This window comes from Phascolarctos cinereus, unplaced genomic scaffold (assembly GCF_003287225.1).
Source record: "Phascolarctos cinereus isolate Bilbo 61053 unplaced genomic scaffold, phaCin_HiC Scaffold_1;HRSCAF=81, whole genome shotgun sequence".
Taxonomy (NCBI): domain Eukaryota; kingdom Metazoa; phylum Chordata; class Mammalia; order Diprotodontia; family Phascolarctidae; genus Phascolarctos; species Phascolarctos cinereus.
This window is the reverse complement of record NW_027555514.1, coordinates 230994016-231054963: the sequence shown is the minus strand read 5'-3', so window position 1 is coordinate 231054963 and position 60948 is coordinate 230994016. Positions and strand designations below refer to the sequence as shown.

The window sequence follows — 60948 nt, the reverse complement described above, 5'->3', positions numbered from 1 at the left end:
TGTAGGACATCTGATGGAAAGGTCCGATGGTCCTTAGGATGCATTTTTTAAACAGACAGCAAGGCATCTTTAAAGTAATTTCTAATGATAAAATATCTAGCTTTCATATAATATCATAAAGTTTGCAAAGTGTCTTCAATATGTTATCTCATTCGTACAATGATCCTGTGAGTTCAGTGCTATTATTTCATTTTTCACAGATGAGAAAACTGAGGCTAAAGAAATTGAAGGCAAAAGAGCTCCACCCATGAAAACAGTAATCAAATCAACACTACCATTCCTGAAAAGGATCTGTAATTGGAACCCTATGGCTACAGAAACTATCCCAACGACTTCTCAGTCCAAAAAACCCCTCCCTGGATACCACTCCCTTAAATGTGTGATCTTCTACTAGAATGTAAATTCCTTGAGAGGAGAAACTGTAGTGATTGCTAGTATAGTTATCCCTTTCACTTCGAGGGGATTAGGGGTTGGGTCCCCCTCCTCATCTCCCTTTGTACCAGAGGAGAAGTCTGAATTAATAATTCAGTCTGGATTCAGAAGTCTGAATTAATAATACTACTAAAAGATAAAATATTTTATATACAATACTATACATATATGTTATGCATTTCTGAGCTTCTAAACTCTTTCTGTGTCATCTGTACCTTCTGGAAAAACTCAAAAAAAAAAATTCCCACTTAGTTTCTTGTGCCAACCCAGGATATATCAAAACCCGAGATGGGCAAAGTTGCTATGTGGAAGGGATAACTGTATTTTTATCCTCTATGCTTAGCAGGGTGGCTGGCATTAAGTAAGAGCATTAAGTGCCTTTTCATTCATTCATTTAATAACAATCATTTATTAGTTTACTGTGTGCCAGGTACCATGCTAGGTGCTGGTGTTACAAAGAAAGGCAAAAACAGTCTCTCAAAGAGCTCACAGTCTAGTGTGGGGTGGGAAGGGAGGAGAAAAGGGGAATATTTAAACAACTATGTGCAGACAAAATACATGCCGGATGAACTGGAGAAGATTTCAGAGAAAAGTCTCTAGCATTCAGTATCTCATAGAGTGTACAGTCTAGTGGAGGCGACAGGATGCAAACAACTATATGCAAACAAAATATTTGCAGGATAAATCAGAGATAATCCCAGAGGAAAGCCTTTAGCATCCAGGCTTTCATGGAGTGCGAAATCTAATGGAGAAGAGAGGATGCAAACAAGTTATGCAAATAAGATATATACAAGATAAATTGGATATAATCTCAGAGGAAAGCCTCCAGCAGCCAGGTTCTCAAAGAGCTCACAGTCTAATGGCAGAATTAGTGGAGGGGAACAACATGTAAGCAACTACGTACAAACAAGACATATTCAGGATAATTTGTAGATAATCTCAGAGCATTAGGGGGGATTGGGAAAGGCTTCTCATTGTAGGTGGGGTTTTAGCGGAGCCTTGAACGAAGCTGGGAGGCGGAGACGAGAGACAGAACTATACTGTGTTAAAGGAACGTAAGGATGCAATTCAGAAATTCACAAATAAATCGGATTCTACTTATAAATGCGAGTTACTGTCTATGGCAACATTTGAACTCGGGTCTGACTCCAAACCTAGATCTATCCATTGCACCATCTTGGTGCCTACAAAACTGTTTCTTTTTTTTATTTTGAACCATTAGTTAAGGTTAAGGACGTGGGAAAGCCTGAGAGTCCTGTCTCCTGGGGAGGCTGATAGACTCCAGCAGGAAAAGTTCAGCCTCCCCCCCAGGGAGAAGGAGAAATCGATTACCTTGGGGTTAGATTGGTCAGGGCTCCGAGGCTGTTCGGGGTTCGATTGCTTTTACCCGGAAGTCGGAAGTGGGACGGGAGGCCGTTGGGCCGCCGTAAGCACCACCCCCAGGGTGGGCGGGGCCAGGGAGGTGACGGGCGGGGCTGAGATCTCTCCGGGTCAGTGCCGCCGCTGCCGCCGCCTCCGCCATGGCCGCCCCGGAACCCAGCTACTCTCGCTTGTCTCTCGAGGATGACTTCAACTACGGCACCAGCGTGGCTTCAGCCAGCGTCCACATCCGAATGGGTACGAGCGGTGGCCCCTGGCGAGGGCCCTGACTGAGCCCCGAGGACGGGCCGGCGAGGGGGAGGGAAAGGGGAGGGGCTAAGAGGGGAGGGGCTGGGGGAGGGTCGAGGAGGGAATTCGGGGGGCGTTCCCTCTGCCTCGGTGCTCTGCCTCCCGGCTTCCAGCAAGCCCCAGCGCCGTCCCACCACGTACGGGAGTACTTTCCCACCCAGCTCCCCATGCTACTGCCCGCCCTCTGCTAATTAATTTATCCTGTCTCTTGCCTGTCTGAATGTAGTTTTTTTTTAAAATATAGTTCTTTTAACAAGTTGTCTTCCCCTGTTAGAGTGTAAGCTTCTTGAGGGCAGGGATTGACTTTTCCTTTCTCTGTGTACCCTGCGCCCAGCACTGGGCTGGCATAAAGTAGGCGATTAGTGGATGTTGATTAATTGATTTTCCCCGGCTGTCCCCCAGGCCTGGAATGCCCTTCCAACTCATCTTTGCCTCTTTCAAGGTCCAGCTAACATCCCACCTTCTACTGGGAAGCCTTACCCAACCCTCCCATTCATTCTGGCGCTTTCCCTCTCTTGATTATTTTCTGTTTTGTTTGTAGCTTGTATGTACACAATTGTTTTGGTGTTTGTCTTCTCCAGGGATTGTCTTTTGCCTCTTTGTATCCCCAGCGCTTAGCAATGAGTCTTATCAACAAACGTTTATGAGGCATCTGCTATATGCCAGACACTTGTTTATATATGTATGTATATCTGTATATGTAGATGCATACATACATGTACAGCTACATTACATGCGTGTTTATAATCTATATTTTTATAAGTACGTCTTTAGGTGCATATATATTTGCAAGTATATGTACATACGTGTTCTGTATATACCTATATATGTATATGTGCACACATATATGCATAAATATATGTACATGTATATATGCACAGATCTATACTTTTATACGTGTGTGCATGCATGTTTGTGCATGTGTTTATATACATCTACATTTGATAACTGTATTTTGGAATAATTTGTTTCTTTTGTAATTCCATGTATTTTGTGCATTTAAAAATATTATTCAGAGAAGTGCACCTCTAGGTTTCAGTTCATCAGAGTGAAGAAAGGGTACATGACCAAAAAGAAAAAAAGGGATTAAGAACTTGGGCCTACAAACTAACCGTCTCTTTTGAAAGATGAGGAAACTGAGATGGAGGGAAAGCAACTTGTTGGATTTCCCCCACTGAGTCACTGACATAGATTGGATTTGAATCTTGGTTCCAAGTTTCTAGGTGGCACATTGGATAGAGTGCTGGGCCTGGAACTCAAAGCTGGCTAGGACACTTACTAGTTGTGTGACCGTGAGCAAGTCACTTAACTGTTTGCCTGTTTCCTCATCTGTAAACTGAGCTGGAGAAGGAAATGGCAAACTACTCCAGTATCTTTGCCAAGAAAACTCCTAAAGGGGTCATATGACTGAACAACAATACAATTTTCTAAATCCAGGGTGATTTCTAGTGCTTTCTCACCCCAAGCAGTGTCAGAAGTAGAATTTGAAGCCAGGTCTTCCTAGCTTTGAGGCTCTCTACCATCTCATACTGCCTGACATAGTGAAATTAATCTCTCAGGAAAGAAGTTCTTATGTGACTCCCCCCACCCCTTAACTCCTTTCTAACTAACACAGTTAAATCAGACTTTTGAATTATAGTAGTTAAATGGCCCCTTTCCTCAGATAGGTCACAACAAGTGAGAAGACTGCCTTGGGAACAGAGATTTTCTGTTGTAGCATACAGGGAAATGAAGATGAGATTGTTGAAGACTTTAAGTTAAATTTGTTCCATGGTATATTAGCCAAAGAATCCTAGTGTTTCTCCTTAACCATTCATCTTCTTCACAGTAGGAAAAGTTGTGGTGATGCCTAGGAGGTATATCTGGAACATATTTACAGGTGGAATCTTTCACAGACTCATTTGAATTTTAAAGGTGGGAAGGTTTTGGAAGGGAATGAAAAAATTGCTGATATGTCTGCACATTGAATGATTTGAAGACTGAAGGCAAGATTGGGAGGAGAGAGGATTGTGAAATTTTCTTTGAGAGGGGGTATGAGGTTTTAGTGATAGAAGGAACCTTAAGTCCTTAAAGAATTTGCCCAAGGTCACAGAGTTAAGACCTGGGGCAGAATCAGGATTCCAGCACAGGTCTTTTGGTTCTAGATCAGGTTCCCACTGAACCACCTGCCTCCCTTGTGAGGTGGGTTTGGGATTTGGAAGCTGGAATGGAGAACCGTTTTTCTTTTGAAGGCTACTGAGCTCACTGGAGGCAACTTCGGTTAGTGGAAATAGCAGAGGTTCTGGAGTCAGAGGAGAGTTTACATCCTGTCTCTGATGTTTCCTACCTCTGTGACCCTGGGAAGTTATTTAAAATCCCTGGGCTTCAGTTTGCTTATGTGTAAAATGAGGAGTTAAATTAAATGGCTTCTTCAGTCTTTTCTGTGTCTATATCTGTGATCTCAATTTAAACTTTCCTCGAAACATTATTAGGGTCATCATTACAAACGTTAATTTTCATTCCTATAACAGAATTATCAGATACTCCAGGGCTACAAAGGAGAGGCTGTCTGAAGGTCCCCCTCCATTTCCCTGTGTTTGGTGTTTGTTTATGGCACAAAAATGCCCTGGAGGGCTCCTGGGGAAGGAAAGCAGAGAAGAAATATCAAGTCATGGAATTTTAGAACTGGAAGGGATCTTAGCGATCATGTCATTTTACAGAGGTGTAGAGAGCTTTGATAAGGTGGCTAAAATTAGCAGGAGACCTGAGTCTGGATCCCAGGATTTCTAGTCCAAGCCAGTGCTAGCTGCTTTCTCAGGTGTGGTAGGTTACTTTACATCTCTGCTTTGTCAGTGAACTCCCACCTTTGTAGGAGTAGAGGACCCATCACCGTTGTTCTGAGTACCCTAAGAGATTTCTGTTTGCCCGCATGTCACCTTTATTTCATTTGCCAGTAACTCTCTCCTCTTCTGATTAGTCAAGATAGTATTTGTAAAGTGCTGTGCAAACTTAGTATTTGGTCAGGTTGTCTAGTACTTGCCAACCACTTTGAATTCCTCCTCTGCTACTGCCATCGTTCATAACTCTGGACACCGATTCATTCTGCTCTCTACTATTCTCTTCCTAATTTATTTTCTTCTTCCCTTGTCTCTTCTCTCCTTCCCCTGCTTTTGTTTTTCACAGCTTTCAAAAGTTTCCTTCTATAATTATCACCTGTCAATAAGGGCACTCCCTTCTGTCTAGTACACAGACTGACAATGTATCACGTATACTCTTTAAGCTTTTGTTCAAAGCTTTTCCTGGTTTTTTTTTTTTTGGTCTTCTTCAGGGATGGTCTTTTGACTCTTTTTGTATCCCCAGTGATTAGCAATCAGTTTATCAACATTTATGAAGCACCTCTTATGTGCAAGACACTGTGCTACACATGTTTATAATCTGTATATGTATGTATATCTGCATATGTAGGTGCATACATATATGCATGCATTTTTTTTCCTGTTCCCTGTTTTCTTTTCCCTGTTCAAAGCTCCTTTCTGTGCCATCAAGAGACCTAAAAACCTTTTGACTTTACCTTTTAGCTCTGTCCCAGATGCCCGTGTAATTATTGTCCTTGTTTTTTTGTTAATCCTAAATAGAGGATCTGCTGGAGTTGCTGATGGTCTGGCTCATCCGTACTCTTTCTGTCTGTGTTTTCCAACTAATAAAATAATCGTTGTCCTCCCTCCCCCTTCCCCCACCCTTTCTGTGTGTGGTGTTAAGTTGACCTTTTTTTCCTAGAGAACACAAGATATAGACAAGAAATGTTCCAAATGGAGTTGGAACTCGAATCCTCTATCTTCAGAGTCAGTTAACATTCAAGAGAAACATCCAATTTATTTTAGAAAGCTTTCTGGCTTTTTGAAAGTTATAATAAAATTCAAGCACTTAGAAATTTTTTTCACATGTATTGTCTCTGGAAAATCAATTTTTCACATACTGGAAAATTCAGTTTTTTATTTCAATTCATCAAATAGAACAAAAGAACAAAAGATTAATAGAAAGGAATACACAGAAACCTGGGAAAATTAAAATTAATTTAAAATTAATTAATTAAAATTTAAATTTAAAAAATGAAAAAAAAATAAGAAAAGAGGCAAGAAACACATAAAAAGGACAGTGCAGAAGAAGACTACCTCAATTCCTGAGGATACCAGATAGTGGGTGTTAGTTGTATTATGAGACCGTAGGACAGACATAAGAGGCCTTCCTACAAAGTAGAGATGTTATCATATAAAAATTACTTGTCTCATAAATCTCATCTAAAATAAGTAGACTAGCAATAATATCAATTAAACATCATTTACTTGTCATGTTAGAATATAGAATGGCCTTTCTGAGTATGCTTGGGCTGGTAGAGGTTTCTTAAAGTTTTCTAAAAGACTTAGAAATGATGTTTTTTCCTCGCTGGAATAAGGAGAGACATTCAGAATTGTTCCATTAACTTTAGGGTTCAGGCTCAGGACTCAGTAGGTCCTCAAACATTTGTTGATGATGGTGTTTTTCCCACAGAAAATTGCTTTTAAAATTAGGGACTAGCTTAATTTGTCTCCCAGTCCCTTGTCTGCCTGTGTAATTTGCTGTAAACTGTAAGTAATGCTGTTTGCCGTTGGGATTGTAGCATTGCCGTCAGAAAGCAGTAAGCAGTGGTTTGGTTGTTTTTGTTTTGTTCTTAATGTAAAAACAAAAATTTTTATTGCTACTATATATTTCAACATATAACTTTCTAGGGGCGGCTAGGTGGTGCAGTGGATAGAGTACCAGCCCTGAAGTCAGGAGGACCTGAGTTCAAATTTGGCCTCAGACCAAACACTTGGCACTTACTAGCTGTGTGACCCTGGGCAAGTCACTTAACCCCAATTGCCTTTAAAAAAAGTTCTCAACATGTAACTTTCTAGGCTGCCCTGCTTATTTATGCCTTCTTCTGAACTTCCTTCTGTCCTCATCTGTGCATTTTTTAAAAGGCTTCAAAGGCTCTTTTTTTCTCTCTCTCTCTTTTTTTTTTTTTGCCGGAGGGAGGCAGTCCTATTAGCTAGCTTGCTTCCCTCTCTCCCTAAAATCTTCCACTTGCTCAGAGGCAAATAAATGAAGGCAAACACAGTCCCTGTAACAGATAACATAGCCTAACCCAGAAAAACCAAACTATACATTTGTCATGTCCATTTTTGCACCATGAATCTACCACCCCTCTGACAGGAAGTGGGGAGCATGCTTTATCTTCAGGCCTCTGGAGATCATTGCAGTGATCAGTTAAGTCTTTCAGAATTGTTTTTCTTTACCATGTTGTTGCTGTATAAATTGTTTTAGTTCTGCTCATTTTATGTCAGTTCATAAAGGCCTTTCAGGTTTCTCTGAAACCTTCCCTTTTGTCTTTTCTTACAAGGTCATAATATTCTGCTATTTTGTGTACCATAATTTATGAGCAGTAAGGAAGGTTGTCAGTTTTTCCTCATCTTCACTGTCAGCTGATTTTGCCAGCATGATTCTTTGTACTGCTGTAAGATAAGGGCAAAACAGAAAAGCTCTGCAGAAGATGCTTTGCTAAATAAGCTAAGTCCAGAAAGCCCTAATCCATTCCTACCTGTTAGGTACTCTTTCCTGAAGATAAAACGAAGGAGAGTAGTTGAAAGCTTTTGAAAGCCAAAAGCTACAAAGCAACATTACAAAGCTGCTTGTGTAGCACTTGAAAGTTTACAGACTTTTCACACACATTTTCTCATTTGTGTGTGGTATCCTGAGGGATACAAAGCAGCTACTATTGGTCTGTTTTATAGAGGAAGAAACTGAGGCATAGCTTAATGGTGAGCTGAGACTAGAATCCAGGTCCTTTGAATTTGATGGTAGGACAGTGAGCTAGTTTCAGGGGAACAAAAAAGCTAGAAAAGCTGAGTGGTGAAGAGCTAAACAGGTATCTGTCAACTGTTGAACAGAGGTTGAAGTCATACGTCACAGTTACAATACAGTCAAAGCTTTGTTATACACAGCCCAGCCTTTGGCTCTTTCTGTCATCACTGTTTTGGATCTAGTAGGCAAAAAGAAATTCATTGGGGGCTATGAAGCAGGAAACAATAATGTACCCAGCAGTCAGGAGGTAAAGACATGAAAATTATACCCACGGTGACTGGTTGTTTCCCTGAACAGAAGGAAAGGAGCCCCTATAAGCTGACAAAATCTTCAAAGACTAAACTCTTTGTTTAAAAAAAAGAAGTGCCAAAAAGCATGAGAGAAACATCAGGACGTGGAAAATACAAGAAAAAAGAAAGGAAGGCAAATAGGAGAGGAGAAAGTGGAAGCTTGGAAGAGTTGGTGGGGATAGCAGCCAGAAGCCTCAGTACAACAGAGCAGAGCCTGTGACCAGCGGAGAACCCCAGGCCAGCTGACAGCCAGCCACACCCACCTGCCTGCTCTGGATACCTTTGTAAATGGGAAATAATTTTTATGGGTGAAAATAATGACATTCTTGACCCTCAAAGATTTGGGGTTTGGTTTGGTTTTTTAAAGCTGAAGCTTCTTGGAGATTTATATATCAATTAGAGTTTTCTGATCCATTTTGAAATTTAACATTCAAGAATTTGGTCAGTTATAAACTACCAAAGTAATTGGATCAGAACTAATGAAAATACATTTGATGAGATTCATTTTTCTAAAAGGAAACAAGATTTGTTCTTACTGTTCTATTATGTATGCTTAGGGAAGTAAAAATGTATGTTTTTTTCCACAGGTTTTCTGCGGAAAGTCTATAGCATTGTTTTTCTTCAAGTTCTCTTAACTACTGTGACATCAGCAACTTTTATGCATTTTAATAACATACAGATCTTTATATCTAAAAGGTAAGGTACTAATGCCCTTGAACTATTTTCAGGCTGTTAAACCATCATCAATAGGGAGTGAAACTTGCTCTATTCCAATCTAAATCCATTTGGAGAGGTTAGCTTGATCCCCTAATACATTAGAGTTGGGTTTGGTTTTTTGTTGTTGTTATTATTGTTGTTTTTGGCCTAATAGTGTTTGCTGCTACGCTAGTGAGAAAAGATCACCACAAGTTTTTTAAATTGAAATTATTTTTAGTTAGCAGCTGAGGAAGATATTATTTTATAGCTCATAGATTGACTATTAATACTAAGTAAAATGTGAAAGCAACCTAAACTTCCTCTTAATGTCTAACCTATCATCACAGAACCAAGCTAGAACTTACTGCTACTTTGTACGAATTCTCTTCTAAAGGGAGGATTCCTGAGATAGAAGTCAGTTACTCCAGCAGTTGCTTTAATGTATTTGTTTTTATCTGTCTGTAATATTATGATTAAAGAACCAAATAATTTATACTTTTAACCAATCATCAAACATCTATGAAGAGTCTACTGTATGCTAGGCACTATGCTAAGCAATGTAGATACAAAAAGAGGCCAAAGACAGTCTTTACCCTCAAGGAGTTGACAGCCTCATTGGGGAGATAACAAGCAAACAAATTTGTACAAACTATATACAGAATTAATAGGAAGTAATGACAAGAGAGACAGCACTAGAATTAAGAGGGGTCGGGAAAGACTTCCTATGGAAGATGGAATTTTAGTTGGGACTTAAAGGAAGCCGTGAGACTGAGATGAGAGAGAACATTGCAGCCATGAGAGACAGCCAGAGAAAACAAGTGTCTTGTTCATGGACCATCCAGAAGGAGAGTATCAGTGCATCAAAGAGTGTATGGCCCTGAGTAAGTTGTAAGAAGACCAGAAAGGTAGGAGGGGGCTGGTTATGAAGGGCTTTGAGTAACAAGCAGAGCATTTTGTACTTGTTTCTGGAGGCATAGGGAGCCACTGGAGCAGGCCTGCACTCGAGTTTATTGAGTAGAAGGAAGTGATGTGATCGGACTTGTATTTTAGGAAAAGTGACTAAATGGAGGCTGGATTGGAGTGGGGAGAGGCTTGAGGTGGGCAGACTCACCGCCAGGCTATTGCATTAATCCACATATGAGGTGATGAGGGTCTGTGCCAAGGAGGTGGTATTGTATTTGAGAGATACTGCCAAAGTGAAGTCAACAGGCCTCGGCAACAGCTTGGATATGAGGGGGTAGAAAGAGTGAGGAATCCAGCCAGGATGACTCCTAAGGTGCAAGCCTGAGGGACTCAGGATGGTGTTGCCCTCTAGAGCAGGGCTACTTAAACTTCTTTCACTCAAGACCCCTCAAACTGTGGGTCGTGACCCCATATAAGGTTGTGACCACAGTTTAAAAAATGCTGCATAGAGTAGTGGTGATGTTAGAAGGTGAGGAGGGTTTTGGGGAAAACATAATGAGTTCAGTTTTGGAAATGTTAAGGTTAAGATGTCTGCTGGACAGCCAGTTTGAAATATCTGAAGGGCAGTTGGAGATGTAAGATTAGAGGTCAGCAGAGTCTGAGGCAGGTTAGGAGATCTGAGAATCATCAGTATAGATATGGTATTTAAATCCATGGGAGCTGATAATGTCACTAAATGAAATAGTATCAGGAGAAGAGAAGAGGGCATGGGACAGAACCTGAGGGACACCTGTAGTTAGAGAATGTGGTCTAGAGGATCCAGCAAAGGAAACAGAAGGAAATAGGAGGAGGTCCAGGAGAGGGAGCTGCCCCAAACACCTAGAGAGAAGAAAGAGTCAAGGAGGGGACAGTGCTCCACAGTGTCAAAGGCTGCAGGAGTTGGCAATTAGGAGATCTTTGGTAACTTTGGAGAGAGCTGTTTTGGTGGAATGATGAGGTCAGAAGCCAGATTGTAAGGGTTTAAGAGAGTGAGAGGAGAGAAAGTGGAGGTACCTGTTGTAGTTGGGTAGATTAGGATGTGTTTATAGGCAAAAGGGAAGAGGCTAGTAGAAAGGGAGAGGTTGAAAATAAATGAAAAAGTAGGGATGACTGAAGGGGCAGTCTGTCAAAGGAGCAAGGATACAACACCAAGATTTTTCCCAGGATGTCTTCATTTTCCTCTCCCAGAGATCCACCTCATTTTAGAAGGCTTTATTTTTGAGACAAAATAAAAAAGAGGAAAAAAATCAGCAAAACTAACCAATACATTGTGAAAACATGAAAATATGTACAATGCACTGTATCATGCTAGTGGACTTCCCACCTTTACAAAGGTGGAATGTGGATGAGAGTACCTTCTCATATTTCTTCTTTCAAGTCATCCTCGTTCTTTATAATTCACTTTTCACTTTTTTAGTGATTCTTTCTGTTTACATAGTAGTAATTATATATACTGGGGTTTTTTTTGTTTCCTTCATTCTGTCAGTTCACATAGATTTTCCCATGCTTCTCTGTATCCATCACATTGTTGTTTCCTTTAGCCATTCTCCAGTATATGGGCCAAGTGGGTCTGTTCTTAGGAATTACTTTTGGATAACCATGAATCTCATAGAAGAGGCCCTATACGTTTTGGGAGTCAAATGTTAACAAGCATAGTGATATCTGTGTGGCACCTCATCACTGATAAAGAGTCCCTCTTCTATACCCAGGCCATCACCCATAAAAATGGCGCAAGTAAAATTAGAAGGGAAACAGTTGCCTGGGGAAAAAATCTTTGTGGTAGCTGTCTCTGATGAAGGTCTCATTTCCAAGATATGTGAGAAATTGATTCACATTTATGAGAATAAGAGCTACTCACTAGTTAATAAATTGTCAAGGGATATGCGCAGGTAGTCCTCAGAAGAATATCCAGTTATCAATAGCCACATGAAAAAATGCTCCAAATCATTAGTAATTAGAGAAAGCAAATTAAAGCAACTCTTCTGTTCTACTGCATACCTATCCGATTGGCAAAAATGACAAAAAGGGAAAATCACAGATGTTGGAAGGGCTTTGGGAAGATGGGCGCATAAATGTACTGTTAGGAGATTGTGAATTGCTCTAGCTAAAATGAAACATTCAATACAATGACAGTTGGGTGGCATGTCACAGGTTTATCTCCGTGCCTCATCTTTCACGGCAGCAGAAAGAAGCCTTGACCACAGGCTTTAAGTTCAGACTCTACTCTCCAAGGATGTCTAATTGTTTCACTGAATGCAGTTTTCTCTTGTGATCTAAGGCTGCAAAAGAGTAAAGGGGAGCACATTTGCTCTGTGTTCTTAAACGTTTGCAGGTCTTACAATCACTGCTCCCCTGCCTAAAATAGGGGCAGGTCTTTGGATTTTTTGATTAAGCTATGCAGATAAAAAGATTCTTTTCTAAGAAAACATGTAATTATAGATGTGTTTAATAACATTTCAATTAATTTGATATAAAATTTCAGTGCCTTTAATTTAAAATATTTTCTTTCTTACATATAGCCCTGCATTGATGTTGGTGTCTCTCCTTGGATCTTTGGGTTTGATTCTGGCATTGATGTTATATAGGCATAAACATCCTATTAACTTGTACCTGCTCTTTGGATTTGTGAGTATTTTTGCACCTTTTATTTTTTTGAATAAGTGGTTTAATTTTTTAAAAATTGTCTTCCTGTAGTCTATATTTCAAATATACCTTTAGGAGAAAAGAACGAATTCTTTGGTTTCTTTTCTTGGTTCTAGAATTGTTGATATTTTAGTAGGTCACTTTACTTAGCTTTTTATGCTGTATTGGAAAGAACACTGGCCTGGGCAGTAAGACACTGGGCTCTGCCGCTGACAAGATGCATGACAGAGCAATTGAACTCTTCTAGCCTTCAGTTGAAAATCTTTCAGATTTTCCTTCCAGCTATATAATTATATCAGTTTATGAAGGTGGGAATTTTGATAGTTTTTAATTGCACGTAGATTCAAGCCCAGATTTTTGTGGTTGACTTTTCAGGGTTCTCCATTTCTCAGTAATTTCTCCTTTTCAAAAATCACTTTGCTGAGATGATGTGCCTTTGCAAAAACATGGTTGGAGGGTTGTGTATCTCTTATGTGGAGAAAAAAAATTTCTTAAGGGGGCAGCTAGGTGGTGCAGTGAATAGAGGACCGGCCTTGAAGTCAGGAGGACCTGAGTTCAAATCCAGCCTCAGACCAAACACTTGACACTCACTAGCTATGTGACCCTGGGCAAGTCACTTAACCCCAATTGCCTTAAAAAAAAATTTCATAAAAATTCATTTTGAGGTGATAGCCAGGAAGGAGTACTGTAGTTCAAGATAAAAATTCATCTGAACAATATACATTGAGTCCTGAGCACTGGATTTAGATTTGCTTTATCATTTTTTTCTTTCTCCTTTAGTCTTAGTACAAACCTAAGTTAATTTATCAGTTTTGAACTGAAAAATTGTTTAAGTATCATATCCATGGGAAGTAAGGTGGTATACATTGGAAAAAAGTCTGACTCTGGGATCATGGGGCTTAGGTTCAGATGCTACTTTGGAAATTTACTCCCTGTGTGACCTTGGGCAAGTCTTGTAACCTTCCTGGGCCTTAATTTTCTCATTTATAAAAATAGTAGTAAAGAATGGGAATAAGCAATAAGTACACCTCAAAACTTATAAATTTATATGCATTTTTAAGATACTACTAAAAAGTCACCAGTTTACAAAGAACTTGTGCTCCATAAATAAGCTCAGTCAACTGTTTTGAAACTCCAAATTCATTTTCCACAAAAACCAGTGGTGTAATAATTGTTGTATAAATGGTGTAAAGAATTTTGGACTCAAAAATTAGAAGGCCCCTGTCCAAGTGATCCTGCCACTTACTAGCTGTGTGATCTTGGCTAAGTCACTTCTCTGTACCTCAGTTTTCTCATCTATTTAAAAAAAAAAAGAGCTTGGACTAAGTTATCCCAAAGGGCCCTTCCCCTCCAGGGACAGTGGATAGATAGTCGAGCATTAGGCCTGGAGTCAGTTAGACCCTGTTCAATCCATCCTCAGACACCCAGTAGCTGAGTGACCCTGGGCAAGTCACTTAATCAGTTTGCCTCAATTTCCTTATCTATAAAATCATCTGTTGCCATAAGTAGCATTGGAATCATGGTGTCCAATCACTATTTCAATTTAATTGTTACTCGCAGCCATCTGCATCATAACAGAAAGTGGTAGCATTATCTTTGGCTCTGTGTCTATTAGGTGTACTCAACCACTGACCCTATCCTGGAGTCCAGGAGCATCCCCTTTAGCAACAGGATATTCTAAGACCTGCTATGGCTATAATTTCTGGCTAGAGCTTTTATGAGGAGTATTTTTTCCATGAGTATTTTTCCACGAGGTACAGTGAGATAAAGGAAAAAAGGAAGGTATGAATTAAAGGGAAGGAGAAAGCAGAGGTATACTGTATGAAATTTTTTAGTCATTCCCTATTTTTATGCAAATTACCTAAAGTTAATCAGTGACTTAACTAGAATTAGAATCTAAATCTCTTTTAGTCTGATGATCTTCTGTTTTCAGGATCATGGACATAACAAAACAATACCTTTTCAGGTTCCTTGAAGCCTAGTCTTAGAGTAAATGAGACCAAAAGTTCTTTGAATTCTTTACCAAGCAGTATTTCAGCAAACTAGATAAACTTTGCATGCATTTGTGTAATTCACAACTTTTTATTTTTCATAGACAGTCTTGGAATCTTTGACTGTTGGTGTAGCAGGTAAACCATAATTATTCTATACAATATTGAAGGAATCTTTTCAGTAGTAACAAATTCTCAGGTTAAAAGGAGGGGAACTCTTGGCTAAACTTTAGCATTTTCTATATCAATGTTTAATAAACACTTGGTAAAGCAAAACATACCAGAATATAATGAATCAAAGGTTAATCATACACTTTAAACAGTAAATTCGATTTACCTAGAAGCTGTGAAGAACATAAGGAAATCAAAGGGCTCAGAGTACTGCATTTCCTATGTATTTCCACATCTGTGAAATTAAGGTAATTCCTACCTATCCCTTAAACTGTTAGAAGGCTGTTAGGAAGACAAACAATTGTAATGATTTTAATCTCAGACCTTATGATTTTCACAACATTAAAAAAAAACAACCCATAACATTTCATGCTAGTAGTGGCTTGAGGAATGAGTTTTGTTTTAAGACCATAGAAATTAGATTTGAAATTCTATCCTCCTTATTGCCTATGTGTGAATTTTTGATTTTTGATTGCAGAAAATTAAGGGGTAGGGGGATGGGGATAATGAATGCACTTACAAGAGAGAGCACAGGTTTCCTCTGAATTTTTTTTTCCCCCACTGTTGTTAAGTAACAAGTGACAGGCTTCCATTTTACTTCCTTTATTCCTTGATGACTATACAAATATGTGGAGAAATGACCAAAAGTCATCTAGTTGAAGAAGGCCAGAGTGCAAACATGGATAATTAATCCCTGAATAACTGATAATTAACTTTTTATTTTTTTGATACAAAACATTTCCTTTCATATTAAACTATTGTTCCTCTATTAAAACAGCATTCAGTCCTGATAGTTTCTGTGATTGCACAGTGGTACCTGTGCTAATATATCCCTGTTCAAGGGCAGGGTAGGGAGCCTCTTCCTTATTTTGGCTGTCATTTGACAAGTGCAAAATGGAGCATGGAGGGGTAGGGGGCAGTGGAGCTTTTCTTTCTGTTAAATACCAGGTGGGCCTGTTCGGTAGTTGGTATATTTTATGTACATTGTTCAATGAACAAATCAATGTTTTTATTTTACAGTGACATTCTATGATGTGTATGTTGTTCTGCAAGCTTTTATGTTGACTACTGCAGTATTTTTCGGTTTGACTCTATACACTTTACAGTCCAAGAGAGATTTCAGCAAATTTGGAGCAGGGTAGGTTTTATTCTCAACTATAAAATATATGCTTTTTTCTTTCTTTTTTGTTATTGCACTCTATAAGCAATAGTGGGAAAAATATTTGAATTTTTTATACTGAAAGCTCTGGCTATTCCCTACCAATAGAGGAAAGCATTATCAGGAGGATAATATACTTTTATGTTTGAGGGTCAGCCCCTATTTTTCCAGAGTAGAGTGTGGCAGAAAATGACATTAAAGAATTTGCCCTGACTGCTGCCTGGGTAGAGACTAGAGCTAAAATGGAGAGAAGTACCTTTGATCTTTGAGTTTCTATTTTTCTTTTTAGAGGAAAGAGGAAAGTTGGAGGTCTGGAAAGTTTTGTCTGCTGAGGGTGATCAGCTTTAGTAGAAGGCTGGACAAAACATAAAAGCAATTAGACCAACCACAGGATTTCTGTTATGGTACAGAAAACAAGTTAGTTAACTTAGTTGGTTAGCAAATTGCCCAGCTAATTTTTGAGACATCCCCAGACTTTAATCCAGCTCCATTAACTAGCTTGCTTCTTTATAAGATTAAAACAAAATAGGGGGAAAAAACTTCTCACTGTTCTTTATTATGATTCATCACCATTTAGAACAATGGGCTTAACTCAGTTTTTGGTAAGGTATTTTATTCCACTACAAGATTCAGTACTTCTTGCCAATTGGGTGGGTAGGCATTTCCCTGCTTTGACTTTGCTGGCAAAGCTGCTTATGCAGTTTTCAGTTGAATGGAGTTTGATTTGATTCTTGTCTAAAGTATCCCCTTGTATTTTGCCTGGCCATCACCACCCTATTCTGGCTACTTTCCCTTTTTAAATGATTCTTTGGCACACATCAATTATTTTTAAAATGTGACTGTTGAATCTTGAAGAAAATGGATCCTGTGTATAGAAATCATATTTTGAAAATATAATCTAACCTACTAATGCTTTTATTTTTACAGACTTTTCGCCTTTTTGTTTATCTTGCTCTTGTCAGGATTCTTGAGGGTAAGTTCTTTTGTCACAGCAAGTCTAAAAATAATTCCTAATAGGTCATTAGAAGTTAATCTTAATTATCATGACATATTAATAAAATGATACCTGCTACTTATAATAATCTAGAATACTTTAGTAATTAATAATGCTTTAGTAATCCCTTTAGAAAAATCAAAGCCCCATGTTGACCACTATTATTACCATATAACTGGAATAATTTATTTTAATTACAGGAAAATAATTTGAGTGATAAATTAGTGTGAAATATGCTAGTTATTAAAATATTAGAATGTGTTATGTTCAATTTTATTAAAAGTCTCAATTGATATATTGTGCGAAATGCCATTCTTTATACAAGAAGCCTGGTAGTGCAATAGATAGGGCACTAGGCCTGGAGTCAGGAAGCTCTCTCTTCAGATCTAGCCTCAGACACTTACTGGCTCTGTGAAAGTCACTTAACCTCTGTCTGCCTGCTTCCTCATCTGTAAAATGGGGATAAAAGTAGTACTTAACTTGTAGGGTTATTGTGAAGATTAAATGACATAATAGTCATACAGTGCTTTGCAAGCCTTAGAGGGCTATATATAATGCTGTCATTATTATTATAGATTGATAACAATTCAACTGAGATAATACAATATTGATATAATTGGTTTATTCTTTAGGTTTCTTGCAGGATCTTTAAAATGGCATATACAATTTTTAGTAACTATAATTTCAAGATATACTTTGATATTAGATATCTGATTTTATCAGTGTGGATATGCCCTCCAGAGGTGTAAATCTCAAGTCCTCTGTAGCTTAGGAAATAGTTTTCAAGAGTGGCTGTAGCCAAAGAACTTCATCATTCTGAGATCTGGTTTTGAGCATATCCAGATTTATGAGATTTTATGATAATTTATCCAGATTAATTGCACTTACCTCCCAAGGTTGCTGTGTGGATCAGATAAGATAATAATGTAAAGCTCTTAGCACAGTGCCAGGCACATAGTAAGCACTATTTAAATGTTAGTAGTTGTTGCTATCAAGGCTGATGCTCACGGGACAAACTTGTAATCCATTACCAAGGTACTCAAAACCGTTTTGGCTTGGCCTGCCACATTTGTACTCTGTTGGCATAGCCTGTGTCACACATACACACACACACACACACTCTTTCAAGCATATTTTTTATTTTTATGAGTGTGTGTATGTGTGTATATACACACATACACATTTGTTTATTTATTTTACAGCTGATTGGATGAGAGAAATGTGAGGAGAGGTCTTCTAGAAGTAAGCTAGAGAATTTGTACATGGATGGCAGATTCCATTGACATAAATAGTTAATTCAGAAAAAATCAATCAACATTTATTAATCACATATTATGGACCAGGTAGTAGGCTAAGCATTTGGGATACAAAGTCAAAAGTAAAACCATCCCTCCCTTCAAGGAGCTTACATTTCAGTGGTAAAGACAAAGTACACATAGATAAATATTTGTAGAATACATACAAAATGAGTGCCATGTTTTGGGAGGAAGGACACTAGCAGCTGGAGAGGATCAGGAAATGAATAAAAGAAAAGGCGTTAAGTAAGCACTAACTGCTAAGCACTAAGCTAAATGCTGGAGATACAAATAGGAAAAAAAATGAGTCAGTCCTTGTTCCTCTCAAAGATCTCCTCTAATTGGGGAGAGACAACACATAATAGAAAGTTCAACTGTGGTGCTCATGGAAATTCCCTGAAGTCCCAATGCTATTTCAGAGAAGCAGATGTCAAGGCTAGGAGTCCTTAGGTAAATATTTTAACTACTCGTTGGAGGGGGGATGTATACACAACACACTTTCACATCTAATCTGCATTTTTAAAATTTTCCGCATCACTTTCTTAAGTCTAGACAATCTACAAAACAAATCAAGTCTTGATTTGTAGCATTTGCTGTTTTTCAAGGTATGTTTTCACACTGAAAGTTTGACATTCAACTCTTGCAAATTAGTATGAGCTGGCTCCAAGACACAGCTGTCTTAAGCTTTCATGATATCAGTGCTGAGGGACCAATAGAACATAGAGTTGGGGCCAATGGTTAGGCTTTACCTTAGGAGACGATGGCAGGGCCTGGTGGGTCTCCATCTTACCCAAAGGAAGAATTAGTGAGATGGAGGAGAAGGAGGAGAGGGTTCATTGCAAGCATGGGACACAGAGATAAGAGATTTTGTACGTGATAGAGCAAGTGAGCCATTATGGCTCCATTTGCACGTTCATGAAAGAGAGTATAAGAATACTAGAAAAACAGAAAGGGACCAGGTTATGGAGGGTTTCAAATGCCCAATAGAGGAGTTCATATTTCATTCTAGAGTTAATAGGAAACTACTAGACTTAATTGAGTAGGGAAGTGACATGGTCAGACCTGTGCTTTTGGAAACTCATTTTATACTTGTGTGGAGGATGGATTCGACTGGGGAGAAACTTTTTAAAAACAAGGGACCAAATAGGAGATGATTTCAGCAGTCCAGGAGAGAGGTGATGGGTGCCTGAAATGGACTGGTGGTTTGATAGAATGCAAGAGATGGTGCAGATATAGAAACAGCAGGATTTAGCAACTGATTGTGTGTATGGAATGAGGAGTTAGGAATGACACTGAGCTGCAAAATTGTGTGACTGGAAGGACAGTGATACCTTGAAAGAATAAAGTTCAGAAGAATGGATGATTTGGGGTGGAATATATATTGAGAAGTCAGTTTTTGCTATGTTGAGAACCCATTTGAAATGCCTAGCAGGCAGTTGGTGAGATGGAATTGGAGTTCAGGAGAGACCAGGACTAGAAATCACCTAGATGGAGATAGAAATCAGCTACATGGAGATAATTACTCCCATGGAACCTGATGAAATCACCAAGAGTGAAAGTGTAGAGAGAGAAGGAGACCTAAGAGAAAGCAGATATAGAAAGCAGATGATGTCACAAGTAGGAGATGAGGGAAGGAGAATGAACTTCTGGAGAATGACTTTGCTTTTCTTGGTGAAGTATGAAACAAGGACCTCAGCTGAGAGGGTAGAAGGAGAAGGGGATGGATGATGTGGGAGATTTCAGAACAGCAGACAGGGTTTGATACAACTGTTGTGAAAAGTGAGATATACAATCTAGGGAGAAGTAAAAGGATTGCCTTAATGCAGTGAGGGCTCAACTGAGATTAGATAGTATGAATTTATAGTGGACTCAATCAGAGTTGTATGACTTCTTCCATTGCATTCAGCACCATGTGAATAGGAGCAGAAGAGGCAAATTGTGGGAGTCATGCAGGGTTTGAGATTTCTTTCTTTTTTTAATTTTTTTTAAGTGAGGCAATTGGGATTGTGACTTGCCCAGAGTCACACAGCTAGGATGTATTATGTCCACCTAGCTGCTCCAAGAAGCTTTTTTTTTTCTTAATTTTTAGGCAGTTGGGGTTAAGCGACTTGCCCAGGGTCACACAGCTAGTAAGTGTCAAGTGTTTGGTCTGAGGCTGGATTTGAACTCAGGTCCTCCTGACTTCAGGATTGGTGCTTTATCCCTTGCACCATCTAGCTGCCCCCAGTCATGCAGGGTTTGGCATAATGTGAGTGGTAATAGAACAAGTGAGCAAGAGATTTAAGAATAGAGGATGGTGCAGAGTTGAACTGGTTCACCAAGGGTTTGAGATTTAGGAAGAGAGGAGAGAGTAGCCAGAGCAGTGATCCTGGCCTGACAAAGTGCTGAGAACAGTAGAGGGATCAGAGATCATATAAGGATGAAGAATAATTTTAGGAGGAGGAAGGTTTAGGAAGGGATAGAAATATGGGTGATTTTGACTAGATAAAGTAATTTCAAAGTTCTTGATCCTGGGAGTAAAGCACCTGTAGGTAATGGTAGGCTCAAGGGGGTGACTATCCCTATGTGTAGCTGGTATTTGATCAGTAAGTTATAGGAGTTGAGCAAATTGAGGAGCTGGGAGGTTAAGGCATTAGAGTATTAACATTTATGTTTTCCCCCATTATGTGGGCAGGAGGTGCAGTAGAGAAAGATGGAACCAGAAACTGACTGACTGAGAAAAAAGGGAGAATGACCTGGGAATCAGTAGATAGAGGTCACCGGGATCTAAATTGGATGATAAATTTGGACCGTGTGAACTTCAGATGAGGAGAAAATGTCAGTAGAGAGTAAAAAAGAATGAAAATGTCATTTAAACTAAATTCTTAGTAATAGGAAAAAACCAATGAAGGTCTCAGAGCTAATGAAGCATTCGATTTATGGCAGAGCAGTGGAGTGTAAATGTTGTCACTGTATTTGGTGCTTTGCTTACTTGTTTTTCCACGTAACAAAGGAAATGTTCAGTATAGGTGGAGGAAGGGAGATTTTTTTCCCCTGAGAAAAAATTATGATGTAAAGATAAAATGTATCAATAAAACATTAAGAGAAAAGCATAATCACATTTTTGGACATGTTGAGTTCTGGCCCCAGAATATTCAGATGGAGAGGTCCTTTATGCAGTCTGAAATATGAGTCTACAGCTCAGGGATGTTAGAGTTAGAAGTATAGACTTAGGAGTCATCCATTGAAACCATAGGCGGGGTTGAAATTGCTTGGGAAGAGCTTGTAAAGAGAGGAGGGCCAAGAGCAGTCATCTATCCACCATTGACTGGTTTTGGCAGCTCCTCCTCCTGGTTTCTTGCTGTTGTTCTCGTGCCAGTTTTCCTTCACTGGGTTCCCTGTGGAATGGAATACAGGTTTTCAGTGTTTTCCCTTCTCTGTTGCCCCTGAAATCAGTACATATCTCTTTCTTAGGGTCCTAAAGTGTTTTTATCAGCCTTTATCACTCATCACAGTAGGGAAATATCTGTACTTCATCTGCTTGAGTAGATTTGGGATCTCATTACTATGGATACTTCTTTTATTGGTTAGAGATCCCAGCTCATGCGCTTCTCATTCTTTGTGATTCTTGTCCTTGTTCCTTTCCATACATCCTCTACAAAGTGTTGATATAGCAGGCTGGAGGTTTTAATACAAAGTTCTGAAGTCTTGTGCCAACCCTGGTCACCCTTCCCTTAATTACCAGTCATTCTGCAAGAACTTTGCAGTCGCCTTTTTCCTCTTTGTCTCAGTGGCTATTGAGTTCTACGCTCACCTCTGCCCCCAGCTGAGAAAAGCACTTCCTTATTTAGTCTCCAAGGATTTTTTTTTCCTCTTTGCTTCCTCAGTGTATTGCCCTAGCAGTAATCTCTTTTATCTTCCTGGAGGTCTCAGTGGATCTGGCCTCTAAAAGTCCTAATTGAGCCTTCACTTATTCCTTCTCTACCTTTTTGGTTTGCTTTATTCTTAGCTAATTGTTGACCTTATTCTACCCTTTAGGAAAAGTTTAACATCTGTACCTGCTGCCCTAGACTGATATCAGATACCTTATCTCTGAAAGGCAGTGGACCTGGGCTGCGCTGATTCCTTCTTTTAAACCTGCCTTTTCTCCCTACTTTTAGCAAGTCCCCAGCTGACTGCCTTTCTCCTTCTGTTCAAAGTTAGCACTTTCTGCTAACCTTTGATTCTATCAACAAGTTGCCAGTTTAGTTTTGATGTAATCCTCAACAGATTGAGAAACCCGAGATATTAGGCATTCAAAGAATAAGCATATGCCAAATGATAATAAAAGCTAACACACATATTCATATGTAGAATTTTTAAAGGTTTGTGAAGGCTGTAAAATGAGTACCATATCTCACAGCATAATCATCGCAGATTTGACACCAATTTTTTTGCAAAAAAAGGTGGGTGCGACCGTTATGTGAAGCTTTTAAAATGTGCTGGTATTACTTAAAAATCATTTATTACTAAACTGTCTTTGATGAAAGATTAGGCTGCACAGAGTACTTGTGAAGATATGTTGAAATTGGAAAGATTCAAGTCTTAACCATAGCACGTGACTTGCTCATGGCAGCTTCACCTGCCCTTTGTTACAGCTCTTCATTGGATTGAGTGACAATACAGTTAGTACTACAGTGCCGTAAACAAACCATGCAAGTTGGCTTTTGGAAATATACTGACAATGCACATGCGCTGAGAATTCTAGGCTCATGGCCTACAATGTGCCAGAGATAAGTGTGTATCCATATGCCACTGGTGAATACATTGCTGCTGTGTTTACATTTTAAGCAGCATGATGAACAGAATTATACCATGCAATGATTATGCAAGAAAAGGCTATAAGCCATCTTTTTGGACTACAAACAAACAGGGTACAATGATTATGTGGTGAAATACAGCACTTCTATTATCCTCATTTTAGTGATGAGGATACTGAAGACAAGAAAGGTTAAGTGACTTTGCCAGGGTCTCACAGCCAGTAAGTGTCTGAAGTCGGGTGGGAACTTAGGTCTTCTTGACTCCAAGTCTATTTATTATGCCGAGCTGCCCCTTCCCTGCCAAACTTTTTTGTTACCTATCTATTGGGGAGAAGTTGATTTCCTAGACCTCTAGTACACTAGGAAAATACCTATACAACAACTTTACAACAGAGAAAATCTCCCCCATCTTTCTGACTCTCCTCCCAGCCCTCCAGAGGGTCATGTCACCTCACAGTATTACTCAGTCTCCAAAATATGCCTCCTTTGCCCTTGCCCTCACATCTTGTCCTTTCCTTCTTTATAGCTCTCCAATCTTTCCCTTTTCCTTTCTATTTCTACTGTCCCTACCCTCATTCAGACTTCATTCCACTTTCCCTGCTTCTGTCACTTTATGTTTAGCTAACTGCTTCTGTCTCCATCTCTGCCCTTGACTTCACCTCTGTACTCTAGTTCCATATTTTCAGTTCTCCATATCCTAACAACATCATACATTCAACATATTTCAAACTAAACTCTCTTTTCCCATTCCCATCTTGGCCTCTTTGATTTCTATGCCTTTGGATACACCTTTCCCCCTGCCTGAAATAGATAATCTTCTACCGACCACCCACCATATGACATACCTCCCTGATTAAAATCCCTTTCCCTCCTCAAATTTTTCATTGCACTTTGGACATATATTATCCATTCCATGTCACTGCCACCCTGGTTTGTGCCATGATTACATCTGCCTAGATGACTGCAGTAGTTTCTTAACTGGTCTCCCTATTTCTGGTGTCTTCTTGATGCGATTCATTAATATATGCCATAGCTAGATTAGTGTCTCCATGGTACCATTTTGTTTATGTTACTCTGCTGTTATTCTGAAACCTTCTTTGGGATTGCCTTTTATCTGATTTCAGTTTAGCTTTTTATTTTATATTCTACTTCACTGTGTATACTCCCATTCTCCCCTAACTAGATTACTCGTGGGTCCCTAAGCACAGCTTATTTTCTCACTTCTATGTCTTTATTCTTGCCATTTTCTCTACCTGTGAAAACCTTGCCCTTCATCTATCTTGACCACCCTAAAAGGGCCAGTTCGTATGCTCCCTCTTCCAGGAAGCCTTCTCTGATCAAACCAGCACTAAACCTGTGTGTATACTTGTCTTGAACCTCCCTTAAAAGCACTCGTCACATATGGTCTTACAGTATGATTATTTTTATACCTATTTTCACTACTAGATTTTAAGTGTCTGGAGAATAACAGATTACCTTATTTATCTTTGTATTATCTGTCTCCAAAACACCTAGTGTAGGACTTTTCACATTGTAGGTGCTCAGTGTATGTTTTATGAATAAATGAGTAAATGGGTTAATAGCATCATAGGTAATAAAATCCTTGAACATCTTTTAGGAAATATCAATTGAATTGGATTGTCAGCTTTCAAAGGAAAAAATTTGGGCTGCAAAAGTAAAATGTTTCAATTTTGAAGTTTTCAGATATCTCATTGATTTGGAGGTGACTCTGGGTTTTTGAAGACTATGCTGATAAAGAATGCAATTCTTGACAAACTGGAAAGACTTCAAGTATGGGCTTAATGACGAAATAAGTGCATTGTCACAAGACTAGCTGAGCGAAGTTGGAGAAGTTCATCACCAGGTTGTTTGCAAGGTGGTGAATTTTTCAGCCATAGTACATCTCAGAGACCACTGTGTAGGGGTCGTGACTGGCGTCTATTAAAAGGAGTAACCACAGAGACAAAATGATAGTCTTTTAGAATAAGAAATACATTTGGGGTGCTGCTATAGAATTCTAGGCAGTTATGCCAAATCTCAGACAAAAAAAATAAGTTAATTGTAAATGTTATTTTATACTATTACTCATTATGGTATAGTATAAAGTAATGCATTTAGAATATTTTATTTAGAATTTATGTACTTTTAACATTTTGTTTTTAAAATCATTTGCTACTAGTGATTATTTAAAAATAATTAGCTGTTAATTATAGCAGGTAACTTAAGGTCTTCTGGAAATGCTTTTCTCAAATATTAACCTACATGTATTTATTTTTTAATCTATAGTTCTTCTATGATAATGAATTGGTGGAGGTAATCTTTTCTGCAATGGGAGCTCTTCTGTTCTGTGGATTCATCATTTATGATACTCATCTACTGATTCACAAACTGTCCCCTGAAGAGTATATATTGGCTGCCATCAACCTCTACTTGGATATCATCAATCTGTTCCTGCACCTATTGCGTTTATTAGAAGCATTTAATAAAAAGTGATTGAGAACAGTAAAGTGTTTGATTAAATAATGAGGCTTGGAATATAGATCGTTAAAAATTATTTTGCTCTCTAGTTACTCAGTAGTTGTGAGATTGAAGCTTTACTTTTTTTTTATATCTACCTGCTACCAGATTTTTGATTTAGAACTTATGAATAATGTTTCATATTGCAATAAAGTGTTTGATTAAATAATGAGGCTTGGAATATAGATCGTTAAAAATTATTTTGCTCTCTAGTTACTCAGTAGTTGTGAGATTGAAGCTTTACTTTTTTTTTATATCTACCTGCTACCAGATTTTTGATTTAGAACTTATGAATAATGTTTCATATTGCTGTCCACTTGATTTTGGATTCTTCTTCAAAATGTTTAAACTTAATAGCTCTAACAATATTTATTCTTGTAAAGACTAGAATTAGGTTTTGCCCCCAAGGAAATTCTTAATTAAAATTTTATGTTACCTTTGATTTCAGTAATGAGAAATTAAAAATCTTGTCTTGTTTTTTCCTGCTCTAAATTTGCCATAGGTTGATAGTTTGAAATTCAGAATTGCTTCATGAATACATAATATAAAGTTAAGGCTTTCTTTGTAGGGTGATTTTTTAAAATATATTTTTCCTTAAGTACCATTCTTAAAGTTTTTATTTGATTTGCATTATATTTTGAAGGCCTTAATTCCATTAATCTTAATCAGAAGGAAAATATTTAATTGAACATTTTGGCGCCATGCAACTGATGCTTTCAGAATATTCAGTATTGTAATAAAAGATCTATTTTAAGATAAAATATAAAGTATGAATGACAAATATTTAAATGTTGTATAGGTTTAACTTTAAATTCAGAGTGTGTTCATGTATTTAGGATGTGCATATGCTATTAAACAACCTACATTTCAAAATGTAGGCAGAAAAATGTACTTTGTGGTTTTATTTGGGAATGCTGTGCTAAGTGCACACAGCAGGTTACCACAGTGTCTCTTAGTGTCATGTAGTGGGAAGAACACAGAACTTGGAGTTAGAAGGCATGGTTCTGAGTCCTGATTCTACTATTTATTGTCAGTAGGACCCTAGATAAGTCCTTTCACCTTTCAGGGCCTCAGTTTTATCAGTTCTGAAGTAGGAATATTTAAGCCAATGAGAAAACAGAACTCGTTGGAAAAGACCTGGAGGTTGGGAAAGATTGAAGACAAAAGGAAAAGGGAATGGCAGAGGATGAGATAGTGTCATGGAAACAACGAACATGAGCTTGGACAGAATTCAGGAGATAGTGGAGGATTGAAGGGCCTGCCATGCTATGCCCCATGGGGTCATGAAGAGTTGGACGCTACTGAACAACAGAAATGTATATATATGCCTGGGCTGCATAAAGATTAAAAGACTTCCCTCAACAAACATAGCTAGTAAGGTTAGCACTTTTATTATACTATTCTAATTTTGATAACTATGAAAGCTTTTCTAAAGGGACAGATACGCATTCCCTAATGTTGAGGCTTTGCAGAAGCCTAAATGGGTTTGCTGATGGGAGAAAATGCCACTTGTGGTGATGTGGTATAAAAATGGCTGGAAATAACCTGATGTAATGGTGTCAGGCTAGTAGATTGCTTGAGTTCATGTGTTCTGAACTGCCATAAAACCCATTAGGTGTCCGAACTTAGTTCATGACCAGTATGGTGAGTTTCCAAGAGTAGAAGCCCATCAAGTTACCTAAAGAGGGGCAAATTCCCGGGCTAGAAGAGGGGCAGATCATAAGCCTGGAGTGGCAGCTTGAGTTTTAGGTCAATGGTAGAGGCTAGAAAGCAGAAGTGTGGTGATAAAAGATGGTTAGGAAGACATAAATGTTTACTAATCAGGTTTTTAAGACACCTTTACAGTTTGCCAAGTGCTTTCCCATAAATATCACCAGATCATCTTTCCAGGGAAGTGGGTAGAGCACTTAATTTGAAAATAAGGTTATTAGATACATTTTAATACTACAATTGATAATTTAATAATAGTGACTTGTTTTGCTTTTATTGGTATACAAATGGTCTTGGCATATGATTAATCAGTGCATGCAATTCTGCTTTCTTTTAATTCAAAGGTTTGTGTATACTAAGGAAAGTATTTTAAATTACAAAGTAAAAGACTTGGATTTATGATTAACATAAAATGAAAATTCACTTCCTCTTAAAAATTTAATCTCCTATTTAAATAAGGCAGCCATGACTGCTTTGATATATATGTATATATAACATTAATATTATTTTCATAACCTCTTAAAATACACTGTCAAAAATTTAGTGATTTCATACTATTCATTTAGTCTCTCAGTTTTTAAGACTGTCTTTTATTTTTTATTTCCCATTTCAATAGTATTTTATTTTTTCCCCAATTACATGCAAAGACAGTCTTCAACATTCATTTTTACAAGATTTTGATTTCCAAATTTTTCTCCCTCCCTTTCCACCCTCCTCTCCAAGACAGCAAGCAATCCAATATAAGTTATTTATATATATATATATACACACACACACACACACACACACACACACACACACACACACACACACACACACACACATACACACTATCATATTAAATACATTTCCACATTAATCATGTTGTGAGAGAGGAATCTGAACAAAAAGGAAAGCCATGAGGGAAAAAAAAAGTGAAAATAGTATGCTTGATCTGCATTCAGACTCCATAGTTCTTTCTCTGGATGTGGATAGCATTTTCCACCATGAGTCTTTTGGAGTTGTCTTAGATCCTTGCATTGCTGAGAACAGCTAAGTCCACCAAAGTTAGTCATCACACAATGTGGCTGTTAATGTGTACAACGTTCTCCTGCTTCTGCTCACTTCACTGAGCATCAGTCCATACAAGTCTTTCCAGTTTTTTCTGAAGTCTATCTGCTTATCATTTGTATAGCACAATAGCATTCGATTACATTCATATACCAGAACTTGGTTAGCCATTCTCCAGTTGATGGGCATCCCTTCAATTTCCAATTCTTTGCCACCACACACACAAAAAGAGCTGTTATAAATATTTTTCAGCATATGGGTCCTTTCCCCCTTTTTATGATCTCTTTGGGATACAGATCTATTAGTGGTATTGCTGGATCAAAAGGTATGCACAGTTTTATAGTCCTTTGGGCATAATTCCAAATTGCTTTCCAGAATGGTTGAATCAGTTCACAACTCTTACCAACAATGCAATAGTGTTAATTTTCCCACATCTCCAACATTTAGTAGTTTCCTTTTTATCATATTATCCAATCTGATGGGTATGAGGTGGTACCTCAGAGTTCTTTTAATTTTCATTTCTCTAATCAATAGTGATTTAGAGCATTTTTCATATCACTATAGATAGCTTTAATTTCTTCATCTGAAAAGTGACTGTTCATATCCTTTGACCATTTATCAATTGGGGAGGGAATGTCTTTTAAACATGACATTTGATAAATCAAAAACTTCAACAGCTTCAAACCACCAGGAATTTACCTGTGTCCTTTTAAGACCAGTTCTTTACCTGCTTTATTATGATAAAGTTTAAAACATTTGTCATAAGATCATAGAATCTCAAAATAGGAGAGTCCCCAGATCTAACTTAAACACGAACAAATTATGAATCCTGTCTATAATGTTCCTCCTTCCTCCCAACAAGTGATTATCCAGCTTTGGCTTAACTATCATCTCCAATGACCTTCCCTCTCTCCTAGTCTTCCAATAGATAGCTTTACTTGCTAGTTTTTTCTTATGTGGGCTAAAATCAGCCTTCTTGCAACTAACACCCATTGGTCCTACTAACACCCATTGGTCCTACTTTTGCCGCTTGGAGCCAAACAAATCCGATAGTTGAGAGTAGCTATTCTTACTCCTCAACCTGTTTTTGTATGTGTGAGTATGTATGTGTGTATATATGCACCAAATTAAAAATTTTTATTCTCCAGGACAAGAATTGCATGTTCATATTACAGTACCGATAAGTGCAATGGTCACTTCTGTCCCTCTCCAAACATTCAAATATTCAAAATGTCCAGATTTACAGAAGGAGCTCAGATGTTATTTTTAATCTGCCACTGCACCCAGCCTTAGCTACAAATTTGAGCCCTTTGGGTTTTTGAAAAGCTTCATAGGACGCTTTCTCTTCTAGTACATGAATAATCCACCTCTTCACTGGTGGGTCCAGAAGAGGCATCACTAGAAGAGGCTGCTCCAGCACTTGGGAATTCCCCAACATGTCTACTGGTATAGTCCTTGCATTTTCTTTTTATCCGTTCAGGGCAAAGTAATGGGAACTAATTGCTCAAAGCCACTGTATTGCAGGAAGCTTCCTTCTGCTCACCAAATATGTCACCTAATATACCACAGCTTAGCTTATTCTTTTGGACCAGTATGGGTTCGTGTGTTCCCCCCTGCCCCTTTCTTGGGGGTAGGGAGAGTAATAATACTGAGCAATAAAATCTCTTTGTTTTGGGTGTGACCAAATGATAGATCTCTCTCTCTCTCTCTCTCTCTCTCTCTCTCTCTCTCTCTCTCTCTCTCTCTCTCCCCTCCTCCTCCTCCTCCTCCTCTCCCCCCTCCCATCCCCCCTTCTCTCTTCTTCCCTCCCTCCTTTTCTTCTTCTCCTTCCCTCCCTCCCCCCTCTCCCTCTCTCCTCTTCCCTCCCTCTCCTTCCTTCCATCCCTTTATCCCTCTTTCCTTTGCCTCTCTCTCCCCAACTCCCTCTCTCTCCTTCCCTGCTCTTTCTCTCCCTCCCTTCTCCTCCCTTTTTCCTGTCCTCCCTCCTCACCCCCTTAGGCTTTTACTCTACCCACATTGAATGTTATCTTAGAGAAAATGGTTTCTCTTTTTTTAGAATGCTTGGCTAATACAGAAAGTGAACAGACTATTTATTTAAAAGAAAAAAGGAATGGGAGGCAGCCTCAGTGAGAGCTAGGAGGTGGAGGTAGAGGTTTTACCACTGTGGTTCTCAACAGACATGGAAATGCTATCTTCTCTAGTCTCTTCCTCTTTCCACTCTCTAGCAGGTTTACTGTCCCTGCAGCAGGGAAGGCTGTGATTCAGGGATACAACTGGCTTTCTCATCTTGTCTTTCTCTGCTGGTTACCATGTCATTGTCAAGAAGACCGACCTGTCCTACCCTGAGCATTAGATTGTAAGCTCCTTGAGGGGAGGGACTGTCTTTTACCTCTTTTTGTGTACCTAAAGCTTAACACAGTGCCTGGAACATAATGTTTATTGAACTGAATTGAATGGATTACCTCTTCTTGCAGGATTACAGTTTTTCCTTCCTTTCACACGAGAGAAGAAAGAATGTTTCCCTTCAAAGAGTCACAACTTCACAGTCCCTTGGCTCCCAGAGGCTCTTATACCGAAGATCTGAGTTCAAATCTGGCCTCAGACACTTATTAGCTATGTGACCCTGGGCAAGTCACTTAACCCTGTTTGCCTCAGTTTCCTCATCTGTAAAATGAGCTGGAGAAGGAAATGGCAAACCACTCCCGTATCCTTGCCAAAAAAACCCCAAAAGGGGTCATGGAGAGTTGGACATGACTAAAACAATTGAACAACAAAGAACAGATTTTGTCTCTAGTGATCTCTTGCATTCCTTCCCAGCAACAGAAATTTTGCAGTCTCTGGCAAAATCAGCGGTGCTTCACTTATTTTCTGGAATTATACATCACAGCATCAAAATAAACATAAGTACTTAACAAAATAAGGACGATTAATTCCATCTCCCACATAATCATTTCAGGATGTCATTCAGAACAAAGATACATGAACTATATAGGCAGTAGACATAATACAATGTAAATCAAAATTCTTAACCTGGGGTCCATAAAATGGTTTCCAAAAATTTTTTTTGATAAAAGTATTTTAATGCCATTCAATTTTCACTACAATTAGCATTCTTTCTAATCTTATTTTTTTATTTTATGCATTTAAAATTTTCTGAGAAGGGATACACATATCAGGTTGCCAAAGAGATCTGTAACACAAAAGATTTTAGGAGCCTTTATTAGGACATTCCTTGACAAACTGAGTCAGTGATTACTAACAATAACAACTTGCATTTATAAAGCGCTTTAATGTTTGCAGAACACAAACACATATCTTCTTCTTGGACCCTCACAACAACCTTGGGAAATAGAAGCTATTATCATCATTATACAGTTTCTTCAACTTTAAAAAGACAGGATTGGGTTAGATGGTTCCTAAGGTCTCTTCCAGCTCCAAATCTACAATACTGTGATTTGCTCTGAAAATACCACGAAGGTGGTAAAGTTGAATGTGAAATTTAAAAGAAACTCATTCTTGCTGCATTATGTTGTTATTTCAGTTGTGTCTGACTCTGTGACTCCATTTGGGGTTTTCTTGGCAAAGATACTGGAGTGGTTTGCCATTTCCTTCTCCAGCAGGGTGGGTTAAGTGACTTGCCCAGCTAGTAAGCATCTGAGGTCAGATTTGAACTCAGGAAGATGAGCTTTCCTGACTCCAGGCCTGGCATTCTATGTGCTATGGTGCCACCTAGCTGCCCAATGCTAGATCTCAAATGCCTCTTTTACTAAAAGCGTTGATAAGAAAAGAGATTTTTCCCTTTGGGAGATAAGAGACACTTTTAGCTGAACTGAACTAGATTGATGGAAGAATGAGAAGCAAAGCGGAGGGATCGATGTTAGACTTTCATAAGCCTCAAAGAAACATCCAGGACCAAATATAGACAGATATATCTAGACCTGTCTTCTTTCCCTTTTGGGAAAGAAATCATAAGATCAGGAAGTTCATCTATCCTGTGAGCTAGTCTGAGAGGTTTGTGTTGTTTTTCTAAGCTTCCCTCAGCACTTCAGGAAAACCTAATTCTTGGAGGAAAGGAGGGAGAACATGAATGACCCAAGCAGTATATATATAGTGTAAAGCCTAATAGAAAAGGCTTCCACTGAGCATGCGTGGTTGGCAAAAATCTCTCCCCTAGCAACTCAGCTACCTTACCAGTGCCTGATCTTGTTTGGGATCTCTTTCTCTCCCCCTCCTCTCCTTTTCTCTCTCCCTCCTCTCCTCTCTTACTTTCTCTCTCCCATCTTCTCCTTTCCTCTCTTTCTCTTCCTCCTCTCCATTCTCTCCTCTCTTCTTTCTCCTCCTTCTTTCTCTCTCCTCTCTTACTTTCTCTCCCATCCTCTCTTCTCCTGCTCTCTTTCTCCCCCTCCTCTCCTTTCTTCTCTCCTCTCTCTTCTTTCTCCCTCCTCTCCCCTTATTTTCTCTCTTTCCTGCTCTGTCACGCGCACACACACACACACACACACACACCCCTTAGGCTATACCCTTCAAAGAAAGGACTGTTTTTGCTTCAGAGCCCAGTACAATGTCTCTCACATAATATGCATTCAATAAATGCTTATTGATTGGTAACTATTGAGGCTTGTCTACAATAAGTCAACAAGCATCTATTAAGCCCTTACTGTGTGCCAGGCACTGTGTTGAACACTGGGAATACTGATACCTAAAAGATAGCTGAAAAGTGTGAGGAAGGTGGATTGTGGATGTGAATAAAGGGCAGGGGGGCATTGTAAACAAAGTCCAGAAGAGTCAGGAGAGCAGCTGGCCTTGGCCTTCTCCTTCAAATGGAGATTCAAGGAAGAACCAGCTGATCAGAAAAAGAGAAGCCTCAGGCTGGAGGATACTTCCATTTTATGGAGAACAGGGTGAAGTAAGCTTCCAGGAGGAGAGGTTGGTGGTTATCACTCTAGTATCAGCCTCCACACAGCTTCAATTAACAGATGAGGGAGGATGTGGGTGTCAGCTGAGGCCTAACCTATGGAGTCTGTCTGAGGTTTTGGACGGCAAGGAAATAATAGATTCAGAGCTAGAAGGGAGTCTGAAGGTCATTTCTCCAAGCACGTCGTACAAGTGAAGGCTGTGAAAACTGAGGCCCCAGGGAGGTGGGGGTCACTTATCCAGGGTCATGAGATCATAGGTTTATAGTTGGAAGGAAGCTTAGATAGAAGTCATCAGTTCAAATCCTTCATTTTTCAGATAAGGAAACTGAGGCCCAGAGGGTTAGGCCATTTGCCCAGGGTCCCAAAACTATAAGTATCTGAGGACCACTCAAATCTAGGTTCCCTGATTCCAGATACTACTTAAGTATCTGAGGCAGAATTCAACCTGAGTCTTCTTGACTTCCTGTCTACTGCTTTGCCCAGGTAGAGATGGGATTTGAACCCAGGTCCTCTGACTCAAAATCCAGTGCACTTTGTATTCCACCACACTGTCTCCTGCCTCCCTCTTCAAAACGCCCTTAAGCCTATTCTAGGTATGCCCCAAAGTTATGTCTGAGCAGCCTGGTGGTTCAATGGATAGAGCTCTAGGCGTGTAGTGAGGAAGACCTGAGTTCAAATCCTGCCTCAGACACTTACTAGTTGGGTAATCCTGGGCAAGTCACTTAACCTTAGTTTGCCTCAGTTTTCCCATCTGTAAAATGGGGATAATTATAGCACCTAGGATTGTTGGGAAGATCAAATGAGATAATAATTGTAAAGCTCCTGGCACATGGTCGTTTTTCAGTCGTGTCTGACTGTCTATGGACCCCATTTGGGGTTTTCTTGGCAAGGATACCAAAATGCTTTGCCATTTCCTTCTCCAGCTCATTTTACAGAGGAGGAAACTGAGGCAAACGAGGTTAAGTGACTTACTCAGGGTCACATAGCTAAGCGTCTGAGAGGCACACAGTAAGCGCTATATAAATGTTAGCTATTATGGTTGCTGATGTTGGTGGTGTTGCTCTGGAGGAATTGTAGCACCGAAAGGGTTAACACAGCCTAGGCAATGTCAGGGGAAATCCCCGCCCCTTGATGTAGGAGACGCGACTTCCGCTCCCAGAGTCCACTGCGTCGGCGGACCAGGCGGAAGTGCGGCAGCCGGCGGAAGTAGTTCTCCCCGTGGGCTCCGAGGGCCGCGAGCTCCAGGTGAGTGAGGCCTGCACTTGGGCGCTGGCCGGGGCTTCCCTCTCCCCACGTCGTCGCGGCTGTAGCCCGGCACGGCGAGCGTCCCCGCCCGGAGGGGGGTTCCTGGAGAAGCGCGGCCGGGGCAGCCCCAGGCTCTGCTGGGCAGCGCCCGGTGTGGCCGCGGAGGGAGGGAAGCAGCCCCGGCTCGGCTCGATCCGGCCGGGATCAGCCTTGACCCGTCCAGTCTCCGCGAAGGCTCTGGCCTTGCACTCGCGAGGCCCCTCATTTGACTGAGGGAGAAACTGAGCCCCAGCTAGGACCCCTGCAGGTCATGTGGCGAAAGAACCGGAAGGGCCCTGATTTCCCGGTTGTTGTCGTCTCCCCACGTGGCCTCTGGCCAATGAAACCTTTGGGCGTAGTAGAGAAGGGGAGCCGTTGATTAGTCCGCTGATATTTGCTAATTAACAAATTAAGCCGCAAGCGTTAACCACGATCCTGCTGTGATAGGAGCACACAGGATGAAACAGTCTCTGCTTCTGAAGAGCTTACTTACATTCTAACGGGACAGGCACGTATATGTCTATGCAGCCCAAGTATAAAGGTGGCAGATCCGTACACATAAACCCAAGAGTAGTAAAATGTAAAGAGTGTGTGTGTGTGTGTGTGTATGTATGTGTGTATGTATGTATGTATGTATGTGTATCAGGCTGCATGCAGAAAATGGTGCCTGGGGGTCATCTTGAAAATGAGGGGCTCTGAGGCCCAAGTAAGGGGGTAGTGAACCACAGCCCTGGTGGGAGGGGGATGCCACATAATGGGCACGAACTTTTAAAAAGGATTGACTCGTCACGGATTTAGTACAGGAATTGTATTTAGTTCATCCATTCTAGTCCCTTCATTTTATGAACGAGGGAAAAGTCTTGAGTGAGTAATAGAAGGCTTTAGGTTGCGAGGTCCCAGAGGACCAGGACTGTTTTTGCTTTTCTTTGCATTCCCAGTGCCTGAAGATAGAAAGTGCTTAACCGATGCTTGCAGAGTTGACTGGTGACTGAGGCCAGGAGTGGGAGTAGTACCTTTTGGTGAAGCTGGAGGCAGGTTGTTGAGGGCTTTTAAATGCCCACTGGAGTTGGTTGAGGAAGGTCACCTGGTCAGATATGCCTTCAAGGACAGTTTTGAAAACAATTTTATTTATTTTGTTAAATATCTTCCAGTTACATGTAAAATTTAAAAGAAAAAATTTAAGTTCCAAATTTTTTCACTTTTGCCCCTACCCACCCCTTGAGAAGGCAAGCAGTATGATATATGTGAAGTCATGCCAAACATTTTTTCCTGTTAGCCATGTTACAAAAGAAAACACACAGCCCCAGAAGAAAAATAAATAAAGTTTAAAAAGTATGCTTCATTTTGTGCTGAGTTCTTTAGTTCTCTCTCTGGAGGTAGAGATAGCATTTTTCATCATGGGTCCTTTGGACAAGGACAAATTACTTTGCAGTAGAACAGACTGGGTTGGTGAGAGAATTGAGGAATAGAGACCAATTAGGAGGCTGGATCAGTAATCTAAAAGAAAGGTGATGAGGGCTGAACTAAGGTTGTAGCTGGAGAGAAGAGGTCCTAGAGGAGAGATATGAAGGTTGACATGGCAAGATCTGGCAGCTTATTGAATACAGGAGGTGAGATAGTGAGGAGTTGAGGATAATATCAAAATTGTGACCCTGAGCCACTGGGAGTGCAGTCAGTGGAAAGAATGCTAAATTTGGAGTCAGCAGACCTGGGTTTGAGTTCTAGTTCTGCTGCTTGTGATTCTGGATCAGTCACTTAACTACTCTGATTGTCCTTTTTCTCTTCTGTATAATGAAGGGGCTAGAAGAGACTTCTTTCCAGTTCTAAATCTGTGATCAGGTAATTAGACATTTACTTTCTGTCAGTTATGTGCCAGTTACTGTGCCTTGGCACTGGACATCCTCATGCCTGCAGTCCACTGCCCCCTTACTTATGCCTCAGGGTCCCTGTCTTTAAAGATGCAGCTCAAGTACCATCTTCTGCATGAAGCCTTTCCTAATCCTTCCCCAAGGGAAGTGACCTCTGTCCTATACTGCCTTATATTTAACTACTTTGTATATACACTTTTTAACATTAACTTTATGTCAGTGTTGAAATATATTTTTGTATATCCTTGACCCCCACCATTAGAAAGTAAGCTTAGCTAGTAAGGATTGTTTCATCCTTTATACTTGTATACATACTTTGCAATTAGTAACAGCTTAAATACTTGTTGACTAATTGTATCACCATGCCTTGCTTGTGGGACTTTCTTGTCTTTCCAAAGACTCCCTTGCCTTTTATCTGCAGGTATCAAAATTCTCATTGATAAACTTTATTGAAACCCTTTAAAAATTTGGGGGCAAGGTGTTAAATACAATTCTTGGCTTCTAAATACAAATTAGAATATTGGTCTTCAAAGGTATATATTAAGTAAACATAATGTTCCCAAGTTTCTTCCTTTTAAATCAACATGAGCAGAATGTGGATTGTTACCTTTTCTTGGACTTGAAATTGACTTTAATTTATTGGCCTGGTTTTTAGATATTTGCTGTGTCAATTTGGTAGTAAACTTTCTAATTTTGGAAAAATTAGTTACTTTTAGGTAAAAATGGCGAAAAGCTTACGGAGTAAGTGGAAAAGGAAGATGCGTGCAGAAAAGAGAAAAAAGAATGCACCAAAGGAACTCAGTCGCCTAAAAAGTATACTTAAAGTAGATGGTGATGTTTTAATGGAAGAGGTTAAAGACATAGCAACTGTGGTAGCACCTGGAAAAATCAAAGAGAAAACAGATTCTGTGGGGAAAGATCAAGAGGGTAAGTTCATGTGCATAGTTGTTTTTCCCCTTTCATTTTTCTTTCTTGGTTACACACACACACACACACACACACACACTCTCTCTCTCTCTCTCTCTCTCTCTCTCTCCTCTCTCTCTCTCTCTCTCTCTCCCTCTCTCTCTCCCTCCCTCTCTCCCTCCCTCTCTCTCCCTCCCTCCCTCCCTCCCCTCTCTGACCCCCCCAACACCCCATGAGTTCCTGTGCTTAAGTATTGCAGTGTATCTGTGATCTTATCAGTGTGGCACTCTTTGCTTCAGATTTTTCTGGGCAGTTTTTGTTTCTGTTTTCCCATAGACCCTTCAACAGAAGATCCACTAAACCTGCTACCTCTTTATGTTCAGTGAATACCAGTGGAGCACTGTGGTGGACCATCTTTTATCTCATTCTCTCACTGAATTTGCAATCTGACACCTTTTCTGAGCATATGTATTTTTTGAATATTATCTTATGTGCTGTGTGTGCATAGATCACCATTAGAAGTCTTCTGCTGAATTCTTGTGCCCATCATGTACCTTCTTCTTTGCTCTTTGATTCTTAAGAGATAGTGGTATTTCAATATCTGCAACCAATAGAACAATTCTTGAGGGCTTATGTGCCTTCAGATTCTATGATAAAGTGCTTTGAAATAAGTTTGTGTCAGTAAATATATTTATGGTGAAGCACTACATATCTTGGCAATATGTTGCCAAAATTTGTGGCATTTGTATGAAGTAGCTCCATCACATGTACTACAGAAAGATTCCATCATGATTTTAGCCTGATAGAATTCTGTATATGTAAGGTACCTTTCTTATTTGCATTAATATGTCCCATCCAATTTTAACTCCATAAGCTTATCAGAACTTGCAGAAGAATTTAGAAATCTTGACACACAGTGTAAACATGTTTAACTTTGTATTTATTCTCGATATACATAGGAATGGACATGTTATTTTCATATACATGTAGGCGCGCGCGCGCACACACACACACACACACACATATATAGTGAGCTCTTTTTTTGTTTTGTTTTGTTTTAGGCAATGGGGTTAAGTGACTTACCCAGGGTCACACAGCTAGTAAGTGTTATGTGTCTGAGGCTGCATTTGAACTCAGGTCCTCCTGAATCCAGGGCCGGTGCTCTATCTGCTGTGCTACCTAGCTGCCCCCTAGTGAGCTCTTTGTCAGTAGGACTTGTTTCATTCTTCATATTTCTGGCACCTGGATAGCACAGTGCCTGGCCCATAAGTGGCACTTAATAAATGCTTGTTAATTAATTGGCTAATTACTGGACATCTTCCTCCACCCCACTCTGCTTTTATTTTCTCTGGGTAACCAGTGTTCTGTATTATACTTTCTTTTCAATATTTAACTATTAATTTGGCATGTTTTTATTAAGTTCCTGTTATGTTCAAGGGACTTTTCAAGGGAATATACAAAGGTGAGTGAGAAATAGTCCTTACTGTCAAGAGACCAATAGTCTAGTATAGGAGATCACTCATACACTATAAAAAATAGCATATAAATGTCTCAGAAAAGTAAAAATGTACTATAACAAGTAGGATGAGGAGGTTCCTTTTAGTTGGGGGAACAAAGAAAGCTTCATGTAGGAGGTGGTATTCGAACTTGAAGGATGAGTGAGATTTCAGTAGGCAGAGGGGGAGGGCATTTCAGTCATAGCAGAAAGTTTGAGTGAAGGGATGGAGATACAAAATACTGGATCCTTATTGTTATATGATCATCTTTTCTGATGTCTCTGATGCTCTCTCACGTTCCCCACGGTGGCTTCTTCAATTCTTTTCTCTCCTTCAGTGCTCCTCTGACCCCAGATACTCCAAAGTCCACTTTCTCAGCACTCTGTGGCTGTAGCTCATCGGACGCTCAGGCTAGCAGCTCTGTCCGAGTCAGACTTGGATTGCCAGAGCCTGTTCTCAGTTCTCATCCTCTTTGAACTTCCTGTAGTATTTGATACTGTTGACATCTACCCTTTCTGGATGCTTTTTATTTACTTGGTCTCTGTGATACTGCTGTCTTTTTCCCCCTCCTTTACTGATTGTTTCTGACCTTTCTCCTTTACTTATTTATCATTGTTGTTCTGTCTAAGTGTAGGGGTCCCTTGTGCCTCTGTCTTCAGCTCCTTTTTCTCTCTGCATTCTCTGCCTTGGTGAGCTTATTTACTGCTATGGCTTTAATTATTACCTCTGTGCAGGTGAGTTCCAAATCTGTATAGTCAGTCGTTTTTTTCCCGTCCTCTGAACTTCAGTTCTGTAGGAAGTATCTGCTAAGCATCTTCATCTAGGTGACTTATAGGCAACTTGTATTCAGTATATCAGTTTCCTCCACCCTTACATTTACTCGTCTTGTTGATGTCAACCATCCTCCTACACATTCTGTTTGAAAACATTGGAATCTTCTTTGATTCTTCCCTTTCCGTTATTCCCCACATTTAACCAGTTGCCAAAAGCTAGGAATCCTAGGTCTGTCTTTCCCCTTGTAATGATGCTGCCCTACCCTCAAGTTCAGACCCTCTTCATCTGTCATCTAGATTATTGTTAATAGCTTTCTTATTAGTCTCTTTGATTCTGAGTCTCTATTCTCTCTAATTTACTCTTCGTACAACTGCCAAGTAATTTCCCAAGTCACTAATCTGCCCATGTCCTTCCCCCAAAAGCCTTCAGTGGCTCCCTATTGCTAAGGTAAAATGCAGAGTCCTTTAGCCTGACATTTAAGGCCCTCCACAGTATGGCTTCTACTTGTCTTTATCCCTTTATTACTCACTACTTCTTACTTCATATATTCTAAGCAAACCTGGACTTCTAGTTATTCAGTTGATATTACATTCCTTCTGCTTCCAAGTATCCATGTAGGACAGCCACTGTTCCTGGATGAATTCCCTTCTCATCAGAATCTGGTATCTTCCTCTAAGCTTCCTTTCAGGTGTCATTTATTCTGGAAATTCTTCTTGATACTTCCAGTTGGAAATATTTTCTTTGCTCTTAGATTTTTCTTTATTTTTTTTTCAGTTAATTTTTTTTTACCTTATATTTTAAGTTCCAGACCATCTTCCTCCCTTCTTCCTTCTCCCGATCCCCACCATTCACTAGAGAAGGCCACCATTTGACACAAATTTATAAATATATGTAAAACCATACTATGCATACTTCTTTTTATCAGTTCTTTCTCTGGAGGTAGATAACATCTTCCTTCATAGGTCCTCTATGTTACGCTTTAACGTTTAATTGATACTTATAGAAACTGAAGTCTTATGATGTAGTAGTAAGCCAGTTGCTTCTTTCCTGGATCCTGCAAGATTTTGCTAGTGTTTTGAAGTTTTCATAATAAGATTTTCATTACTTTTTCAGGTGAATCGAAAATGGAAGTGGATGTTAAAAGAAACAAAAAGAGTCTTTTAGATGAACACGGACAGTACCCAGTTTGGATGCACCCAAGGCAAAGGAAAAAACTGAAGGCAAAACGGGGCAAAGGGAAAAACAAAGTGAAGGCAGCAAAAGCAGCAAAGGGTCTGGCCTGGTAGAGTTTAAAGGCCTGGAAAAACAGCACATGGACATGTTTGTTCAGAATATGTACTTTGGTTGAATGAAAATCATTTGTTTCCGTATTCTGCCTTCGCCAGTTACTTCTGCTGAAACATGAAATATTTTTCTCCCATACTTCATCTGGGTCTTCATTATTAAGCATTTTCTTTGTTTAATCAGTGTTAGCTGCACCAAACTTTTGTCTGACTGTGTCAGTGATGTGTCTGATGCAGCAGTTTTCAGCAAATGAACTGTGTAATCATTACATGTTCTTGCACTTTTGGCAAACATATTTGCTAAAGATACAACATAGGCTGTCATCAAATTTTAGATAGCCCTACTCTTTAAAAAAAGGTGTCATATTTTTATAATTTCTTAGGCATAAGTTTTGTTTATCTAAACAGAACTTGTGTTCCTGCAGGGTTATTTTTTTGCTCTATCAGGAAAAATAAAAAAATAAAAAACCACATTCTGTGTTTAGATCCTGAAGTCTGAAACTTTGCTTTTACATGTCATTAAGAAATGAATTCTTTGCCGCTAAGGTCGGTAGCTGATACTTTCATTCTTTTACAAAATACATTTTTATTGCTACCCTTTGTTTTTACATTATTTTTATTCCCCACTGGATCTTTTCCCTCACCCCCTCCTAGGGAGCCATCCTTTATAATAAAGAATAAAACTTAAGGTTTGGCAACACTCTAACATATTGAAAAAGTTCCACATCCATGGTCTCCCACCTCTGCAAAAAATAGGAAGAGAGATATCTCTTTTTTGGGGTCAAGTGTGGTCATAATTTTGAAGCACCCAGTTTTATTTGTTTTGTTCTTTCCACTTATTTTAGTCATTGTATATATTGGTGTTTTTTTTTGTTTTACTTACCTTACAACTATTTCCATGCTTTTTAGTGTTCACTATGTTAATAGTTAAGCACATGCACAGTAATGTTCCATTGCGTTCATTTGCCACAATTTACTTAGCTCTTTTGCAGTCAGTGGACATCCACTTTGTTTCTAGTTCTTTGCTACCACAAAAAGTGCGCAATATTTTGGTGCATATGGAGCTTTTCTTTTTTAATACTGATTTCCTAATAGTGGAATCTCTGGGTCACAGGGTTTGGAAATTTTAGTCACTCTCTTCAAATAATATGGCAGCATAGTTGAACTAATTCACAGCTCCACCAACAATGCATTAGTCTTCTTATCTTTCCATAACTCCTGCAACATTGACTATTCTCAGCTTCTGTCATTTTTGCCAATTTGCTGGGTGTGAGGCAAAATGTCAAGAGTTTTGATTTACATTTCTTTACTACTAGCGATTTGGAGCATTTCTTTCATATGGTTAACAGTTCGTAATTCTTTTGAGCACCACGTATCTGTTAGGTAACAGCCTATCGTATTTTTGTTTTATCTACATATCCTAGATGATACTTTTATTAAGTTTGTATGCAGAAAATTAATTGTGGTAATAAAAGTAAGATTGATTTTCAGATTAGTTAAGTAATCCAAAGGAGAGACAACATGGTGCAAACGGAGGAGCATGAGTTCTGGCTTTGCAGCTAACTTGATGGATGCCCTTGAGCAATGGCATCGTGGCATCTCTGGGCCTTGGTTTTACCCTTTAGAATGAAGACATAGAGCTAGATGTGCTGCAGTGGAAAGAATTCTAGCTCTAGAGTCTTCTCCAGAGGAGGGAGCCAGGCAACTGGGACAGCATTGTTCTGGGCTCTGGGAACCTGGCAAATCTATTGATTGATCATTAAAAAAAGATTGACTCTGGCATCTGTCCAACCCATTTAGAACTTCTTTGCGTTGATCTGAAGTTTGCTTCCTGGTATTTTTGCTTTGTTTATATGTATCCTGGCTTCACCATTCTCAAACCTGCCTTATAGCGGGCAATTCATTTTTCTTGGCCTCAGTTTCCTAGATCTCTCACATTTTACCATTCTGCTTGATTCTCAAAAGTCAGTGGGAATTTTCTCATACGCAGTTGCCTTTAGACCACCAGATGGAGCTCATGCTAAGGGCTAAATCATTCTCTTAGACCACTCTTGATTCATAAACAATACAACATATTTAAAAATAAAACATGGTTGCAATGATGAAGAATTAGCTGCGCTGGAAAGGCACACCCTACCCACTGATGTCTACTCTTAGCTTAAAAAATTCAGGGTCCTTGTTAAAAGTGGGGAAGGGAATGTTTAATAGGAATGTATACGTACAGCATGTATCAGATTGCATGTTGTCTTGGGGAGGCAAGAGAGGAGGGAGAGAAAATTTAAAACTCAAAAGTTTATGGAAGTGAATGTTGAAAACTAAAAGTAAATTAAAAAAATAAAGTGGGGAAGGGAAAAAAATGAGCAAAGGAATTTATCTCTTCATAATTCTTTGTTCTTTTAGCAGTGGTCTCCAAACTTTTTTGATACCATACCCCATCAGTAAAAAAATGTTGAGCATATACACTAATGTATGTTTACAAACCATGTAATTACTATTAATCATGTTCATTATTAAATTGGCATAAAAATAGACATTTTTAAAAAGATGAACTAAAGATGGAATAGTATTCAATCCAAGAGTCAATAAAGAGCCATTGGAATTTACCAAGTAGCACAGTGACATGGTGAGATCTTTCCTTTAGAAATATTAGTTTGACATCATGGAGTCAATCCTCTGCCAATCAAAGCCCTTCATAACCTCTCCCTCTTTCCTCACACCTCATACCCTGCCACATATTCTGTGGTTCAGGGACATTGGCCTTGGTGTTCCTTGTACGTGTATCTCTCTGCTTCAGCCATTTTTGCTGGTGTTCTCTCATGTCTGGAATGCTCTCCCTCTTCCTCCTCTCCACCTTCTACCTTCCTTTCAGTCTCAGTTAAAGGCTTACTTTATATAGGAAGCCTTCCCTGATTCCCCTTAATTCTAATGCCTTCCGTCTGTTGATTATTTTCAATTTATCCCTTTTGTAGTTTTTTTTGTATGTTTGTCATTCAGTTGTTTTTCAGTCCTGTTCGATTCTTTGTGACCCCATTTGAGATTTTCTTGGCAAAGATACTGGAGTGGTTTGCCATTTCCTTCTCATTTTATAGATGAGGAAACTGAGGCAAACAGGGTTAAGTGACTTGCCCTGGGTCACACATCTAGGAAGTGTCTGAGGCTGGATTTGAACTTGGGAAACAACCTTCCTGACTCTAGCCCCAGTGCTCACCTTCTGAAGGGTAGAGGAAAGAAGCAGCCCATCTCACCCTCCAATTAGTTACCCACTGGGGTTATGTACCCTATCTCTGGAGACCACTTTAGGTTTCTAGACTTATAGCAGCTTACCCTTCAAAGTTCCTTAGTCTCAAAATATTCACAGAAACTTCGCTGACCCCATTGTAAAAGTGACTAATAATGCCTTGCATTTAAACCAGTGGGCTATTGTAAATTCATATTCAGAATTAGTTTGCATTTTACAGTTATGAAGTATTTTGCCTATATGATTTCACCTAGTTATCACTGTAGGCCTGTAGGGTAGAGTGCAAATATCAGCCCATTTTACAGATGGTGAAACTCAGACTCAGAGATGTTAATAATTTGTTATGGTCATACAACTAGAAAATGGCAGAAACTGAGCTTGTACCTGGGTCTTTTAATTTTATGACCATTGGGATTTTTCCATTATAATGCACTGCTTCTACTATACCATACTATCTCCAGGTTAGTAGGGTTTTTATTGTTACAAGAGTCCTTTACTGAATAAAGGATATGACTGGCAGCTGAAGCTCTATATTGGATTGTTGGAGTGAAGTTTGATTACATTTGTTTTTGACCTTTGTTTGTCCTTGGTTTTCGAAGAGTACCAATGACATCATGGGGTGATGTCTTGGCTTGCACATGAATTGGATCTAAGTAAGGTGGAGTTGCACAAAGTTATCCATCTCATTCTCTCTTTCGGAGTCATCAAAGTCTAGTGGCAGGACAAAAATCTGGATGACCTTGGTGTCTTTGTTGTCTGGCCAAGTTCTAAGAGCCCCACAGCACCTGCTGCAGCTGCCTTCATGGCTGTGGGAACAAATTGTTCTCATCTACTCATTCCACCAGGGGAAGTCTTTACATGCTTGGGGTAGACACCCCCCACCAACTCACTGACAGATTTGAGGTCCGTTGGGTAGCCTAAACCTGGGTTAGCCCATCTGCTGAGACAGTTTACCTGGATGTGGCTGCTGCACATGCTACAGCTTCTTGGAACTGTAGGTGAGAGTTGAGTGCCAGGTAGACACCAAAGGTAGATGGGAGTCCCTGAAAAGGGCTTGGCAAACCCTCACACTAGAGATGCTAGCCATACTCCCTACCCTAATGTGATGTTGTAGATCAGATTTTCCATTATTGAGAAATAGACTTTCTGTCGACTTTTCTTGTGCATATAGTATTCAGTGAATGTAGAAAGTATCAAAAAACTTCACCCTTTCGGAAACTAGAGGGGTCAGTTTTGTTAACTAGCTTTTGGCTTACTAAAACTGAGACTAAAAGATTTAATGCTTTACCATTTTATCATGAAAATTTCTCAGGTAAACATGTTTATAAATTGTTGAGTAAGCGATGCTGTTAGGTAGCAAATAATACAGTGGATTTGACAAACTTCTAAATAGAATGGACTTAGAGGCCATAGGAATTAGAACTGGAAAGGACCTTAGAAATAATTTTATCTTATCCCTTCATTTTACAGGTGAGGAAAGTGAGACCAAAGAGGTGAATCCCAATGTCATCCCAAGTAATACAAATGAAATTTATTTATTTTATTATTCTTTCTAATTATTTTTAGGCAATTGGGGTTAAGTGACTTGCCCAGGGTCACACAGCTAGTAAGTGTCAAGTGTTTGGTCTGAGGCCAGATTTGAACTCAGGTCCTCCTGAATTCAAGGCTGGTGCTCTATCCACTGTGCCACCTAGCTGCCCCCAACACAAATGAAATTTGGACCCAAGTCCAGGGAATCCAAATGCAATGTGTCTGTCCCCCCCCCCCCCAACTGCTCTACATTTGACAGCTTGGGGTGGGACTGGGGAAAGTGGCATGTTAGTGATTTAACAAATGAAATACTAGTTATCACTGTGGCACCCCAATTTAAATCAAAGTAAAGACCCAACATGTTGCTAAGCCCTCATTTGGTATGTTAAATCTTGTAGTGTTTTGGTAACGGATTAGACTAATTCTTGTAGATTTCTGGACCCTACACAAGTCCAGAATTAAATGTTTTGCTGGCAAAAATAATTAAGCCTGAAATCTTCTTAGGGTTACTGATGTTGTCTGGTATTCATTCCAATGAAGTTCCACTTTAATATATGGAAAAATGTGATTGTCCGCATGAGCCATTTGTAAACATCTGCTTTAAGCAATGAATGGGGTAAAGTCCTTCAAATTTTAATTTAAAGAATGGCGTAGTTTTATATTACATTAAGTTTATAAAATGCATGAGGCAGCCATGGTGTAATGAATACAGAGTTGGCCTCATAGCCAGGAAGTTCAGGTCCTACCTCAGAAACATACTGTCTGTGTGACCCCAGGCAAGATACTTAACCTTTCAGGCTCTAGGCAACTCTAAGACCATAAGTTACAGAGAAGGTGCTGACCTGCATTGATAGGGGGAGTTTCCTCACCTGAGAGTTTTCTGTACCAGATGAAATCACAGATCCAGTCCCTATCCCTACATCCTTCTAATATACCGAATGTATTTAATTTCGCAAGACGATGAATTGTCTTGGCATCATACTATCTTATGAAACACGTTCTCACTTTATGCCTTTATAGTTTTCAATAGCAGCAGAAGTTTTAAGTGGTCTTAGTTGTGTATCATTGTACAGTAACTGTTTGTACAGATGGGTACATATGGTATTTCTGTTCCATGTAATAAAGTACATTTGTCATGTATCTTGTGATCTACATACCTTTCAGCTGTTACTTCATAAATCTGTTCCATCAGAGAACTGCTTTGTACTGCAATGGTTGAAGCTGCTTTTAATAAACTAATATTTTGTGTCCTTTATATGTAATCAACAGGGAATATTATAGACTTGTGCCTCTGTGGAGAAAACATTCCACTAAATTTCTTTGCTCTTGACAATAATGGAAAAAAAAATAGCTTGGGAAAAGCACAGATAGATGTTCATGAACATATGTTGTTTGCTCCTAAAAGTCAGCTGAAGATCTTTCCTATTGCTTTGGAATTTTTTTGTATATTACAGAAGAAGCTGCTCTGTTTTGGTGATCTGGTAAGGGCCAAATGCATAGCCATAGTACTATAGTAATGTGGACAATCAGAAACCTCGGGTTCTGTTGCCATTGTTCTGACATTATTCTGTTTTGCCACCACATGAAGAGAAGATGGCTTTCTTGACCCTCTCCTCCTTTTAATGCTGAAGCCTTCCTCGATTATCTCCAATTTATCCTGAATACATTTTGTTTGTGTATAGGTATTTGCATGTTGTCTTCCGTGTTTGATTGAGAGCAGAGACTGTCTCCCTTTTTTTTTTTGTATCCCCAGCATTTAGCATAGTGCCTGGCACAAAGTGAGCACTTACTAAGTGCATATCAACTGACTAACTGACTACTGGTTAGTTGTGGGTAGTTGTCTGTATAGATCAACTGTCCAGAGGCAGAATGGTATAGTAGAAAGAGCATTGCATCTGGAATCAAGAGAGACCTCGGTTTGAATTCTCTCCTTGCTTTGTTATCAGCAGCAACTCATTTAACCTATCCAGTATCTTCCCATCTGTGCCATAGTTGATTCCTGGGCTGGACTTAGGGTTAGGATGACCTTGCCTCCCATACTTTTATAGGATCATAGATTTAGAAATGGTAGGGACTTTTGAAGTCACTGAGTCGATGGAGTTATTGTCAGTAAAGTTAATGAAGCCAATGAAGTTACATGATTTGGTCAGGTTCACATGGCTGGTTAGTGTCTAAGGTAGGATTTGAATCCAGGTCTTCCTAAATCCAAGTAGTACACTACTCAATACAACACTGTTAGTTATGTTACCCTATGGCAAGTAACTTAATCTCTCAGGTTTAGTTTCTTTATCTGCAAAATGGGAACAATAATCCCTTTAGTATTTTCCTCACTGAATTGTGAGAATCAAATGAGATGATGTATGTAAAGTGCTTTTCAAACAATAAAGCACCCATGAAAATATCAGTTATTATCTGTAAAATAGGGAATCTGATACTTGCACTACCAACCTCACAGGATGGTTGTTAGGAAAATAATTTGCGAATTTAATTTGCATTTAAAATGTGTTATTTTAAATTGTGTCATTTAAAAATTTTTAAATGTGTTAAAAACTAAAAAGGGATATTCTTCAATCTCCATCAAAGACATTCTGCTCCTTCATCATCCATCAGTTGTAATCATTATTCTGATTGAGATTAGTAGGGTTTTCATCAGTTAAAATGAATTAAACTCAACAGGTGATTAATAAATGTTGATTGAATTAAGATGTAGTGGAAAAGTCTTGCAGTCAAATCACTCAGGTTCCAGTCCCTCTCTAAGGCTAGCTTCACAAAGCTGGAGAAGTTGCCTTAAACTTTTTAACCTTGTTATTCAACTGTAAAATGGTGCTCATAAGACTTAGACTACTTACTTCTTGGCATTGTTGTGAGTAAATAAATGTGAGTTATTAATGAACCAGTTATATAGTGATTTAGGTGAAAGTGAATTCTTTTCCCCCTCCCTACCCAATCCTTACTTTTACTGCAGAGAGCCAGCCTTGGTGTATTTTTTGGTTTTGATGGAGATTGAAGAATATCCCTTCTTAGAAGTTTGTAAGAAAGGTAGATACCTTTTTAGGTAAAGTCTGCTTGAAGGTGGATTATGGAGGGCCCTTCTGAGCCAATGACTCTTTAAGAAAAGGTAGTAAGAAAACAATGGGAACCAGCTGTTTCAAATCTCCACCGAGGAAATGGGTCTTAACTGTAACAAGGGGGATTTAGTTTAAATATAAAGAAGAACTTCCTGACTATGTGGGTTATTTAAAGCTAGATACATGGGCGAGAAAGAGCTCACTTGGTATTGATAGAGTCGTACTTAGTTAAGGTGAAACATAAAATAGTTTATGAGTGGCCTCTTTGCCTATGTCCTAACAAGGGTTGAATACTAGCCTCTCAACTGATTGTAAATCATTCTATGATTCTTTACTGCTTAGCATTTGCTTTCCTCTCTGGGAATAAGACTACCTCTTCCATACCTGATTCATGTTTGGACTCATATGTATACTTTTTTACTTCCTTGCTGGGCTCAGGCTAGAGCCATGTCTTAGGAATCTGAGGTGGGGAAGCTCTGGGAATCTAGATGTACCATTGAGGAAACAAGTAATCCCACATGCAATGAACCCAGGGCAGACCAAGGGGCAGGCATTGGTGAATATTACTAGCTGCTGTAGCCTCAGCCTAGCAGTGCCTGGTTAGCCTCTGTGCCACACGTATGTGGAGGTCTTTGTGTATTTTTTTTTTCAACTGATGGGGTATACAAGAAAAAAAAAAAGGAGAACTCTGGCAGGAAGGATTAACTGCTGAGCTTGGAGTAGTAAAAATGAATCAAATCCCAATGCAGATTATATGTGTTATTGTTGTTCAGTTGTTTTTCAGTCACATCCAACTCTTTGTGACCCCATTTGGGGTTTTCTTGGCAAAGATACTGGAGTGGTTTACCATTTTCTTCTCTAGCTCATTTTATAGATTGGAAAACTGAGACAAAAGGAGTTAAGTGACTTGCCCAGCGTCAAACAACTAACTACTAAGCGTCTGAGGCCACATTTGAACTCGGGAAGATGAGTCTTCCTAACTCCAGACCTAGCACTCTATTCACTGTGCCACCTGGCAGTCTCATTATATGAGTTATAATCTACTTCAGTTAGTATAGGGAATTCCCACATTGATAACATAGGTCCTTGACAAATTGATGGGGACTTCAAGTGATTCTTTTCTTTCTGTTAGTGGCCCTTAATAGAAAAAAAAAAGTTTTCTATTTTTCTATTCCATTCTCTCTCTTTGCCTTTCATCTTATTTTCTACTCCTTTCCTCTTATCGTTAATTGACTATAATATAGGATTGAAATATATTTTAAGTATTTATTCTGTTTATTTAGCTTTTTGGTGAGGTAGTCAGGGTTAAGTGACTTGTCCAGGGTCACACAGCTAGTAAGTGTCAAGTGTATGAGGCCACATTTGAACTCAGGTTCTCCTGACTCCAAGGTTGGAGCTCTATCCACTACCCCACCTACCTGCCCCCCTCTATTGTATTTACTTATTAAAGGAGGTTTTCTGTTTACTCTTCTTAATTTGAAAATTAAGTGGGAGGCAGAGATAAAAAATTATTGTAAAGATTATTCATGTTTCTTGCCCTCATGGTGTTTATAACCTAAGACAAACATTCCTAATTATAACATAGAGTATCACAGAATTGCCGACTACAGTATGCTAGGTATGAGGGAGAAGAGAATAGGTTGTTACTGATGGGGGTGGTGGTGGGAGGGGTGTCATGATGGGGAAGAGATCAGCAAGAGGTGGCATTTGAGTAGGCATGAAAAAGGCAAAGCCTGGGAGAGCAGAGATTCTAGACATAGGCAATCAGTATTAAGCCAAGCACTGAGCCAAGTGCGGTTGATTCAATAAAAGGCAAATGAAACAAAAAAACGACTTCCTGCTCTCAAGGAGCTCCTAGTCTAATGGTGGAAACAATATGAAAAAAGCTATGTATAAACAAGATAGATACAGTTAAACTGGAGAAGATCAACAGAGGGAAGGCATGAATGTTAAGGGGGGATTGGGAAAAGCTTGTAGAAAGTGGGATTTTAGCTTTAACTTGAAGGAAGCCAGTGTCACTGGATGGCAGAATATGTGGAAAGGAGTAAGGTGTAAGACTTGAAAGGTAAGAAGGGACCAAGTTATGAAGCCAACGAGAGGATTTTATATTTTATCCTAGAGGTAATAGGGAGCTACTAGAATTTATTGAATGGCATGGGCCACATGGTCAGACTTGCACTTTAGGAAGACCAGTTTAACAAGTAAGTTGAGGATGGGCTGGAATGGGGAAAGGCTTGTGGCAGGCAGACCCACCAGCAGGCAGTTGGAATAGTCCGAGTGTAAAGTGATGAGCACCTGCACCAGTGTGGTGATGGGGTGTCAGAGGAAAGAAGGGGATGTACTCAAGAGATTCTATGAAGGTAGAAAAGTCAGGACCTGGCAACTGATTTGATATGAGAATACAGGGAATGGTATGAGCATATAGAATGGTCTGAGCAAAGGTATAGAGGTCTAAGGGTTCCTGCCGCATTCAGGAGATGGTAGACCAACATGGCTGGAGTGTCAAGCAAATGGAGAGGAGGAATGGTAGATTAAGATTGGGAAGTTAGATTGATATCTGACTGGGGAGGGCCTTGAATGTCAAGGTAAAGGAGTTGACCTTTACCTGAAAGCCACCAAGAGTTTTTGAGCAAAGAACTGATATCACCAGAGCTATAAGTAAGAACTTTTTTGTTTGCCTCCCCCCCCCAGGTATGATGGATGAATTGGAGTGTAAAGGAGATGCAAAGTATTGACATAAACATGAGGATGTTATAATATGACATGATTCTGTGAGGAGAGTATTGTAAAAATTTGGCTTTAAATGGATTTTAAGTTGATTTCATTAACATATATTAGTTATTAGACTAAAATAGTCATAGAATATTGTAGTTAGAAGAGATCTTAGTCTAATTCTAATCCCTTAATTTTGTAAATGAGGAAAATGAGGTCTAGAGATGTTAATAGATGTGAGTATGGTCCTATAGTAGCAGAATTTGGACTCAAATTCAGATTTTTAGAAACCCAGTACAAAGCCCCAATCCCCACCACCCATTCCCTCCCACACTCAAGTCCTTCCTCTTTCCCCTCCTATATACTTACATTCAGCTGAATTTGCCCCAGGCAATGGAATTCCTAGCTATGGCTCTGGTTAGATAATCACACAACATAATAAGAGAGATGTGGCAAGACTGTCAAAAAATGGCTGTAGGAAATCAGAGGAGGAAAGGGTCCCTGTAGACTGGAGTGCCTGGGTTGGTCATGGGGAGGGAGAAGAACCTTGCTGCTATATCATCCCATGATATTTAGCTGCATGAATGTCAAAGACTGCAAACATTAAAACATTAGCTCAACACTTTTCTCAATTATTTGTCCTCTTATTAAAAAAGTTACAAATGGTGGTAATGTATGTGGGTATGGCTGAGAAGACTGTTGGTCCTTTTCTACATTGTATACACATGATAGCTATCTAATTGTTGCTCTACAGAGGTTCACAGACCTCTTCTGTGTCCCTTCCTTATAGACTATATGTAAAATGTCTTTTTTTAAAAATCTTTCTAAGACTTTATCACCTCATTGTGTTGTGGTTCAATCATGTCTGACTCTTCATGACCCCATTTGGGATTTTCTTGGCAGAAATTCTGGAGTGGTTTGTCATTTCTTTCTCTAACTCATTTTACAGATGACGAAACTGAGGTAAACAGGATTAAGTAACTTGCCTAAAGTCACACAGCTAGTAAGTGTCTGAGGCAGGATTTGAACTCAGATCTTCCTGACTCTTAGACCCACTATACTTTATGGTGCCACCTAGCTGTACCTCATACCAGAATTATTGCATTAACTTTCTAACTGCCCCTTCCTTTACTGTGGAATTATGCTGGTCTTGGAATCAGCAACTGAAGCTCAAGTTTCAGCTGTCAATTAATAACTGTCAAGTTAACTCAACAAACATTTGTTGAGTCTTTACCCTGTGCCAAGCACTGGGAATGCAAATGTAAGTGGAAAGAAAGACAATCCCTGCTCTCAAGGAGGTCACATTATAATGGAGGAGGATGACATTTAAAAGGAAACTGGAAAGGGGTGAGAGACAATTGGAAGAGAGTCCAAATGTAGCCTGGAGAAGAATAAAGACCCGGCTGGCCTTGGCCCCTTCCTTACTTTGAGGTTCTGGGAGAAGTCATCCAATCAGAGGGAGAGGCTTCAGGAATAGAGTCCTTCAGTGTATAAATTCCTGGGCTGGAGTAAGCTTTCAGGATGAATTGAGAGTTTTCTAGGGCATGGTAGGAGAAGTCTGGAGTGCAGCCTGGAAATGAATGTATGAGGAGGTACAAAATTTAAACAAGACACCATCCCTGAGCTCATGGAGCTCAATGTATGGTAGGGGGATAACGCGTGAACATAGTTAACTATAATCCAGGGTAGTATGTACATGTATTAGAGAGGTTAGAAGGTTCTGATCTATGGGGGATCAGGGAAGTTTTAATGGAAGAAATGCCATTTTTCTTGGGCCTTAGAAGACAGGCAAGGTTTCAAGAGATGAAGAGACAAGATGCTATTCAGGGTGTAGGTTACATCAGCTGAGAAAAATGAATATTTCTCTCTTATATGAATAACTAATTAATTGAGATTAAGATTTTTTCCCCTATTTCTTCATTCAGAAATAAACTCCTGTAGGTTATACTTGTTATTGTTTATCCTTCGTTCTCGAAGAGGACTGTGACATCAGAGAGGTGACTCCATGACTTGCAAGTAAATTGGATTTAAGTGAGGGAGGGCTGTGCAAAGTCACTTGCATCACTCTCTCTTCCAGAGTCATTTGGGTCCAGTGGCAAGATATAGATCCGGACCCAAAATTTACCCTACCTAGACTTCTTATCTAGATGAAATTGTTACCCAGCCCAGCTAGAAAACCTTACAAAGAGAATCTAACCTAGGTTAATTCTGGCCCATTGTGTTCTATTCCCATTGTTCTATTCCCTTTGTCTAGATTGCCTGAGGCTGGGAATGGTCTGGGAGTAAGAGAGATATAATCAAAGTCGTGTCCTGTCATTAGAATAGGTTCACCTCTCATTATAATATTCATTCTCTCGTTAATTGTTAATCAGCCAGAGTTGATTCCTGACTGTCAGGAACACCCATTCTTCCAAAGGTATATAAGCATCAAGAAGGCTTCATAATAACTCTTTTGGTTTAAGAGAGAAAGCCAAATGACCATCCTTTTATTAATTATTGGCTAGCCTAATTAATAAAATGGTCAATTATATAGAAACTCTGTGTCTTGCACTTTTCATACATCACAAGCAGTATAGGGAACAGCATGGAGTTACAGTAATCCAGGTTTGCTGGAGTATAGAATGCAGAAAGGAAAGCAATGTGAGATAAGGCTGGAAGGGTGGTGCCAGATTGTGGAAGGCCTTCAATGACAGGTAAAGGTGATTTAACTTTATTTCAGAAGTGATAGGGAGCCACTGAAGACTTTTTTTTTTTAGTGAGGCAACTGGGGTTAAGTGACTTGTCCAGAGTCACACAGCTAGGAAATATATGTCTGAGGCCAGATTTGAGCTCAGGTCCTCCTGACTCCAGGGCTGGTGCTCTTATCTACTGCACCACCTAGCTTCCCCTCACTGAAGACTTTTGAGAAGAGGAGTGGCACACCCCAGATTAAGAAATATCAGCCTGGCAATGGTATGACAATGGACTTGAGTGGGGAGAGAGGAGGGAAGGGAAGGCTTGGTAAGAGGCCATTGCAATAGTCCAGACAGGTAGTAATGAGTTTCTCCACTAGGATGTACCAACAGGAAAAGAGTGGAGGGGTTGGATGCAAGAAATGTTGCCGAGATGGAAGTAATGGGGCTTTGCAACTGATTGGTCATGAAAGGTTAGGGAGAAGGAAAAGATAACCCCAAGGTTCCAAACTTGGGCAATGAATGAGCAGAATGGGGTACTGCAGACAGACATATTAGAAGTCAGAAGGAAGATTAGGGTTGGAAGGAAAGATAATAAACTGAGTCACATATGTTGAATTTGAGGTGCAAGTGGATTATCCAGATGGAGGTTTGTATTAGGCACTTGGGGATACGGGTCCCTGAACCTAGAAGAGAAGTCAGGAATAGAGATATAAATTGGGGAATTGCCTGGGGAGAAAGGATAGTTGAAGCTGTGGGAATGATTTAAATTGCTGAGGGAAAAACCATATAGTGAGAAGAGGACCAATCCTTGGGGAGAACCCACAATACCGACTCAGGAAGAGGATGATGTTGGTTATGTCAGTCTTTTAGCTATATAAAAATCAGAAAAATTAGAATCAGTTTCCTGAAGAATAGTGCCAGAGGCAGAGAAGTAGTTTTCCATTTCTGCTAAAATTCTTACCTAATTTTATCAGTCTGTGGACCTGTGCTATTTTGCATAGGTGGTATTGCATAGTAAGCTTTTTGGTAACTATTATGCCTTAACTCCATGAATTACATCAAGGACAAATGGGATCTTCATACCATATTCCATTTCGTGGGTTTGTTTCCTAACCTTAATATTTAATTATAGCTGCCATTCTCATTCCTTTTAAAATGTGTTAATAAAAGACTTGCATTCAATTTGGCTTGGTTCCAAATGCTGATGTAGTCATGCTCTTAAGTAAGTGATAAAATTCACTGTAAGATAGCACTCACACAGCTCTTGGATCCATCATAACTATCCAAGTGGGGAAACTCTTAGTTCCTCGTCGAGTTAAACTCAGGTCAGACCTGGTTTCCAATAAGGAGTTCAGATGCATTGGCAGATCCTTATGTTTGCATTTATTATGCTGTAATTTGGGGCTTAAAGAGTTATATCCCATTCATCCCAAACATCTGGATAGTGTTTATAAGGATCACATTTGATCCTAATGTAATTTTGTGGGGGAATTCACTAGAATTCCTCTGTTGGCTACATTACAACAGAGCATGAGATGTTAAAATATGATAGAAAAAACGGTGAATGTAGATAGCATCCACAGAGAATACAAAAGACATGGAGTTAATTTTTTTCTTTTTTGGCCACTAATGAGCTTCGTTCCTCTATCTGGGTTTCATTTTCTCTATCTGTGAAATGGGGGTAAAGATGGACAGCAGCCAACATTTGTCCATGGCTTTGTACCTTGGTGAGCAGGCACCCAAATGTTTTTGATGATCACAGTGCTGCTTGCTGCTAATTTTAAGAATGTCTTCAAAAGTTACCTGCAACAACTCTGGCAATAGCACCTTCCCAATGGTTCCAGGGTTAGCCTGATGATGTTGCCATTTTCATTATGATGGAACACGGCGTTGAAGAAGGGGAGCCAGAGGATAAGTTTTAATTGCCCAGTGAAGGCTCAGACGGCATTGAGTTCAGCCATTTGAAGGGCTGTAAAAGGAGCCTTTAATTATCTATGATTGAAAAGGTGGGAGAGGAACCCTCAGTAAGGCAGTTCCAAGACCTCCCTGCCCTGCCGGTATGCAGATTGTTAGCATGTTTTCAGAAAGTTATGCATCAATCCATACCCTTCCTATGAAATAACATTTAAAAGAGACAGATGGGAAGAGAAAGAGACAGACAGGAGAACACAGAGACTCTAACCCAGTCTTTAGAGAGAGAGAAAATTATTTCATTAACTCTAAAGAACATATGCTGTGTTGATCTATAGCATATGCAAGCCTATGCAAATTATTTAATAGCAGTGCACTCAGGGTAATTTCCATCTCCTCCCCTCAGCGAACAGCAAGGATATTCCTTTTAATCAGATTATATGACATCCTCTACAAACTTTTTTTTTTAAAGAGAGGGAGGGGTGGTAGTATTTAGCTCAGTTTACCCAGGGTAAGTAGTTACGGTAATTTAAAATGAAACAATCAATGGACCATAAAAGAATGAAGCTAAACCTAATTTTAGTCTTTCAGAGGAGGAAGGGAACTTTGAGTTGTACAAGTCTTAAAGGATCCCCTCGTACCCTTAGACAACTGCAGAACATCGAACAACAAGTTGAGTTGTTCTGACTGCACCTTGTTAGATCTGGTTTCCATACATAATGACTGCATGTAGGGTTGCATTCCACTACAGTTCTCTGGACTCCCATAATTTGTGATGCTGTATTGAACACTGATGGAAAGATGAGGTGTATATATACATACACACACACACACACATATATATATATATGCATACTCCTTTCACAAACCCTTTCACCTGGGTAGGTCATGGACCCCTGAAGATCTCTTTGGAACTATCCATAGGGAACTATCCCCCACTCCTGACAGTTTTGGAGACCATTCCTTACAGAGAAGGATGCAGACCAGGCTGACAACTGATTCAAAGATTTGACAGGAGCTTGGGTTTGATCACAGAGCCCTGGGACACAAGCCATGAACCAGCCTGAGTCAGGAAAGTCATACTCATTGAAGAAATGCCTTCCTTAATGCATACAAAAGAGAGCATGAGTAAAGAGATAACAATCATGAGTGGTTGCTAAAGTGCTTGGTAGCCCATAAAAGTGGGGGTCACCAGGATGTATAGTGAGGATATTTCTGAGAATTGTGGGTTAGGAGGGATGGTAAGGTGGGTGTGAGACATCATCAGTCCTTAGTATAGGAAGGAATCTCAGAGGTCAATGCGGCTTTATGCAGTGTCTACACCAAACACATTCCTGAACAATCCAACTTCACCGTTAGGGTCATCAGTTCTCTGGAGAACATGGAGTGGTTATGTAGTGCCTCTTCTTGAATTCCTACAGTAAGGGAGACCATATTACCTACTTAGTTGGCCTATGACATTTAGGGCAAAACTAATTAAGTGTTAGGAGATTTGCCTTTTTTTTAACTTCTATCCATTGGTCCTAATTCTTTTGCTCTAGGATATAGCAAAATCATTCTAATACCTCTTCAAAACAAAATGAAACAACTTTTTTTTTTTATTAATTCCTGTCTCAGACATTAATTTTGTTATCTTGGTCAAGTCATTTATTCCTCTAGGCCTTAGTCTTTAAAATGAGGGGGCTGGACTCAAAGACTTCTAAGGTTCCATTTAGGTTTAAATCTATGATTCTATGATCCTTTTGTTATATACACACACACACACACACACACACACACACACACCACAATCATTTTCTGATATTCCTTCCCCGCAATTGAACTCTTCCTTGTTAAAAAAAAAGTTAAGCTCAACCAACTAATAAAGAAATCGGACAGCAACCCTACAATCTTCTCCTTTCTGTCCCCTACCTTTCTACCCAGTTGTGAGTCATCATTTGTATTTTTAAACAATCTTGGTCATTGAAATTAGTCCAAGTTTACCTGTATATTAGGGTTATTTTCCTTTACATTATGGTAGTTATGTATATTATATAGACCTCTTGCAGTTGTAAATTCTTCCAGTATTTGAAGACAATGGATGTGGCCTTCCTAAATCATAGTGTTATAGGATTTTGAGCTAGAAAAGATCTTAGAGATGATCTAGGGCCAAGTCCCCCATTTTACAGATGAGAAAATAGACTTAAAGAGCTTAAGCAACTTGCCCAAGCTCACGCACAAGGTCATGGAGCTAAGAGTCAAAGCCAAGTTCCCTTACTCCCACTCCAATGTTACTTGTCTTCTCTTTCCTAAGCCTGTTTACGAAATTTGATTTGGATGTCCGTAATTGAGGCAGACCACTGCTCTTTTGGACAAGATGTTTCATTGAGTCAAGAATGATAGTGTGTCCTTTGGTGTCTTGCTAGCCAGAGCATGGTGGTAATGTGTCCTCCAACACAAAGGGTTCTCATCTCACCAAAATGGAGAAGAGTAGCTTCCCCAGTGATCGAGTGTGATGATGGCCAGAGGCATCTGGCCCAAATTAGTGAACTGAACCACATCAGACTTATACTGACTTGTAGCAGTCTTCTGTGAGATAGCTAGAGGGTCACTGTGTCTAATAGAACCTGTTAGTCTGCTGGATTCAGAATAATTTACATGAAGGCCCATCATAGTGTTAATAATAGTAATAATGATAGCTTGTTATTAGTTATAATAGTATTATGGGCAGCTAGGTGGTACAGTGAATAGAGTCCTGGGCCTGGAGTCAAAAAGACACATCTTCCTGAGTTCAAATCTGGCCTTGGACACTAGCTGTGTGACACTGGGCAAGTCACTTAACACTGTTTGCCTCAGTTTCCTCATCTGTCAAATGAGCTGGAGAAGGAAATGGTAAAACACTCCAGTGTCTCTGCCAAGAAAATCCCAAATAGGGTCATGAAGTGTTGAATGTGACTGAAAAATGACTGAACAACGGCTATGTTCAGTATCATATACCTGAGAATTATTTATTATTAATTTAACACAATTATTTTTCTAATGCTTCTTTCTTGTCAGTGAAGGTGAATAGAATTCTCTTTCATTCCATAGGATCCATAGCCACACTACTAATTAACAAGTGATTTGTTGGTCTAGCATAATGAGTGAAGTATATTCTGCCAGGGTCCTTCACATAGGTCATAGATTAGCCTCTAACAGTATCAGTGTTTCTGAGTATGATCCCCTCCATCCCTCACAGTGGCCTTAGCAGGAAGCTCCTTAAGTAAAGGAGATCCATGAGTTTGATGAGAATTGGATTTGTATATAATTCTCTTGGAGTCTAGATGCCAGAAACCCCATTCCCCCACCCCCATGAGATCAGGATCATCTTCAAGAAATTCAGTCACTCAACAATATTTATTGAGATAACTATAAAGTACTGAACTAGGCACTAAAGCTACATCAGGAAATAAATGGTTTTGCAGAATCACAGGATCTGATTTGAGAGGGACTTTGAGAAGCTATGCCTGACAAATCCAAAACTGGTCATTTGCCTTCTAAAGTAAAATTCAGTGAAGGGGGGGTCCATTCCACTTCACAAAATCAGTATCGTTCAAAGTTTTTTCCTTGTACCCAATGGCATGTCAACAAATATTTAACAACTGGCTCTCTGGGGGAAAAAAAGTATGCACAACACAGTTTTAAGGGTTTTTTTGAGACAATTGAGGTTAAATGACTTGCCTAGGGTCACATAGCTAATAAGTATCTTAGGCAGGATTTGAACTCAGATCCTCCTGACTCCAGAGCCAGCACTCTAGTCACTGTGCCACCTAGCTGCCCCTGATAGTTTTAAGTTTCATCTGCATTGTCAACATTTTCTCCAACACTTTCTCAAATCTGGACAGTCAACAAAACAATACATCAAGCCCTGATTGGTAGCATTTGTCAACTTCTGAGGTTTAAATGCTTGCACAAAAAGGACAGTGAAGAATACATTTAGTCCTGCTCCCTAGTCTGAAATACTTGAAGACAATGATCTTATCCCCCCCCCCCCCCATCATGTCTTATCCAGGCTAAACATCCTTGGTTCCATCTATGGATTCTCATATGGCAGGGTCCCTCGTCTCTTCACTATCCTAGTTACGCCCTTCTGTATGTGCTCCAGTTTTTCATTGTCTTTCCTTTTCATTGTCCAGAATGGAGGAAGGAAAGGAAAGAGAATAAGCCTTTATATCACACCTACAATGTGCCAGGCACTACACGAAGTGCTTTTATTTAAAAAAAATATTTTTTTAAATTTATGGAATAAAACAAGCATTTCTATAACATAGTATAATTTTTAAAAAGATAATTATATATGAAACCACAAATCTATCGTACACAACTTGCTATTTCTTTTAAATGTATAATAAAATTATCATATACATTTTCCCCTCCCCCCCATGGCTACCATTAGACACAAATATGTATGTATGTAAAATCATTCTATTCATATTTTTATTTATCGATTCTTTCTCTGGATGCAGATATGTCTTCCTTCATAGCAAAGTGATTTTACAAATATCTAATCTGGTCCTTAATAACAAGCCTGGGAGGGAGATGCCATTATTTTCTCCATTTTTACAAGGCAAGGCAAACAGAAGTTAAATGACTTGCCCAGGGTGACACAGCTAATAAGTGTCTGAGGTTGGGTTTGAACTCAGGTCTTCTTGATTCCAGGTCCAGTATTCTATTCACTGTGCCACCATAATGGAGAACAAGACTACAGTCTGCCCAAGAAAAAGAATGGAAGAACCATTATGTTCCTTGTTTTGGAAAAACACCAGGATAGGCATCATTTCTTGTATGGCCCAACATTTTGCCGTCACTTTTTAAAAATGTCATTTACTTGAATTCCCTGCAGGCTGCCCATGGTTGTCTCTGTTGTAACATCTCACTCAATCCTGTCTACTCTAAGTATGCCCCACTTCTCCAACTTCCAAGATTCATACTTGACCAAAATTTAAATTCTGTGGTAATTCCTTCAGGGCCCTGAACTATACTACTTATGGAAAAGGAGGGGTTTTTTTGTTTATTATATAAATAACATTTAATGAATTGGGATGGAGGCTAGAGCCTAGTTGCTCGATTGAGA

General features: G+C 39.4%; 2 protein-coding genes across 4 annotated transcripts; both read left to right on the top strand.

Moving 5' to 3' along the window:
* Positions 1 to 1893: 1893 nt before the first annotated feature.
* Positions 1894 to 26326, top strand: TMBIM4 (transmembrane BAX inhibitor motif containing 4). The gene is made up of 7 exons (XM_020990206.2): positions 1894 to 2049; positions 8837 to 8945; positions 12407 to 12512; positions 14626 to 14659; positions 15713 to 15830; positions 16779 to 16824; positions 25205 to 26326. Exons 1-7 carry the CDS (start codon positions 1953 to 1955, stop codon positions 25409 to 25411), a joined length of 717 nt encoding a protein of 238 aa, XP_020845865.1. The 5' UTR covers positions 1894 to 1952; the 3' UTR covers positions 25412 to 26326.
* A 7945-nt stretch (positions 26327 to 34271) lies between these two features.
* On the top strand, positions 34272 to 46745 carry LLPH (LLP homolog, long-term synaptic facilitation factor). 3 transcript variants are annotated; one of them, XM_020990202.2, is made up of 3 exons: positions 34272 to 34356; positions 36970 to 37190; positions 40553 to 46745. In XM_020990202.2, exons 2-3 carry the CDS (start codon positions 36986 to 36988, stop codon positions 40723 to 40725), a joined length of 378 nt encoding a protein of 125 aa, XP_020845861.1. In that variant the 5' UTR covers positions 34272 to 34356; positions 36970 to 36985; the 3' UTR covers positions 40726 to 46745. The 3 variants fall into 3 exon arrangements, with proteins under 3 accessions (XP_020845861.1, XP_020845863.1, XP_020845862.1); XM_020990204.2 differs by having other exon boundaries at positions 34282 to 34356; positions 36980 to 37190; XM_020990203.2 differs by lacking the exon at positions 34272 to 34356 and adding an exon at positions 34626 to 34903.
* Positions 46746 to 60948: the final 14203 nt, after the last annotated feature.

Excerpts from the sequence above, each read along its gene's own strand:
- LLPH (XM_020990202.2), top strand. The coding sequence starts at position 36,986 with ATGGCGAAAAGCTTACGGAGTAAGTGGAAAAGGAAGATGCGTGCAGAA. Across the intron at positions 37,191-40,552 it reads TGTGGGGAAAGATCAAGAGG|GTGAATCGAAAATGGAAGTG; the intron begins GTAAGTTCATGT and ends TTACTTTTTCAG.
- TMBIM4 (XM_020990206.2), top strand. The coding sequence starts at position 1,953 with ATGGCCGCCCCGGAACCCAGCTACTCTCGCTTGTCTCTCGAGGATGAC. Across the intron at positions 14,660-15,712 it reads TTTGACTGTTGGTGTAGCAG|TGACATTCTATGATGTGTAT; the intron begins GTAAACCATAAT and ends TTTATTTTACAG. Across the intron at positions 16,825-25,204 it reads TCTTGTCAGGATTCTTGAGG|TTCTTCTATGATAATGAATT; the intron begins GTAAGTTCTTTT and ends TTTAATCTATAG.